This window comes from Henckelia pumila, chromosome 2, assembly GCF_033568475.1.
Source record: "Henckelia pumila isolate YLH828 chromosome 2, ASM3356847v2, whole genome shotgun sequence".
In the NCBI taxonomy this organism is placed as follows: Eukaryota; Viridiplantae; Streptophyta; class Magnoliopsida; order Lamiales; family Gesneriaceae; genus Henckelia; species Henckelia pumila.
Genome location: NC_133121.1, coordinates 131497879 through 131569967, shown reverse-complemented (window position 1 = coordinate 131569967; position 72089 = coordinate 131497879). Strand labels below are relative to the sequence as shown.

At 33.7% G+C, this 72089-nt stretch overlaps 5 protein-coding genes across 5 annotated transcripts; 2 read left to right on the top strand and 3 right to left on the bottom strand.

The window, feature by feature from the left end:
* The first annotated feature begins 19532 nt into the window (after positions 1–19532).
* Positions 19533–21352, top strand: LOC140884981 (protein MHF1 homolog). The gene is made up of 4 exons (XM_073291890.1): positions 19533–19763; positions 19906–19977; positions 20721–20804; positions 21062–21352. Exons 1-4 carry the CDS (start codon positions 19658–19660, stop codon positions 21235–21237), a joined length of 438 nt encoding a protein of 145 aa, XP_073147991.1. The 5' UTR covers positions 19533–19657; the 3' UTR covers positions 21238–21352.
* A 1934-nt stretch (positions 21353–23286) lies between these two features.
* LOC140882211 (large ribosomal subunit protein eL8y-like) lies at positions 23287–25605 on the bottom strand. Its single transcript, XM_073288056.1, has 5 exons — positions 25370–25605; positions 24136–24305; positions 23913–24041; positions 23732–23824; positions 23287–23590 (listed from the first exon to the last, which is right to left on the bottom strand). The coding sequence occupies exons 1-5, from the start codon at positions 25440–25442 to the stop codon at positions 23459–23461; spliced, it is 597 nt and encodes a 198-aa protein (XP_073144157.1). The 5' UTR covers positions 25443–25605; the 3' UTR covers positions 23287–23458.
* An 865-nt stretch (positions 25606–26470) lies between these two features.
* On the top strand, positions 26471–32349 carry LOC140884060 (uncharacterized). Its single transcript, XM_073290725.1, has 7 exons — positions 26471–26824; positions 28168–28687; positions 29380–29533; positions 30664–30708; positions 30937–31102; positions 31263–31633; positions 31939–32349. The coding sequence occupies exons 1-7, from the start codon at positions 26630–26632 to the stop codon at positions 32258–32260; spliced, it is 1773 nt and encodes a 590-aa protein (XP_073146826.1). The 5' UTR covers positions 26471–26629; the 3' UTR covers positions 32261–32349.
* A 1651-nt stretch (positions 32350–34000) lies between these two features.
* LOC140884480 (homeobox-leucine zipper protein HAT4-like) lies at positions 34001–35804 on the bottom strand. The gene is made up of 4 exons (XM_073291254.1): positions 35436–35804; positions 34944–35254; positions 34744–34823; positions 34001–34626 (listed from the first exon to the last, which is right to left on the bottom strand). Exons 1-4 carry the CDS (start codon positions 35776–35778, stop codon positions 34314–34316), a joined length of 1047 nt encoding a protein of 348 aa, XP_073147355.1. The 5' UTR covers positions 35779–35804; the 3' UTR covers positions 34001–34313.
* A 9158-nt stretch (positions 35805–44962) lies between these two features.
* LOC140885047 (uncharacterized) lies at positions 44963–46070 on the bottom strand. Its single transcript, XM_073291963.1, has 2 exons — positions 45977–46070; positions 44963–45822 (listed from the first exon to the last, which is right to left on the bottom strand). The coding sequence occupies exon 2, from the start codon at positions 45787–45789 to the stop codon at positions 45136–45138; it is 654 nt and encodes a 217-aa protein (XP_073148064.1). The 5' UTR covers positions 45790–45822; positions 45977–46070; the 3' UTR covers positions 44963–45135.
* Positions 46071–72089: the final 26019 nt, after the last annotated feature.

Sequence of the window (72089 nt, the reverse complement as noted above, 5' to 3'; positions counted from 1 at the left end):
TGCGGCGGTGGGGTTTTCACCTCTGTGCTGCCACTTCACCAGCCCTCTCAGCTGGATCCATAAGCTCATCATACTTATACATCATTAGGAAGGTCACCGGGCCCAGGTATCCCGGCCTCCAACCACATCACTTTCCACCTTCACTTCAACTTCCATACAAATATATTTTTCTTAACATACATTTAAACTTATCATAAAAATTTTTACATGATGCATGAACTTAAAAAAATATCATTTATTTCTTTATTTCATGAAAATTTGTCCGTAAATATATATTTAATTTATTTTCTTAAAAATCATACTTATATATCTAATAAAAATGCATGCATGAATTAAATATATATTTACGGGCGTTTATTTTTCCAAGGACTTGTTCGAGCTGCTGACCACTAGACTTAAACTCAAAAATTCCGAGACTGGCTCAAAAACCCAAAAGCCCAACCTGACCTGACCCATTAAGCTTCATGGGCCCCCAGGCCCATGAAAAACTAATGGGCTCACTAAAAACATAATTTAGACCCATCAACTTATTAACTAAAAGTTAAATTAATAAAATTATTAACTAACCATTAACTTATTAATTTGACTGATAAAATTATTAAACCCGACACAACTTGGCCCAATAATTTTCATGAATCACACGGCCCATGAAAAAATTAGTGGGCTCACTTCATTAATTATTTAAGCCCAAAGTTAATATTAAATTAGTGTAATTAATTAATTAAGTCAAGCCCAAACCCATTAATTATTAACTAAATTTCTTATTTAATTTAAAATTAAAAATACCCGAGTTCAACTAATATACCCCAAACCCGGACCAAACTAACTCGACCCATTATATTTTAGACCCGACCCGGACTCGAAAAGCGGAGCCCGGCCTGCCAAAACACAAGACACAACCCTAGCTTACCTCTCCCTAAGCCCAACTCGAGGCAGCCCTGAGCGGCTTCAGAAAATCTGATCGTGCCGCCTGCTCAGGCCACCTTTGGCCGTGAAACCACCTCTCATACTTAGCCAACACCCAGACGGTTCTAACCCAACAAATTTTACCTCAAACCGTGGTCTGTGGAAGAAGAACATACCAAAACACTCTAGACCTAGTTTCTGCTCGCGCGCAGAACGCGAGCAGCCACTTCCGGCCGTTCGGCCGCCAATCTCCGGCAATAACCGGCCGGAGAACCACCTGAAAAATCTTTCCCAAGGTCTTGGGGTTCTAACCTAACTGGAATCACCCTAAAATACGCTCTGTGGACCGTGAACGAGCAAATCTCCCAACCTCGCTCAACCTGCGCGACCTGCTGCGCACCAGAAGATATGGCCGGTTCCAGCCCTTTCCAGCCACGAACCAGCCCTCCAAACCGACCCTAAGGACCCTAGATCAGACCCCTAACAAAGGTGCAGCAGTACCGATCAAGCCGTGGTCAGAAAACTCGTCAACATGAGCCTTATGCATAAAAAACGTGATTACATGCATGAATCATGAATAATATCCTTAACTTCTGAAAACACATGCATTAACAAATCATTCATAGTAAAAATCAGTGTATATGATTTAAATGGTGGCCAAGAATGGATTCGAGACGTGCCTTGATGAATATTTGCAAGAAATAACGTTTATGTCGCGTCGTACGGCTCTCCAGGACGAACAGATCTCCAACCAATATAAAATCTTAAAAGCTCGGCTACGGGGCTGTGAAAATCTTGCTGGAACGATGAAGATGATGGAGAAAGGTTGAGGGAGGCGGCTAGGGAGTTGAGGCGTGAGATAGGGTAGAAAATCTTAGGATAATATTTGGGTAGTCTAGGTTAAATATTTAAATAAATACTTTGGGTAGATAATTACTAAAATTTAAACTAAAAAATACATGATAATTTGCGAAAAACTTAAAAATCCCGAAATAATAAAATAGGTGATTTTTAAAACTTAATAAAAGTCATTAAAATGATTTATTTTGGGTAAAAACGGACATCTAAATATACATATATATAAATACCATAATTTTCTTCAAATTATACCTTAAAATAATATTTTAAGGCTCTTAAAAATCTCCGAAAATATTTTGGGTGAAAACAAACATCTCGTCCGTCCACGGTCCCGCCTACGCGATCATAAAATAAATTTTCTCAAATAAATTCATAAACCACAGAAAACAAATTTAAATGCCGAAAAAAATATTTAAAACATGAAAATAAATCACATAATTTAAATAATCACTCATAAAAATAATTTAACACATTTTTACATTATTTTAAACTTATTAAATCTCTTAGTTATGAATGCGGATTTACGTAGCAAATTTCCGGACGTTACATGTCATCATTGATGATTACTCACGATTTACCTGGGTCATTTTCTTAAAATCAAAAGACCAAACTGCTTCTCAACTCATAAAATTTTTTAAAAGATTATTTAATGAAAAATCAAGTAAGATTGACAGAATCAGGAGTGACAGAGGAATTGAATTTGTCAATCATACTTTATCCTCCTTTTTAGAGCATTATGGAATCAAACATGAATTCTCAGCAGCTAAAACATCACAACAAAATGGTGTAGCAGAAAGGAAAAATCGTACTCTAAAAGAAGCTGCAAGAACCATGTTAGTTGACTCCAAAATTCTCAAAAATTTTGGGCAGAAGCTGTAAACACTGCTTGCTACAATCAGAACAGATCAATGATATGTAAGAACTTTTTTAAAACTCCATATGAGATCTGGAATGACAGAAAACCTAATGTTTCATACTTTAAAATCTTCGGGAGTAAATGTTTCATTCACAACAATGGTAAAAATCATATGACTGCATTTGACGCAAAGTCGGATGAAGGAATTTTTCTGGGATATTCATCAATCAGTAAAGCTTATATATTCTTCAACAAAAGAACTCTAAATGTTGAAGAATCAATCCATGTTGTCTTTGATGAAGATCTCAATACTAATGTTACAACTAATACTCATCGACTCTCAGATCTATTTCAGAAAATACAGTTAGACAATGATGATCAAGATGAAAGTGAAACGAGGTATCACCACCCATAAGAACACCTCAATCTCCTGAACCGGAATTTATGGACCCTATAAATGAAGATCACAACATTGATCAACCAGTTGACATACATCAAACTCACTCAATTGAGAATGTTGAAGAATGGCCTAATGAGACACACGATGATCACACTCGCATTCAAGCTACAGAGCTTGACCAAAACAACACATCTAGTCAAAATCCAGAAGAACAAGTGATTAGTGAAAATCAGTTTAATACTCGACTGAAATGGTCCAAAAAGCATCCACTCAGTTCCGTTGTTAGTAATCCTCTAGTACCTCTAAGGACTCGAGGACAAATGATTAAAGAACTTCTTCCCGCAGCCTTCATATCCCAAGAAGAGCCAAAGAAAATTGAGGAAGCATTGGCTGACAGTTGTTGGATAGAGGCAATGCAAGAAAAACTAAATCAGTTTACTAGAAATGCAGTCTGGGATCTTGTTCCAAGACCGATACATCAATCAGTCATTGGCACTCGATGGGTTTTTAGAAATAAGCTTAATGAAGAAGGAACTGTGGTTAGAAATAAAGCAAGATTAGTAGCTCAAGGATACAGAAAAGAAGAAGAAATTGACTATGACGAAACTTATGCACCAGTAGCTAGACTGGAAGCAATAAGAATATTCCTTACGTATGCTTCATTCAAAAACTTCAAGATGAAGTATTTGTTGAACAACCACCAAGATTTACAAATCATCATTTCCCAGATTATGTGTATCATTTAAATAAAGCTCTTCATGGATTGAAACAGGCTCCTAGAGCTTGGTATGACACTCTAACCAAATTTCTTCTTGAACACGAATTTACTATAGGCACAGTTGATAAAACGTTGTTCAAATAAATACGAAAGGGGATCACACTGTATTAGTTCAAATATACGTTGATGATATTATCTTTGGGTCAACTAACCCCAAATTATGCACTAGATTTTCAAAGCTAATGCAGAAAAAATTCGAGATGAGCATGATGGGTGAACTGAACTTCTTTCTTGGATTACAAGTTCGACAAATGGAAAGTGGAACATTCATAAGACAAACTAAGTACACCAAAGAATTGATCAAAAAGTTTGGTATGGAAAACTGCACAGTTGCAACAACTCCCATGGGTGCATCAATCAAACTTGACAAGGACGACGGGGGAATATCAGTTGATGCTACAATGTATCGAGGTCTAATAGGGTCATTGCTCTATTTAACAGCCAGTAGACCTGACATTGTTTTTGCAGTTTGCTTATGTGAAAGATTCCAATCATCTCCTAAACAATCCCACTTCATAGCTGGAAAGCGGATACTGAGATATCTAAAGGGAACTCAAAATGTTGGTCTATGGTACGCCAAGCACAACTCCTTCAATCTAGTTGGATACTCAGATGCTGATTATGCTGGATGTAAACTGGATCGAAAAAGTACTAGTGGATCATGTCAATTCCTTGGAGATAGACTGATTTCATGGTTTAGCAAGAAACAGACATCCATTACCATATCCACAACAGAAGCTGAATATTTAGTCGCAGGAAGTTGTTGTGCTCAACTGCTATGGATTCAACAACAGTTGCGAGATTATGGAATTGAAGAACAGGAATCACCAATATTCTGTGATAATACCAGCATAATTGCAATTACTTACAATCTCATTCTTCATTCTAGAACGAAGCATATCGAAGTTAGACATCACTTTATCCGAGATCATGCACTCAAGAAGAAGATCCGAATTGAGCACATTTCAACAGAGCAACATACAACAGACATTTTCACAAAACCACTTCTTGAGTCTAAGTTTTCTTACTTTCGAAATATTTTAGGACTTATTGAATTAAGTTAGAATTAAATTTTGTCTCTTCTTTGCAGCTTGTCTAAACAGTTTAGCTTGACCTAAACTGAATTATTTTTTTTGTCGATACTTTAAATGGTTAAAATATTTATTTTGAGTCAAAACATATATTAAGGGGGAATTTTAATATGTTTCTTGGCAAAACTTAATCGCATCAAACGATATAAAAAGACATATAAACTTCATACTCAAACAAAATAACTTATTTTATTTATAAACTCCTTTTACAACATCAATTTCTATTTCCACAGCCATTTTTAAAAGGCGTAGATGCTCCTTCAACGGACCATCTTCCATCTCCTCCAGGCCATGGAAAAGGGTTACCACCCTTAACTTTTTCTTCAAAAGCAGGAGTCGTATGCCTTCACGACCAAGGACATATGCAGAGTTATTTATTCCTAGTACCTGCTTGTCCTTCTCCAAACGACGTACCTCATCAGGGTTAAAAGCTTTTGGAATCCTAAACTGCATTCGGATCAGCTTTGCTCGCAAACGAGCAATCTTTTCCTTGATGAAATCTTCATGAGAAATACTCTCGATGGCTTCTTCATTTGCAGTTTACATTCTCAATGCTCTTGCCATTGATTTTGAATCCCTATATGGAATGGACAAACTAGAAATATCCAAGGTCTGCACTGCTTTAGAAAAATCTGGGCTTCACAAATTTTTGGATATCAAAAATTTGAATATCTATCAAAACGATCTTCTTTCTCTATATCATCAATGTAAGCTCGGCGATGATGGAATTTTGTTGATTTCTCTTGGAGGACATACAATTCAGATCAATGAAGCTTTCTTTGCCAGCACTTTCAGTTTACCTACTTCAGGTAACACTGATTTCAACATTATCTCAACCACTGATATTACTGAGATGCAAAGTCTGTTTTCAAGCTCCAGTCAACCAATTTCTCTATCTGGACTCAAAAGAAACATTAAACCTGAATATCAAATGCTAGCTGACATTGTTGTCAAAAGTATTCTGGATAAAAGAGGATCTTTCGCTAGGTTAACTGTTGGGAAGTTTAAAGTGATGACGACTATCATGAAAGGTGTCAAGATCAATTGGAGTAACATTCTATTCAATGTTTTCGTTCAAATGATGACACCTACCATGCAATATTATGGATATATTCTTCAGCCAACTTCTTGAAACTCTCGGAGTTACCGTTCAAGCTTCTTCTCAACTGCACAAATTTAAAATTTTGAATCTTGATTATCTCTCAAGTTTTCAATCTAAAGACTCCGCAGATTCAATAATCGCAAAAGAACAGAAGACCCCAACGAAGAAGTTAATCAAAAAGAAAAGAAATCTTGTCATTCATGATAGTGATGAGACTGACAGTGAAGAAGTAGTTAAATTGCTTCAAACCAAGCGAACAAGAACTTTGCAAGCAAAGACTGTGACTTCCCCATCCAAACTGATTATTTCCGTGGTTCCTAAGTCAACTGGTTTGACCTCAACTGAAGTTACTCACCGTGTTGATAAAACAGCTGAGGTAGTTGAAACCAAAACTAATCCAAAAGGAAAATAACCTATGATAATTGAACCACTTCAGAGTCTTCAACCATCTTTGGAAATTCCTGCACCTGAAGACTTGGGAACAATTGTTAAGACTCAGAAAGCTACTCTACAGTTTATCTCTCCTATAGTAGTCATGAGTCCTGCACTTCCAATCGGTGGTTTATCATCAAAACAAATTGTGAAATACACTCACTCAGGCTTGGACTTGATAGCAGAGAGTTCACAAATAGCATCATCCTCATATCCTGATAGACCATCAAATGATATTCAACTACAAATTGACTTAACCATGGATGAAGTACTTGAATATGCTGTGAAGCGCACTGCTGAAATATTTGACACTTGGCATCAATACAGGACCTCTTCATTGGCTAGGATCTTCACCAAGAAAGCTGAGCTATCTAAATTTGTCAAAACCGAAGAGATTGTGCTAAGAGTAGTCAAAGACTGCCAATATTCAAGACGCTTTGATGAGAAGAAATTACTTCTATGATCTCTTACGGATAAAGAAGCTGAGAGAAATTGTTGATGAATTTCAAAGTAATTATGATCCACATGTTAGAACTTCTTATGAAGACAGAGTCATATTCACTCAACTGCAGATTTATCTCATCAATATACAATCAGAAGTAAAATTCTGAGAGACTGATCAAACATTGGAAATTCTAGCACCCTTTGATTGGAAGAAACTCAAATCACATTCTTCATCAAAATTCAAAGGGAAACTTCAGTTGCTCCAAATACAACCATTGAACAGCAACTACATCCTTCCAATTCTGACAAAGCTCTTCGTGAGCTTCAACTCATGAATGTTGATGATGTTATCTCTCACATTGAAGCAAAGGATCACTCAACTCCTGTGTTCTCAGCACCATCTACAGAAGAAGTTGTGTCTTCCATGATTCTTCAAAAAGAACTTGAAGAACCTCAGCAAATCATCATGGACATACCAATTTCTCCAATTCATAATCAAACAGACGAGTTTTTCACCTTATCTCAGACAGATATCTCGGAACCTCGCTTGCTTCAGGTCAATGAGTCATCTTTTTTAACACCCATCGAACCTCTTTTGACTGAGACAAAGGACGTCACACAGACTGAGGATACTCCATCTCCTCCTACCAAGTCTGTTATTGAAGAAGCACCTTCAAAAACTTTATTTGATGACTCCTTAGTCCCTCCAAATCCTCTTGAAGAAAAAGAGCTGCAAGAACCAATGCATGAATCTTCCCCAATTGAACATATCTTCAAAGATGCATCACCTCCTATCAAAGCTATTGAGACTGAGACTTTACCTCACACTCTAGCAATGATTGTTCACACAGCTCCTGAATCTTCATCTCTTCAGGACAAGGGTAAATAAAAGGTTGAATCGCTCACAACTACTCCTTCATCTACTCCTAAAGGACAAAAACAAGATTTTACCAAAGAAAATCTCTCATTCACTGACAAAGGACTTCCATCTCCCACTACCACAGCCGAAGATGATTGGTATCAAACGCTCTTTTAGATTGAGAACTAAGTTTATGATATGTCCAAAACTGTCACCAGTCTTAAAGAAAATCAACAAACTACAAACAACAACATCTCTTTCTTGAGACAATCGATGAATGCTGAGCTCGGAAAACTTCAAGACAAGCTTGCACTACTGGATAAACTCCTAGCAGATTCAAATCAATCAACTAGCTCATTGTCTCAGCTGCAAAACTCTCATCAGTATTTGGAGAAAAAAGTTGACAACTTGAATGGATTTGTTCAAACCTTTCATACTTCAGTTCAATCCAATTATCAAGGAATTTCTTGGCAACTGACCTCGCTGGCTAGCTTATCACAGAATATCTTGCGAGTTCAATATGAATCTCAATCTCAACAACGTCCTACCACAGCAGCTCATCAAACAACTCGTCCTTCGACGTTTCACAAATCATCTTCTGATCGACGATAGTTTACTTTTATCATATCAATACCTTTATGATATCTACTATTGTATATCTCCTTCAAGATTCGGTACTTCTCAGTTTATCAACAAGATGGAAAAGAGTTCTTTTACCGTGATTAATCTTGATATATATATATATATATATATATATATATTAGTTGTTCTTATGACAAACATATATATCAGTTTATGATGATGACAATGACGACATATATATGTTTATGATATCACAAACTAAAATGTTTTGATAAACATCAAAAAGGGGGAAATTGTTGGGAAATCTAGTTTTGATGTTTGCAAAACAAAGTCAAACCACTTAAGCATTTACGGAAGGCTAAACTGATATACAAAAGTTGATAACGTTATGATGACCTACAGAAATAGTTTACAGTGCTAAACTGAAACACAAGGCTGAATCATAAGCGGTCAAGACAAAAGGAACATAATTCAGTTTACCGTGCTAAACTGAATCCATCAGTCCCTCCTTACTCATAAACAAAGTAGTCTACCCTACCGAACTGAATTCATCAGTTTACCTGTGTCAAACTGATTGCGTCAAAATTACCATACCTTTTCTGGATAAGATCGACCGTACTCTGACATCTCTGCAGAAGTTAGTGACGCGATGCCAAGAGAATGTCGGCTCCAAAAATCATTGATGATAATGACAAATCCAACGGGAATAATTCAAATTCCATCAGAAGGACAATTCAAACTTATGACCGTTGGAGATCCAAATGGTATAAATAGAGATCACGATCAAATTCAAGAGCATAAGGAACATTCTGATATCTCTGCCTTTGCTTCAAGAACAAAAAAGCATCTTACGCTCAATATTTGATCAAGAGACTCGAAAAGCACAAACACTCAAAGCATTATCCTGGCCACTGAAGGGTCAATCTTTGTGTAAAAAATTTCGAGTTGTATTTATTCTACTGTAAGATCAGTCTAGGACTGAAATCAAGGTGTGATACTAGGAGTTCTTGTTTAGGCATGTTTAAGTCCTAAACCGGATTGGATTTGTGCAAATTACTTGTATAAATCAAAGTTTTCTAGTGATAACCTTCCGAGGTGGAAGAATGGGTGACGTAGGAGTATTTGAAATCTCCGAACATCCATAAACAATTTATGTTATTTCAGTTTACCTATCATTTTCACATCTACCCCTAAACTATTTTACCAAAACTGTTTTACCCTGAGTGTTTAAATCTGTAGCTTTACATTTTTTCGCACACTTTTTGTTTGTCAAAATACATTCGACACTAAGATAAGCCTTGAACTCATTCTTAAATCGATCGAGTTTTATTTTACATAACTAAACTCTTTTAAAGTATATTCACCCCCCCTCTAGACTTTCAACCGATCCTAACAATCTCTAACTTTTGTCATTTTTGATCAATTATTTTTTCTTATTTTTTATTATAAGTAATATGTAAAAATTTAATAATACAGATATGTAAATATAAATAAATATTTTTTTATAAATTTAAAAGATTTTTTAATGTAGATAAGACATGTTAGCTTTAGATAAGTTAAAAATTTACTAAAATAATTTTTTCCAATATTTTTAAACAAATAATAATTTTTTTTTAAAATTTGATATGGGTATTTTCGGTTTTTTAAATTTGATTACACCAAAGATCCTGAAAAGGGTTCGTATAAGGCCCCAATGCAAAATATAGAATAGATATATGTTCTCCTTTAAGGCCCGTTACTAATTTTTTAACCAAAAAAAAAAAAAAAATTCCTCATGTGCTACAAGAGACCTCAATTTAAACGTTGCACTATTTTAATATAAAAACAACAAAGTTAGAGGCTCTATAATGATGGTTTTGACGACCCTGTCCATACTGCCCAAAGGGCAATTGGACCGTCCGGATCTCCTCGTAAATCAATTAATTTGATTCGTAAAGATGATCCGGACCATGATCTTGGCTTTGGGATAGTCTGTCCTAAAGCCAGTATCGACACTTCCGATTTTTACATTATCATGGTTGTTGGCATGCGCAAGCTTTTCCTGCCATCGGAATTGGGGAGTGAAAAATGTGTTTTGTTTTGTTTTTTTTAATGCTAATTATATCTAGTCAATAGATATGATTCATAAATTTTTATCACAATGCATATGAGAAATCTATCTAACGATCACAATGGATAGGAGGAATCTATCTAACGATCACGGTACAATAAAATAGAAAACATTTAATATAATATATAACATACATAAAATACAAATAACATAACTTTTTGGCTCGGTTTATTATCACAAGATGGTGTGATTTCACGTCACTTTAATCCTTTTCAAACCATCTAGTAGCACCGCAGCGACATCGAAAGTTTTATTATAGGGACAATTTCCGAAATATTTATGACAAAAACCAGCTTTTAGTGTTTTCCAAATTGATGAGCAGAGCCAAGTCAAATACCTCTCAACTCTCAGTACAGGAAAACTCTAGAATTGAAGTCGATGATAAATGTTCGAATTTCCATAGGTGCGAGCTCCACCAACAATTCCGCGGGATGTACTAGACGTCCTCTTGGCCCGGACACTTGTTGTTTAGGCCATCTCCAACCCATATCCTCTAAATTTCATCATTTATTCTTTAAAATAAAGATCACGTGTTTAGGCCATCTCCAACCCATATCCTCTAAATTTCATCATTTATCCTCTAAGATAAATGATGAAATTTAGAGGATATGGGTTGGAGATGGCCCGTGATCTCTATTTTAGAGGATAAATGATGAAATTTAGAGGATATGGGTTGAAGATGGCCTAAACAACATTGATCTTTATTTTCAAAAAAACTTCTCCAACTCATATCATCTAAATATTACCAAATACTCCATTTTTTTTCTTTTACAACATATATATATATTAATAACTATGTATTATATTGTTAAACATATTAAAAAAATTAAAGTGTACTCGACTTTTTTTTTAAAAAAATTTACATTTATTTGGTAGTTAAATTGCAAACACATCAAAATAATTGCATTGCACCCAACAGAAAAAATAATAATTGACTAAACTAAAAAAGTGAAATACTGAAATTAATTTTAAAAATAAAATGGATCAAATTAAAAATGGAAGAACACTCAAATTAATAAAACTTGGACCAATTAACCCACTAATATTTAATATAAAACTAAAAATAATTTGAAACAAGGACCAAAAAATATTTTTTAATGTAAAATGTTTAAATAATAATTTTGGAGGATGACATTTTCGTAAATATGTCATCCTCCAAAACTCATACTCTATATGAACAGTGATCCTCCATATTTGGAGGATCACTATATGGAGGATGCAAATAGAGTACGGTTGGAGAACGTTTGATACACGATACCAGTCTATAATTTATTTCATCTAATTTTAAGTTCTTTTCGTCATATTATTTATCCATAAAATCATTAATAATTTATCTTACATCAATCAAATCATTTAATTTAAATTACTGTATTGCATCTTATAAATAATATTATTTATATTTTATTTATTGTTACAAAGACAAAATTGTCATTTAATATTTTTATATAAATTTTAATCAATTAAATCAAATAAACTATAATTTTTTATTAATAAAATATAATACTATATTAAATATCATTTATTATTTATTTTTTATCACATGATATTATTTATCTATGTATTATTTATCACAACATTCAAACCAAACGGCACCTCATGTCGACACAATCATCACAAAAGTTGTGCTTGTAGATAGTGATTAAAAGTGTGTTTCTTTTTTTAGGAATTAGTCATATATATCAGTCAAATTCAGTGCAATCTTAAGTGCTACGATGTATCAAAACCACAAGTACAAAATTACTAATCCACATATCGAATGTCAGTTCTTTTTTAAAGGCATCGAAAGGTCACAGAAAACAAACAGAGGTAATGCAATGGCCCAGTTGTCATAAAACGGCCATGTCATGAAGTTTGTTCCATGCAAGTCAAGCGCATTTAAAAATTTTGTTGGATTTGTCCCGTGAATCCCACCTCAATCATCAGAAAGAAAATAGAAGATAAAAAAACATCAATATTCATGTGCATGGCATGTTCAAGAAATTGTTGTGTGTTGAAAAATTTGAAGACAAATTAAATAATCAGAAGTCACAAAATCTATCGGATCAGGACATATAGAGATTTTCAATTTGTCATTAGATGAGGCAAAGAATTTGATTTTTCAAACCTTTATATTTGCACAAAGGTCTTCCATGTAGCTGGCTGAAATCTGTTAGCAGGAAATTATAATGATAAGGTCAAAATATGAAATAATCAAGAGGCAAAATATAGTAGATTCTGTAGATTGTTCACTTTAGCTAGACTCATGACTGGGATGCTGACGTCCCAATTTTTCTTTGAACTTTCTGTAAGTACCTGAAACATGTGATGATGCAATTACTCTAAGCCATGTAAACAAAACATTTAACAAACCGTAGGTAAGAATTGTAATTCAAATGCTGAATATGAGGCATGATCATGTCAAATAACAAAGAAAAAGTGTACCAACATGCATTATAATGTTACTTGGGCAAATGGGAATGCAATATGCATTTATATGGTCAATATAGAGTTAACCAAGAAACCTGATTACTTATATAATTAATTTTTCATATTACGCGCGCGCGCTAAAGAATCCCCCAAGTACTGTAATTGCTGTAAGACCTTCAAAGTTATTAATCACTGTCCAAGTTGTGAAAGCCCAGCGCACTCTTAGATAGGTCTCATTCACCTATCACTGTTGAGCACATGCACCTTAGTCCTACCAGTAATATGATACGGGCTATTCTTGGTGCTGATCCCATGGTAGCACTTTTAACGGGTACTATTCCGCTAGATCGACCTCAACTAAATGATCGGCCATAAACCCCAGATACGATCGAATTCTTATAAAATTATACAATTGCTTGCAAAGATTAACAAAGAACGGTATGGACTCACGGCCTAAGATTGCATCTTTAAACAATCAACAAGTTTTGCTTAAAATAACTTCTATTGGAGAAACTTAATAATATCTCAAGGAAAATTGGGAGAATAAATGCAAAATTAAAGAATTCAAACCTCGTATTCGAATATATATTTGGGTATTTTTTAATTAATCATATATTAATAAGTATTTTTATAAAATCATTATTTTTTTATTATTGATATAGAATTTTGTTTCTCAAAAATTCAAAATTTTAATTTTAAATTTCGGATTTGATTTTCAACTAAAAAAAATAAAAAAGAACAAAAATAAAAATTTAACGGTTAAAAAAATTAAACCAATTAAATGAATTTATTTTTGATCATTTATATTTATAGAAATATTGGTTAACGCATATTTTTTATTATTTTTTATTTATATTATATTTTTAATTATAAAGTTGGTTAGTGCAGTTGTTGGTTTATTTTAATTTGTTTGGATTTGTGAAAGTCTTTCAGTTCTATTAACAAACTTAAAGAAGTTAATTCGAATATCTATTCAGGTATTTTTTTAAAATTAATTATATAATTGATAAATATTTTTATAAAATCAGTATTTATTTATTTATTATTAATATAGAATTTTGTTTCTAAAAAATCATAAATTTTAATTTTAAATTTCGGATTTGATGTCGAACTAAAAAAATTTTAAGGAAACGAAAATAAAAAATTTAATGGTTAAAAAAAACTAAACCGATTATATTCAAGTCGGGTTGACGCAAAGTACTATTAAAAAATTTTCTCAAATCGAACTCGATCCGAACATAAATCAAATTTTTACAAAATTTATATAAAATATAAAGGATTATCTAATAATAAATAAATAATGATTTTATAAAAATATTTATTAATTATATAATTAATTAAAAAACAAAAGAAAAGAAAAGAAAAAGAAAGTGACTTGGGGATGCATTTTTGCAGGTCCCCAAGTCTTCCATTACTGACCAGAAAGACACCAAATTCTCCTTTAGGAGCTTCCTGTCTTGCTGTGGAGGCAGGCGACCGGGAAGCTTTGCTTCTAGAATGCCGACTAGGATTGCAGTAGTTATGCAATCCTTCGTTATTTAAAGTTTTTTTGGAAATTTATTTATTTTTTAAAATTAATATTAAAAAAACCCATAAAATTCTGCATGATAATTTTTTTATAAAAATATATATATATATATATATATATACGGACCATGCATTTTTCATGGATTGGTTCAAGCTGCTGACTCCTTAGATTTAGGCCCGTAAACTTTTAAATTGGACCCAATAACTCAACTTAAATACATTAACTTAAATTCTAGCCCAAATAAATTATTTAAGTCCATCAGTGAACCCAGCCCATTCATAACCTAAACTGGCCCAATGAGCCCAATTTAACATAAATTGACCAGATAATTTCCATGGACCCTAAGTCCATAAAAATTAATTGACTTACTTAAATAATTACTTAAGCTCAATTTATAAATCCCAAGTGACCTATTTATTTAATTAATTCAAACCTAAGCAAACACCTAAACTAAAAATTAACTTAAAAATAAAATACCCGAACCCAACTAACACAACATGGACCCAAACCCAACTAACTTGATCCGTAACATTTTAGACCAGACCCAAACTCGAAAAACCCAAGCCCGGCCGTCCTAAACCCTAAACCCGATCACCCCCTCTAACTTGCCTCTCGGCCGCGAGCAGCAGGCCATTATGGCATGCGGCCGGCCAGCTTCGACCGGAGCTCCACTTTCCAGACCAAACCCAACCAGCCTTAGGTCCTAACTCACCCCACAACCACAGACCGAGTCCCTCTTCCACATAACCCTAAACCTACGTCTGCTGCCACCCTTCATTAAAAAGAAGGAACGGAACTAGAAATTTGAGTCGAGAGAGGCTAAGTTTTATATTAAAAAAATGTATCGATAAAAAATTAAGGGACTATCCTATATATATTGTATTATAAGGCTTTTAATTTTTTTTTCTAATTTCTTGAATGCCACTAACACTATTAATAACCAAAAAAAACTAAATTTGATTATTTATGCTTAAAAAATAGTATTATATTGTATTTTAATATTTAGATTTCTTTAACAAACATTTATTTAAAGGTTTGGTGTAATTTTTAAAATTTATTCTAATATCACAAGATTAGTCTCTTCTAAATCAACCATTAATTCATAACTAGTTTTTGTGGGCTAGCAAATATTATTTCATAATCCATATTGATATATAATAGATATAAATTATAACTTATATATATAACCACCCAATAAGCAAGTGGGCTAGCCTGGGCTAGCCCACTGCTATGGTCCGTCTCTGTGAACAAGCTTCGGCCCCAGCCTCAGACACCCTCGAGCGACCTATTAGACAGCCCAAGGAGACCCTAAGACACCCCATAACCGTGAGCCAACAGCCTTGGCCAACCCCATGAGAGCAAAACGTAAGATTCATGCAAGAAAAGGAGGAAAAACGTGAGTGACATATACATACAAGCAAGAACTTGATGTAAATCGATTCTAACATGCAAAATCAGAATTTTCATGCTCATGACAGGTTATATGGCTTAAATGGTGGCCAAAAAGAGAGTTCAAACGCGTCTTTTTAATTTTTTAAGCCAAAAACGTGATTTCGATGTGTTGGTCGATCTCCGAAATGAACGACTCGTAAACCTTTGTTGAATCTTCAAAGTGTTTGTGTGTGATGTGTGTTTTCTGATGAAGGAACGGGAGGATGAAAGCGATGTCGATTAGGGATGAAGAAAACGTGAAAGTGATGAAAATGGGTCGATTAGATTATTATTTATTTCTAAAATTTCTAGAATAGATTTTTAGAAAATAATATGTCAATTTTATCATAAAATTTATTATTTTTCAGATGAAATTTCGTAATATAAATTTAGGGATATTTTAAAAGCTACTAAAAGCTTTTAAAATTGCATATATATATATATTAAAACTATATTTTCTGAAAATAATAACTTAAAATAATAATTTAAAACTCATAAAATTCCCATAAATATTTAGGGTGAAAATCCTGCATCTCGTTCATCCACGGTCACTCTACGTGATCGGAAACCAATATTTCTAAAAATTTCATAAATAATATAATTATAGGTTAAATGCTAAAAATAACATTTAAAATATGCAAATTATTTCACATAATTCAAATAAAGCCATTTAACTCATTCTCTAAATTTTCAATTTAATCATTTTTTTAATTATGCATGCGAAATCATATAAGAAAATTTTCGGGCCCTGTAGAAACAACCTGAAAAATACAATTGTTCGTAAAACAAACTTTTTATATGAAGAATACTTAATTGAGAAAAACTGAAACATTGATTTGAAGCTTTGTAGATGACATTGGATGATGATAATTTCTTTAAATTCGAAAAGAATCTGGAAGTACATGTTTGGAAGTAAAATAACACGATTAAATTGATGATAAATTGATTTCTAACAATAATTGGCATACTAACGTATCAATTTGAATAATCTTACAAATTAACAACTTTTCGGTTGGCTTTCGAGTTAGTTTTTGTTAATTTCAACATTTCAAATTTCCATGACAGTGAGAGAAGATACTGCTGAAAAAATATAGAAAATTTTCACTAAAAAGGAAATTAAAGAATCCTAGACCGATAGAGGAAGGAAAAGACCAATGATACTTGATAGTTGTTTTTAAATAAATGCAATCTATTTAAAATTATATAATTATTAAAATGTTTAAAATAGTGAATTGTGTTTGTTCATAGCCAACTTTGATAAAGTTTGAAGTTTGAACTCACTACTTAGTACCATAAGAACATTTAAGTATAACAAATTTACATAACTATTCAATCGTAACTCTTGTGAGTAGTCAAGCCCCTTCAAAATCACAGGAATTTGGAGTCATAATTTTGTTAGTCAAACCACCACAATGACGAACGGCTGAGTTAATACTTCTCATCTTCCTCATCATCCTCATCATCGTCCTCATCATCTTCGTCGTCAGAGGAAACGTCACAAACATTGGTGGCATTTCGAATGCTTGTACATTTGACCACAAAACAAAAAAAAAAACCAATGAGAGAAGACAACACGTGCATGAAGACACACCAAAAAAATGTAAACATCTTTCGATTTAAAAAAAGATGCTAAACTAAAATAAAAGAGGATTTATGAGAAACATCCAAACATTCATCCAACATCTGAGCTCACGCACTACAAAGACACTTCACCTCAGTAATGATCAGAGTGTATGACTTCCCAACTAAGACAAACTTAAAGCAAGAACGTATAAATTCCCAACAAATGACAAAAGAATAAAAGTTCAAGGTACCATTCCCGAATGGAGTCAAAATTCCCAATTTTAAATCTACCAGGTACAGGTACAGATACAGGTACAGGTACAGGTACAACACCATCTACGTGGCCATCTGGAATCGTAATTTCACAATCGGCATCCTAAAAACGTAAAACAAGATCAACGACTTCATATGCCAACAAAAAGATACATAAAGATAAAAAGTTAGGCATTGAGGATGCATTTATATCTCTTTCGCCTATTCTAGACTACTCCAAAATTACGGTGAAAGAAATTAGCTTCAAACTTGGTCGAAGGCTCCACTTATGCTTCGGGTGAAGCCTAGCTCTAGCATCAGACAACATCAATCCATAGCGAAGAGAATCTTAATTCGCATATTTAATCAAAAGCACCCTGCCGCAAGAACACCACTCCATTTGATTACAACATTTCACATTCCTGCTTTGTCATCCACGATAACTCTCTCCATTTTCATCTCTTATAGTTAATTACATGCAATTAACATGAGTAATGAACCCCAGCTTTAGCACAAGACATACCATTGAACATTCAAATAAACCAGGAACAAGGATAAAATGGTGAGGATCCAGGAACAAGGATAAATGGAGAGGATGGTACCTTGATCTCGCATAGCAATACATCACCCAAACAATAAACACCCTGAAAATGATGACGCTCATCATTTTCAGCCCTCTTAGTCCATTTTATAAAGTTTTTTTTTTCTTTTCTAGCCATTAAAAGGTCACTTTGTGCTCTTTGATATTATTTTATTTACAAATATGACATTTATTTTATAAAATATTTGTTTAGAAAAACGTTATATATATTTTTTAATTTTTACAATTTATTATTTATTGTCTTTTTTAAAAAAATGAAATGTACGCACGCAACGCGTGCAACGGAATACTACTATTAATTAAATTAGATTGTTAATTAAATTAGATATTCGTGATATGTATATTCTATTCAATAAAAAAGTTATACAAGACTTTCGTCTAAAAATTAGTTTAGGATCTCCAATTTTTAGGAGATGCTATTGGACACGATCTCAAAGAGTTATTTTTTAAAAAAATAAAATCTAACAGTATCATACAATTGTTTTTTTTATTTGGTTATTTTTGTCATTATATTATTTTATACTTTTTATATAATTAGTACAAATTTTTTTTAATAATATGTCATCCAATGTTCGAAATAATAAATATTTGCAAATTCAATTTTTTTTCAAAATTATTATGAACTTCCATATTTTATCATAAGGGTTCGTAAATTTACTGATTATCTCCAACTTTAATTAATTTAAATATCTATTTTTTAACCATGTATATAAAAAATAACTATGAAAAAAAATACTTTTGAATAAATGGTTAAGGTCTTAAGGATATGCATTTAAGTTCAGTTTGATTTGAGTGATTAGATATGTATACTATATTATAATACTTAAAATTTTTATAAAAACTATTTTTGGTATGATGTGAGGACACCAAAATTTTCTTCCAATTTTGCCCCTTCATTGCAGCCAAACCTTCAGAGCAGTTTCTGCCATTTTGTCTTCAATTGGAAATCTAGCTGCTCACTCACATGCATTTTTGGAGCACAAAATTTTAATATCATACATTATATTACACACGCAACGCGTGTGCTCCGTAACTAGTATAAATAATATATAGATAAGTAATGTAATGTAAATAAAAATAAATAAAAAATGATAGTTAATTTATTATTTGATTTGATTGATTGATTATAGTTTATTTTATTTGATTGATTAAATTTTATATAAATATGATAAATTATCATTTTGTTTTTTTATTAATAAATAAAATATGAATAATATTATTAATAAAAGTTAATATAATAATTTTAATTTAATAATTTAATTAATGTAAAATAAATAAATAATACAAGGCAGGCGAACGCAATATTAAATTATACCAAGCAATACAATTCCAATCCACGTGAGTGTCTTTATCCGTTTCCCGCGCACAATTTATGGTCCCTCATCTTCCCCCAATTCAAGCAACAGAACCCTACAATTTGATTTCAGTTCTTAAATCGAAACAAAGTAACGCGGCATAATGGCTACAAACGATGTTGAAAGAGAAGAGGAAGAAGATGAATCTGTTGATCAGCTCCTGCGAGATCGATTCCGACTCTGTACCATCACAATTGCCGAAGCCGAAGGTTGCTACTTTTCGATCACTGTAATCACTTCCATTGTCCATGCACAGATTCACTCTGTAACGACTTATACAATAATTATCAATGTTAGCTTCAATGACATCGTTCTTTTTGCCGATTTTTTCTTCGTTTAATATTTTTGCAGCAAAGAAAAATGGCATGGAAGTTTCTCCACCGATTATGGCCTGCGTATCCGATTTAGCCTTCAAATATGCGCGTAACTCTTACGCTATACCTCTATGCTTTTTTTTTAATTTTCGAATTTGCATTGCCTGATATTGATATGGACTGTGCATTCCCAAATTAACTAAAGGCAGATATAATTTCATTTTGAAAATTTTATGTACTTCAGTGTATATCTGTTTCTTTTAAGTGTCTTGTAAGTAGGCTTTATTCAATGCAGGGAAAAACTGGAATAATTCTTGACATCTGGATTTATGTTCTGTTTTATGGGTTTTGAAGAATTCCCTGGATTGACAGGACCGAATCAGGATCCGTATTACTGATTTTCACTTTTCCCCGACTGTAATTGATCTCCAAAACACTGGGGACTAAATATTTGTTGAAAATTATTTATGATGGTTCGATGATTATGCTGAAGGATATTCATCACAGTTTGCCAATTGTTCAATCTCTTGTCAAAAGTAGCTTAAACCAATGGAGGATTCACAAGGAGAGTTCTGTATTTATATGTAATCAAAACACTCGGTTTATTTTCCTGTTAATGTCAAGAGTTTAAATTTTTTCCCAGAAAATGAGTGGAAATTTTGGTTCAGAAGCTTAAGCTTTTCCCAACTTAGTTAGCAAAGGATTAGAAGAATGATGAGTATTGATACATATGAATTCCATTTTACATATGAGAATCCCTCAGTTGACACGTCTATGTTAACTTCGTAAGTTGATCAAATAGGACCACCGGCTTTTCAGTAACGGGTTAACACCATTCTTCTTGAAAAGCAGAACAGTTGGCAAAAGACCTTGAATTGTTTGCTCAGCATGGCGGTACTCGCAAGTCAGCAAGCACAAAAGATGTCATTCTTTCTGGTAAGATTTTGATAAGTTATATGAAGTGTTGTGCAATAAAATTCAAAATCAACTTTGCAATTAACCAATATTTTGTATGTGTCATATTTTTTGGCTGTGATTGTCGATTAATTTAAACATATAACTACATTGTCTGAGACCATATATACTTCCATAGCTAGACACTAACCAAACTGAGTTCGATTATATATTACTGTCCCACGCTCAGTTATGATATTTGAAGTTAGTATTCCTGAGATTGCTTACTTTTGTTTCAGTGCATCGTAATGATCATCTTGCTGCCTCCCTAAGGTCCTTTTGCTATGATTTGAAACAAAAGACGCCGCAATCTGAGAAGAAGAGAAGGAAGATCCTGAAAAAGGAGGACAAATCAGCTGCAGAAGTTCTCCATATTGTCGATCCCTTGCTCAAAAACACAGGATCATTGTCCTAGGTCCCAACATTTTTCGAGTATTAAACAGCTTAGACATATATATTCTAGTTGAATATTGTTATTGCAATTTGTGAAATGGCTTCTGATTTCAAATATGCAGTGTACTATATTGGTGAACCGGTTGTATATTTTAATGTTTTTTAGTTTTTAAATGTATGATATAATAAACTCAGAAACTATGCTAAAATGAAAATCTTATCAAATATAACTGAACAAAATTTTAATTTTAATAGCTAAAATATACCAATATGAAAAAATAAATAAATAAGTTAAAAAAAAAGACGATTAAAAAACTATCCCAGGCAAGCAACTCGAATTACATAGTTTAACTAAATCAAACTGGTTTCTAGGATTGCATTCAAATTTCTTTGTTTCAATTTGCACCCGTGCTTCAAAGAATCTCTTTCAAAGAGAGAAAATGAGAGGTAGCCGTTTCCGAAGAAGCCCAAAATGATATACATTCACTTACAAAATAATAAATGCTAGGGTGAGATCGAGGTAGGCAGCATGGTTTCTGCACTCACATGGTCAGTACCATTTTCATCAATGGTAAACAATGGATTTATGACTTCATGCTTGGTTGCAGCTTGATGAAGCATTAAACAAGGTTGATGGATCACAAACTGAATTGTCTCGTCATCGTGGCCAGGAAACTCCAATGGCTTCAGAAACTTTAAGAAACTGTATAAGAAAGGTAAATTTTGAAAGTTCAGCGAGTCCTGCCAACGCGAGTGGTGATTCTACTCAAAACCAGTTTCAGTACATACCAGTTACCACTGCTGTTTGGTGTGGATTTGAGTAAGCCATCCGGAGATGATCGTGGCATTGAAGGAAGATATGCTAGTGTTCTATATATGTAAACATATATAGAGATTCTTCTCGAGGAAAATATCACTTTAACCCACAGCTTGTGATTCCTTCTGTGAATCCATCAATGACCATGAAAGCATCTGGAAAAAAGGTAGTTGCAATTCTGGTACATTTCTTCCTCTATCAGTAGCCCCTTAAATCATTAGCAATGGATGGCAAAATGGAGGCAAAGATCGTAAAACATCTTCGGAGCTAGAAAACATGGAACCTCAACCTAAAGGAACGAAAAAGATGCTTGGTAATTGCTATGCAACTTTACATATTAGCAAAAACACCTATTTTACTATAACATATGCGAGGCATTTGCAGAAGACTGCCCATGAAAATTGTGTGAAAAAAAATGCATATGCATGTAGCATACTCTCATGCCACAAAACATGCTCTCATTTGTCAAATCTTTCAGTGCTGCTAAGAATTGGTTCACAATGTCCCTAACTGATTGCTTGTATTATTTTTTGATGTATTCACCAAAATTGTTATGCTTCCTCCAATATAATTTTGCTCAAAAGTTCATAAAATGATACCACGTAACTTACAACCTCTATTGTTAAGGGTAACAATGTGAAATTATCATAATCTTCATTATTTGAACTCGTGTTTAAGTTTTGTGCCCATTCTGATGAATCATTTGAGCTGCATTTGTGGGTTTTCTCTAAACTATTTGAGCTGGAATTGTGGGTTTTCTTTAAACTATTGGACTTGCATCCTTTTTCGGTGAAACTCGTATTTGAGGATCTGGCAGCCGTTTAAAGTTTCATATTTTTGCATGATATTGTAATTAGTAAATAATCGTTAAAACTTACAAGCGGTAAACAAATTAGTTTAGATTAATACGATCATCTTTTATAACAAAAAAATCATACTACGAATATCCATCTTGCGTATGCAACCAACTTCATTTAAATTGCATTTTGATTAATGGATTTTAAATTTATAAAATAATACCAAATAATTAATTTATTTAAGTAGACACAATAGAGTAATATTTCTCCCTCAAATTCAAATCTTGAATTAACCTTATAGACAGCAAAATCTAAGGGAAATTTTTTTGTTACTAAGCCAATAAATTAATAAATAGTCAACATTAAAATCTTAATATATTAATGCAAAATCCATACCAAATACTGTTAATTATTCTAGAAGATGTTCAAACTCGGAAATAAAATTGAAGCGACGAGGGAAAATTAACATGAACCGGTGAAATATCGTGATCAAAGCTTCAAGTTTCAGAACATTCAGAGAATAAGAAATGACTCCATTCCATCAAAAGCAGGCAATAATCCAGTAACAAATCAAAACCAAAAGCATTGTCTAATCAAAATCTGGGAAACATGTATATGACAAAAAACCCTCAAGTCATCCTTTGTGCAGCCTCCTTGGCAAGGAGTCTTTCTTTGGCTTTTGTTTTGGCTTGAGATTTTGAGCCCATAACGCCTCCTCCCCATTTCTTCCTAGTCTCATCATACTTGTCATTAAAGTTGGCCTGTAAGAAAAGTAGATAAAGTAAATCATATCAACATGGTGGGGTGGGGTGTCCTAGAAATTTAATAATAACTATAAAATTTATCACATACAGCTTCTCAAAGCTGCAGAAAAATTATAGCTTTTTTGGTAACTCTATTACCTTGATAGCTTCCAAAATTCTGCTGAACTCCATCTTGTCTTCATTCTTCACAGAGGTCAGACACAAGACAGCCGCAGTCTTCTTGTGAACAATCTGCAAAATACCACACACAAATAAAATTAAGTAGGCATCACATATATTGCCAGGGATTGACCAAATCCATGAGATAAGAATCACTTACAGTTCCCAACCTAGCCTTCCCCTTCACAATGCAGTATGGAATTTCCATTTTCCTGCACAACGCAGGGAGCCACACGACCAATTCGATTGGATCCACATCATGGGCAATAACAACCAACTGGGCCTTGTTCTGCAATAGAAGTTTTATTGCACCATCAGTTTCCAAGTGCTAGTATATTTAGTAGATGAAGTATGTACATCGAGAAGAAGACTAACAAATCCACCTGCTCAATCAAATATGTCACATGGTTTAGCCCATATTTCACAACAATAGGCTTCTTAACTTCCGGAGTTTTTCCTTCAGCTTCAGCCTGAGCTCTTTTCAGAAGGCGTTCTTTCTTCTGAGCTTTATCCTCGGGCCTGTATTTGAGCATCATCTTGAACAGATTTCCCGCTGCAAATTCAAAACAAACATATTTGAATATTTGATTGAGGTTATCTTGCATTCCCTCAGCACCATCAACAAATATAATACAAGCACAATATAACACAGCCTCAGGACAACTTTTCACTTGCGTGAATACACAATGGAATATCTGCAGGAACAGGTGATTTTATGCGGAGAAAAACTCTCGGTGTATTTTTGTTTGATATGTTCGGACGAACATCTCATTTGGGAACAGTCCGAACAATCTCTGTTTTTAGACATCGAGTTTAGGGATTTATAAGATGATCTAGAAACACTATATATAATAATCGAACACCACTGAAATTGGCTCTGGTCAGCTCGAGTGGGACTGTGAAGCAAAGCTAGAGACCAGACCACGCTCCACGGATTAAAGATCTCCACTCCAATTTAGTAAAGATGAATACTAGTGACCAGAATTGGATTCATCAAGTGAAAATCTAGTTTACTGGAAAATACTAAGCTTATAAAAATCAAAATTTTCTGGAAAGTTGAAACATATTTGTTCCATCACATAGGTACTTTGTGATTCCTCCGTCAGTATCTGTTTACTTGTAACACATTATTAAAAAAGATAAATGCATCGTATGTTTTTTATAAATAATTATACTTCATGGTATGTTTGAGAGCTGAAAAAATTTTATCTTTGCCAAAAGTCAAGACAGGCAGTGGGTTAGCAGATTAAAAATTTACAAAGAATCGCTCAACACAACACTCATAACACAAAGCATTCCACTTGACTCCTTCGCAAACTTGAGTGACAGTGCACTATACTTGGAAGAAACCATTGAAATGGCCTAGAACTAAATGTATAGTCATGTAAGCATCTGAATCGTAAAACACGGAAGAAAAAAATGTTCAACCAGAACAGAGTCACCACTACGCATCACACCAATTGGCATAAAAAACAGACAACCAATCAATTGAACGAAACAATATAGTACAAGCATCGCACAGACTAAGATTAACACAAAATGTTTATCTAATAAATAATTGCTTGAAGAAACGAAATCCAACAAAAAAAGTAAGACATTTAGAAAAGGGAAACATACCCAAGTTCTTGTCTAGGGTCTTGGAGAACTGATGAATGGGCGGCGGAACCTTCAATCGCTGCTTCAAAATCATCTTCTTCCGTTGAATCCGCACCACTTGAGGCCATTTCACGTATCTATGGAGATCCTTCTTCGGCGGCAAAGCTCCTCCTATTCCGAATTGCTTAGGACGTTTCTCGTAGAGTGGATTGACCACTTTTTCCGCCTTCTTCTTCGCAGCAGCCGGCAGCTTCGCGCCTTTCTTAGGAGCCTGAAAGAAGAACTCAAATTATTATGGCACGAACAATCTATGCACTAGGAAGAGGAAAGAGAAGCTCACCATTTCTCGATTTGCAGCGGCTTGATGAACGACAATTGAACCCTAAACCTGATATTTATGGGAGCCATACTGGACCTGCTGAAAGGGCCCAACTAAAGTGGAAATTTAGCCATAATGGGCTTCATTATCGGACCCAAGTGTAAAGCCCATCAGGCGGCATAAAATACTTTCTCCGACGGTGAAAATGAAATTTTCTGAGGAAAATTTTCTGCCAACACTAATCCCAATCAATTTACTCATGATTTGGCAATCTAGATTATTATTAATTCTTTCATTGTCTTATATCTTTCTACATCTCGTAATCTTTAAATTAATAAATTACATAATCTACGCCTAATTATTAATTGAGAAATGCTTACAAAAGATATTGGCAGATAAAATGTATAATATGAAGGAACGTAAATTAAAATGAACTTACCCAACTCAAATATCAATGTCAAATAAATAAAGAGGACTGTTATTCACAAACTGTTTTTTTTTTTTTTGTTACACACTCCATTTTAAGTTTTATATCAACATTTACAATGATACCTTTTAATTGATTGGTTTATTTCTTTTAGTAAATTCCTTAGTAATTTCAATTTTAAAAATAAGCTATCTAATCTAAAAAATTTTAGTGATTCCTTTCAAAAAAAAAAAATTAGTGATTAAAGATTTTAACATTTGGATAAATAAAAAAAATGTTTTTACTTTTATAACCACAAGCTGTAATTTTAAAGAAAAGTTATATATATATATTTTTTTTTGAAAAAATACGCTTTAAAACCCTTGTTGGGGTTCAAAAGTAGCGGGCTCGGGCCAGGCCGGGTCGGGTCTACATGGCCAGCGAGGGTTCGAAAACGGGCTCTCTGAAGAAACTTATGATGGTTCCCGCCTCCTTTTCCAGTATCAGTACGCTAAATTCACCGCAGAACGCGAAGAGTCTGTTTTGAAGGAAGAAAATGAGAGGTCTACCGTTTACGAAGAAGCCCAAAATCGAAATTGTGAAATTAGAAGAAGAAGAAGAAGAATGTGGAGACGGAACATCGGAGGAACGGAGTTGGAAAGACCAGGAAGCAGCACTAGAAGCCCTTGTTGAACACCGTACCAAAGAAGTCGAGCAGCTTCGTGATCGCGTTGCTTATTACAAGTCCCAGGTTTTCTTTTTCTTTCCCAATGTGAACTCTTTCGAGAACAACTTTTATACTCTTTTGTTGGATACAAGGTTTTTTTGGGGATCCTAAAGATTTGAACGTGTGCCTGTTTTGGGTGTTTCTTGTTGTTTTTATTAATGTACGCTGTAAAGTGAGAAGTTGGGGGGGTTGGGGTTTTGGAAGTCTGTCTTCTTTTTGCTGTGTTTATGTTTAGAGACACTTATTTATGGGATGTCGCCACTCATTGAACTTGCTTTACATGGTGATTTTATCGTTCAGATTACATGCAACTCCAATGTACTAATGCCCTCTTGTATGATGCTTGATAAAGTTATAGGTAAGTGCAATGCAGGTGCAGCAATTTCAATATTGGAGATTCTATTGTTCCTTTACTAGCGATCGTTAGTTGTTACAACATAGTGACAGTCAAGTATTCAACATTTTAAGGGTAATGATTGGTGGCCCAAATATTGTAGGAAAGTGTGGGCTGTGATCTTGTTATTTTGGATTCAATTATTGGATTATGCGTACATCTTGTTGGTACTTGGTACTAATGTTAGGCTCAAGCTCTAGTTATTCAGAGATGGCAAGAGATATTCTTTGTATATAACAGTGTCGGCGTAGCACGGACCAAAGAGACTAGAAAAGTGAAATTAGTCTATCCTGTGATGCACCATAAGCCTCATATTTTGCAAACATCTGATGGCAAAGACCAGATGCAGGGACCTCCTTTTTGTCTCTTTTTAAACGTTCAACGGTTTTTAATTTTGTACTTCTTTAAAAATAGTCACATGCATCTGCACTAATTTCTCCTACATAATTCACCTATGGAGCCTAAGGTTTCCATCATGCCATATGAGTAAGCAAGGTACTCAACCATTCCCAATCATTACCCTCTTTTTTGGAAAAGAATTTGCATTCATGCAAATAAGTGTGACTCGAACAGTAAACCTATGAAAAATCAAGAACTCTATTGCGGGGCTATTTGGTGACCGCCCCTAATTATTTGCCCTGATCGATGTTGTGCTTTAACACCTTGATTTTTGTAGTGTAAATTGACTTGGAGCATGTGCATGAGGTTGGTTACGATCATTATAGTATGTAGCGTGGTGCATGATCATTTTTGTTTTGATTGTTGAGTTCCAAGTTATTCCTCCGCCCTCTTAATACTCTTCCTAAAAGTAAACTTTTCTCAAAATAATAATACATTCACTTAACAAAATAAAAATTGCTAGGGTGAGAGATGAGGTAGGAGGTAGGCAGCATGGTTCTGCACTCACATGGTCAGTTCCATGTTCATCAATGAGAAACCATGGATTTATGACTTTATTTATGTTTGGTTGCAGCTTGATGAAGCATTAACAAGGTTGATGGATACACAAACTGAATTGTCTCGTCATCGTGGCCAGGAAACTTCAATGGCTTCAGTAACTTTAAGAAACTGTATAAGAAAGGTAAAATTTGAAAGTTCAGCGAGCCCTGCCAACGCAAGGGGTAATTCAACTCAAAACCAGTTTCAGTACAAACCACATCTGTTTGGTGTGGATTTGACTAAGCCATCCGGAGATGATCATGGAATTGAAGGAAGATCAGCTAGCATTTTATGTAAACAGGGAGATTCTTCTCGAGGAAAATATCACTCTAAACCACAGCTTGTGATTCCTTCTGTGAATCCAAGCACATCACATTCAGTGACCACGAAAGAATCTGGAAATAAAGTTGGTGGCAATGCTGGTGTATTTCTTCCTGCAACGATAGCCACTCAAATCAATGGCAATGGATGGCAAAATGGAGGCAAAACTCGTAAAACATCTTCGGAGCAGGAAAACATGGGATCTCAACCTAAAGGAACGAAAGAGAAGCATGGTAATTGCTACCTTACTTTACATATTAGGTATCATTCGGGTTATACTCTATTTGATTTCATGCATTACCAAAAGCACTTATTTTACCATAACATATGCGAGGCATATGCAGAAGGCTGCTCTTGTGAGGAAAGCCAAGCAGAGAGTAAAGAATAAATCAAGACATGTCATACACATAATTTATGTGAACCTTGCATAGTTCTAAGGAAATATAGCAGCTACAGAAAACCAATCTGTGAAAACTTATGCATGTAGCATACTCTCGTGCCACAAAATATGCTCTTATTTGTTAAATCTTTCAGTGCTGCTAAGAATTTATTCACTCCTTCCATAACTGATTGCTTGTATTATTTTTTGCTGTATTAACGAAAATTGTTATTTTCGTCCAAAATATATATGTTCTCAAATGGTTATAAAACGATAGCACTAACTTACAACCTCTATTGTTGAGGGTAATTATATGAAATTATGATAATCTTCATTATTTGAACTCATATTTAAGTTTTATGCCCATTCAGATGAAACGTTTGAGTTGGATATGTGGGTTTTATTTAAACTATTGAACTTGCATCCTTGTTCGGTGAAAATTGTATTTGAGGAGTGTGATCTGGTAGTCTTTTAAAGTTTCACCTTTATGCATGATATTATGGCTCGTAAATAATATTATACACGATCATATCTTTGTGAATACAGAGAAGAAAGAAGATAAAGACTTGGTTCCGTTGATCGGGAGCATGACTTCATCACCAAGATTCCATTGCCAGGCTGTTCTTATATCTAGTCAACACAAAAGAAGGCTGAGAAGCCTTGAGCTTTGTCCGACGAATGATAATTTATTTGTGACCAGGTGATTTGATCTTTCCTGATTTCTCACAGGAATAACAAAAATTATAATTGATGTAGATCGTTGCCCTCTTGACTTCATGATACAAACTAGGATGTTGTGATGTTGGTTGCTCTGTGTGAGAGAAAATTAAAGCAAAAATTTAATTTTTTTATTTTGCTATTATGCATAATATCAGTAGCTTTGCATGCCACTGGTTCAATAATCTACACATTGCCTGGAATGCATATTAATTAATAGCTGTCTCAGCACATATGAAAGATTTGAGCCATGAGAAATTTGCCCATCAATCACGTGCTTTTAATGCTTCTTTTATGTCAAATATTAACAAAATGATTGCACTGTAGCACAAAAATAACCATAAACAGTTGATGATCTCTGCATCATGTTTAAAGTGCCCTCTTCATTTTTTTCTGGAGGATTTTTTGTGGCTTTCTGGTTCAACTGCCAGATTTGTGTTTTCACAATACTATCAAATGATTAAAATCCAAAATTCTTGCTCTTTGGCAGACCTAATATTAATGTAAAATATTATGTGTAATTTTGTACTCCACTTTTGGCAACTGGATAAGTTGGATTGGTGGACGTGGTGGTGACATGCATGATATCTCAACAAAGCCATGCACTTTATGGCATGTTTAGTTTTTGTCATCATTTTCTTTGAGAATGTATATTTCAAACATGTCCATGCTTTACATGGCAATCAGAGATTGTATGCTCAATTTTCCTTGTCAGTATTGCCATGCTTTGTTGATTTTATTATTTTCCTTCGTCTATACTATAGTTTTGACTGTTACATTTAATTAAGAAATCTGGCAATATGTTTCAGTCACAAATTATCAGAAAGAGAACGCAATTGCACCCATTGCATTCGGCCATGTCTTGATTTGAACATCAGATTATAATTTTTCTTTCACTTTTTTTACTTATCCTCATAAAGATAATTTATTTACAGACCACCATGCACTGGCCAACACTATTAGATTCCGTTTTGTCATTTGCATTTTTTAAAAATCTTATCTGTTGTTAGCATTGCAGATTTTCAATTACGTATGACTAAAACCTTTTGGTCTTAAACTGCCTCATAACTCTCTTGTTGGTATTTCCACTTGATAAGTTTGAATGATTTGCAGTGCATTGGATGGAGTGGTTAATCTTTGGCAAATCCAGGGGAAAGGGTAAGTATTATTGAAGCAAATTTAGTCGCATTAGATCTCTTTGATCTCATACTTTTGTTCCTTTATGATGCTTCAGTATGCACATTTCAATCATGACTTGGATACTAAGTACTAAAACACGTTTCATTGTTTCAGTCTTGGATTGTCTGGCACGTGTCTTTCAGTTATTACTTGGCAAGTGACGTAGATTTATAACTTGAACTGAACTCTTAATATAAAAAAGTGCAGCGCTGGTGTCGATCTTCTAAGTATTTCTGAATGTCAATCAGACAAGCAAAGGAGATGGCCAGAAGATATAGCTTGGCATCCACAGGCAAATAGACTTTTTTCGGTTTATACTGCTGATGGTGGGGATTCTCAGATTTCAATCCTGGAACTGAAAGAAGGAAACAATGTAAGGATCTCAAGTCATGGCTCTTATCCTGTAATGCTGTTATTGTAAAGTGTATATGTGCGTGCTGCAATTTAGTGGCAATTGAGTCAGTTTTTTATGCACTTTATTTTTAGTTACCATCTCTGTGAAGTCGACCTCAGTTTCAGTTTTGGTTTCATAGAAAACACGAGTAAGCTTTCTTGAAGACAAGCCTCACGTTAAAGGCATAATCAACAGCATAAACTTCATGCCGTGGGTCAAAACATGCTTCGTTACTGGTGGCAGCGATCATGATGTAGTCCTTTGGATCGAACATAATGAGGAAGGCTCATGGAAACCTAATTCATTACATAGAAGTTTCCATACCAGTGCTGTAATGGGTGTTGCTGGATTGAGGGATAAGAATGTTGTAATGTCTGCTGGTGCAGACAAAAGGATAATTGGATTTGATACATCATCTGGGACAGTTGTTTACAAGTATCAGACTGAAAACAAATGCATGAGTGTTCTACCTAATCCATGCGACTTCAACCTCTTTATGGTTCAGACAGGGTAAGTTGTCTTAAAGCTCTTGTTAACAGGCCATTTATTATCTTCTTTTTTTTCCCTGCCAAGCACATATGACTGTACTCCAGGCCGCCTGCCGACGCATTCAAAACATTTTGAGATTTGTTTTGACAACCATGGCTGAGTCAAGATTAGGCAGTAAATCCAGCCAAGTTCAACTAGTTTTTATTCAATTTGAGTAACTTGTCAAGCTAGGCCAACTTTTTTCTCTCTTTTTTTTTTAAAATTATTATTATTACCATCTGAAGTACTAAACCAAATTCAACACAATGTGATGTTTGTGTTTGCAGGACCCCAGGGCGGCAGCTTAAACTATTTGATTTCAGAACGAAGCCCCAGGAGATCCATGGTCTCGGGTGGAACCAAGAGAACAGCGAATCACAGTCGGCACTCATCAGTCAGGCGTGGTCTCCGGATGGTGTCTACATAACTTCTGGCTCAGGGGATCCCCTAATTCACATCTTTGACATCAGGCATAATGGTCAGAAACCATTGGAGTCACTAAGAGCCCATCATAAACGAGTCCTTAAAGCTGTATGGCACAACACTCTCCCTCTCCTCATTTCCATTTCTTCAGATTTGAACATTGGACTGCACTCATTGATCAAATAATCTTGAACCTGCCTGCCCATTGATGCTGCTGGCATATGCTAGCTTTGTGGGCATGAAATTGTTTCGAGTTTTATATTGCACATCACTATTCACTATTGATACACAATACAAATCACATGCAATCATTTGTTACCCTATTTTTAAATTTCAAAAAATAAAAAAAAAAGTAAATTTTTTTTAAAAGATTTTTAACTAATTGTGTTATCATGGAATCAATTGATTGAACCTAAGATTCAAAGGGATATGATTAGCAAACTGAAAAAGTCAAAAGATTTAGTTTTATATAAATGTTAGGTGTTTCTCGAAATAGTAAGAACATAAAATATTAGAGAACTGACACGTTTGTTGTCCAGTATATAAATATATGGATTGCCAATAAGCCCCTCAACTAATTAATTATTCACGGCCCCCACCATTACATATGATTTGTCACATCTAGATTTACGGTTTATTTTTTTTTTTTTGGGTTCGGATTTTACTGTTTTTCCGGGACAAACATCTTCTTCAGCTAGGAGAAAGCTTAAATTTGTGTACACCTGTATGAAAGATCTATGCTACATGCCTACATCACTAAATGAAGAACTTAACAAGAAAATACCCTTTTTACATCAAAACAACATAACGAAATATAAAAATTGCCTTTTAATTATATGAAAAAATAAAATAAAATGGAAGTTCACATTTTATTGGATGGGTTAATGAGATTTTACACTATGGATATTATTCAAATCATACATTCGATGATCAATATTTTTACACATGAGCATAAATAATGAATTATTATTAATGTAACAAATCATGCAACATTATATTTATAGTTTGAATAAAAGGGATTTGGGTTAATGGACACGAATAAACATGAATAATGAGGGATGTGTTTAATTGGTTAAATTAAATGACAATAATAATTGATAGTGACGATAAAGGGGAACCTAACTTTAACAGACACAATCATAAATATACCACTTTTGTCCACGAAACAAATTACAAAAATAGAGCGCATTCTCTCCCACGCCTGCCTCACGAAACTCATTAATACACCCTTTCCATAAAGCATGCCTTGAAGCGCGGGACATCCCAACAAACTTCCACCTATCATGCTTCTCTATCCAACAATTTTTTTTCCACTATTTCCCCCAAAATCTTACATCCTATCCTCTTCTCATTATTGGTTGGTTTGAAAAATATACTCTCCTCTTTTGTCCTTCTTCTGTCTATTATTTAATATATATTGATCGAGTCATTCATTATATTATATATACGTACGATTGTCTCTCAATATATCTATTTTTCAAATTTATGGCAATGTATCAACTATATACTTTTTAAATTCACATGAAACTTGAGTGAGGAAACAAATATTGGTGTAGCATGAACATTCTCAATTTCTTGCCAATTACCCTATTGATCTTGTCAACAAACCTAATAATTAACAGAAGACTTTATTAATTATTCTTGACTAAGCCTTTTCCTAAACATACAATTTGAGGTAAACATCTTGACTTCAATAAAAGTATATTTTCGAGATCTTCTTAAGATATCTAATCACAACTATATCATACTACGATTTCAAAATAATGTAAACATTTTTCTCAGTGTCCATCAAATTAAACGTCAAATACACTACAAATTAAGCGTAAATTGCATATACGGAGGGAAAATGAAATTCACATAATGAAATAGCAAGTGTGAATGAGAAAGAAGTTAACAAATTAGAATGGATTGACTACGTACAAAATATTGGCCATGTATGTTCCAAGAAAAAAAAAAAAGGGAAAACAAAGGATCCATACAAATCGAAGAGCTTCATTTTCTTTTTGGTCTTTTTCTTCTCTTTTTTCCAATCTATTTTCTCTACTAGCTAGCTATTTACAATCTCCCCCAAAGTTGACAAAAGATGGGCTAAAAAAGTTGCCCAAGCTCAAGAATCCCACAAATCAACATCACGCAATCCCTCATTCCAATACCAACGCATAAACTTGATAAAAAAAAACAAAAAAAAAAAAACCCTCCCATGCATAAATCAAATGTCGCTGAAAATCCAATCTATTCTTTAAGTACTTCTCCAAGGGTAAAATCTAGGTGTAGTAGACAAAGGAAATGGAGTAGGGTTCGGGGTGGGTGTGGAATCTATGTTAGGGAGGTTGGCGCCATTATTAATTATCTCCGGTGCGGAGGCGAGTCGTTGGCGTTCGCAAGAGGGGCACATGGTGAGGGTGGTGGCCATGTAGAATGGGTTGGAGTTGGGAGTCTTGAGAGCTCTCAAATCTTGCAACTCTTTGTGGAGTCTTGCGTTTTCTTCGCTAAGAGTCTCGCAACATCTCTTCAAGTACTCGCAATCCACCTCGTTTTGCTTCAACTTGGTCCTGCATGCATATTCATGTGCCACATATATACATGTTAAATATTAGACGTGACATATTGAAATATGTTTAATGAAGGAATATATATATGTATGTATGTATAAGAGGATAATAATTAACCTCGCTCTTCTGTTCTGAAACCAGACTTCTACTTGTCGAGGCCTCAGATTAAGCTGATTTGCTAGAGCTAGCTTTTGCTTCTGCAACACAAAAGTTGAAAAAATGGAAGCACTTATATATTTTTACAAAAGAGCTAGCCAGAAAACCCATTAGAGATAAGAGTTGTTTTGTCAAAGAAAAATCCAATCTTTTTGACTCACGGGATTTAGAGTGGGGTGTTCTTTAAAGCTTTGTTCAAGAAAAACAGACTGTTGTTTGGAAAGTCTCAGTTTTTTTCTTGTGTTGCTGCCATCATCGTCGTCACTTGCTCTGAACGATTCTCTCTCGTTTCCCGTGGCTTCGAATTCTGATCTCTTGTTGCCAAAATCCATCTGGAACAGTGACCCTTCTTCGCTGTTCGCCGTCGAGACTTCCTCCGCCGCCGCCGCCGCCGCCGCCGGTAGTCTGTTCACGTCCAGCCGCCTCGTCGCCGTCACCCCTTTGTTCCTCGAAGAATCATTTTCGGAGCTCCCTGCAAAAACCCACAAAAGATTAATTAAACAAAATAAATTAAAGATTGGCTCATCCCAAAAAAAAAACTACTATATATAGTACTGTTCTTAGTCAAAAGAATCACCGAAACTTCTGGAGATTGACGCATAAAATATACAGCAATCACATAAAAAAACCATTAATGGAATTGTTAAAAGTACCATTATCGGAAGACCAAGGTAAAGATTCAATCTGGCGAGGAACAGGAGAAAAAGGGAGAAGATTAAGCTGAAGCGATGCCTCCCCTTGATGATCACCATCACTGCCAAGTACTCCTTGATCTGATGAATGATCATGATCTTCTTTTTTACCATTTTCTTCATCGAATCCTCGACTACTTTTCTCCATTTCTTGATTGAGTCTCAAATCCATGCCCAAGTTTAATCCACCAGTACTCGACCTCTTGATTTTGGTAAATGATCTCCTCGCCTGATCTTGAGCGCTGTTTTCTTGCAAGAACTTCATGGGTTCCGATGCATCTCCTAATCGTAAGCCTAATTCCATAGCTCATAACACAAATCAGTACTGGAGAAATTATCAATTAGCTAGAGAAAGCTGAGATGAAGAAAATGAGTGGAAAGAGTCTTTATAGAGAATTTTATCCATTATATGAATTTATTTAATGGCAAAGAAAGAGAAGGACAAAGGAGTAGGAGTAGACCAAACATGCACAGGGTCCCTTTACTTGTTCCCTTTCCAAATTAATTGTTTATATATGTCTATAATTTCCACTATTTTATTCTATTTATATTGACTATTTTTCTAGTTAGGTGCATGACACATATTCAAAATCCAGATTGAAATACACATATTTATTGTTGAAAAAACTAGAATCAATAGAAATTGGGAATTAAGGGAAAATTAAATAGTATAGAAAGAGATCTTTCAGATAAAGATTAAAAACAGGGGTGGTTTTTTGGTATACCGTAACAAAAATATCGATACGAAAAATTTATACCGGTACCGATACTGAAATTTCGAATTTTGGTATGGAAAAAATTCATATTGATACCGTATAGATGTCGAAAAAAATTCAATATACCGAAAAAATATTTGTATATCGAAAAAATTTCGATACGATATCGGTATAATTCGATATTTTTGTATGGTATGTCAACCCGAATTAAAAGCACTTCAAACTAGTATGATGTAAGATATTTATGCATAACTTTTAATGTAGAAAAGATGTGTGACAAGTCGAATCACATATTCTATAAAATATTTATGTGAATATTTTATGATGTATATGAAATATTCAACAACAATCGTTCATAATATCATATCTCATCGTATCTTATATATAATAAATGAGACAGGCTAAGTTAAAAATATAAATAAAAAAAAGGTAGAAGAAGAAGAATATACCAATTTTGCTTTTTATTATATTATATATATATATATATATAATTAGTTGATAGTATATTAATGAGTGTTTGTGAGTAATGGTGAAATGTCATTCACTTTTGCTCCTTTTTAAGGTTTTGGTGTGTGAATAATGGAGCATTAAGAATAATAATTGTGATGATTAGTATAATGAGGTCGTTTGACCGACATACTTATGTAGACAAAGCGCACACGTGAAAGTCTCCAATTTTTATGTGGCCCATGCCATGTTCCTATTACAAGATTTTGGGGGACCCTTATCAATTTCCCCATTCAAATCTAATTATTATTTTTCTATATTAAATTAAATAACTCGAAAAATAAAAAATAAAAAATTTTGACAACTTTGCTGCTATAGCCAAAACAGATATATATTTTGATTGTGGTATATATTCTATTCTAAAGAGAACAAAATATTAAAGTAGTATTTTCATATTTTGTATGTATTCGCCTCCCACTGCATTTATTATAAATTATAATTATTTAATTAATATATAAATATGGTTAAAAACTATTTAAATTATACAAAAATTCAAAAGCAAACCAAGGAGTGAAATAAGAAGAGCTCAAGCTTACCCCAAATCACTCACTACTCTTGCCCACCGTGATTCATGCTTTGTCGCATACCATTCACTCTCTATTTTATGTTGTTATTCTAAAAATGAAAAAATAATGACTTTTCATTGCAATTAATATCAATAATAACTCCAAAAGCATGACATTTGCTGAGTTGAACATGGTTAATTTCATGACTTAATAATTTAAAGATATGCTTTGATCCACATATATAATATAATGCATCACTTGACCTAGAACTATCCTGAAAAAAAGGATAGAAAAAGAAGAAACTAGATAGGGATGTTTTTTACATCTTCAATCAATTGACTCACAAACTTAAAACATAATTTTTAGAAACAAAAAATTTTCGAGATTTGCGAACCGTCGCAAATTTGTATTTGCAACGCTTTTGAAACGGTTTATCCTATCGTCGCAACCCATTTCCCATTATTTTCGTTTTTTTTTAAATATTTCATTCATGTTTTTTTAAAATATTTCATTCATTTAAATTGGAAATTCAGAACGTCAGGCTTAGTTGTAACAATAAATAGTCGAAAAAATCATAATTTAAACATCTAGTAAATCCTTGTTTAGCCAAAAAAAAATGCGGCACTTTGTTTAAAATAACTTATAAAATCTCCTTAAAAAAGCGTTATACATTATCATCTTAATTATGGAAATTGGTATAATTGGAAGTGCTGTCCTCTTGTATATGCAATAATTGCAGCAGTGATCTTTTGCTTTAATTTATTTCGATGAGTCCTTGTCACACTCACACACGAGCCACGGCCCGTGGACACCAGATCAAAATATTGCAGAGATTCTCAGAATTAATCGATCCATTCGAAAACTTTGAGGTTTCTTTTTTGTTTTTTGTTTTTTAGTATTTTGCTATAATTATAATTTGGGCTGACATTATTTGGTTTTTATAGTTGACAACACTAAATGTTATGTTGGGTTGAGTCCAGGTAAAAGATCTGTTTCATATGACCCAAACCGCCAAACGTACCAGGAGGCAGGAGTGCACCAAAACCAATATATATTAATTACTGATTCCATAAAAAAAAAACAATATATACTGTATTTATATATATTTAATTCATCTTAATTTATTTCAGGAAAACCCAAATTACATCGGACCAGGAGTGCACCAAATTATATGAATTCTTCATATGAAGTATGGAAAATTTAAAAACACATTATTTTTCGTAAAGTACGCGACACAATAAGATTTGACATCAAATGATATGAAATCTTCGTCCTCAATATGTACTCAATAAATAAATATCTTTGAAAAAAATTTCATCATATATTCATGTCTAGGTTTGAATATGTTGCTGTATGCATGTCAAGAAAAAAAAGATTAGATATATATGAAATTGAGCAGGGGACAAATTAATAATTTCACAGCTACGCCGCCTATGCCCTTATTTTAAACGATTTACAATTAATCCAATACTAAGGTTTGTGCCAATTCCCTAAGATAGAATGGACTGTGGAGTGTGGAGGCCAGAGGAAGCAAGATTTTGCAGGATCAACTTTGTTATTTAGAATTTATCACTGTCCTCTAAAATAAGAGGAGTCGTTACGGTAAAATTTTATGAAAGATAAATGCACAAAAGAGTTGTCTTGAGTAAGAGTTGACTCAATTTTCCTATATATATAGACTAAAAGAGGATAATATTATCTCCATGCACTGTTAATTCATATATGATGTAGATCTCAATTTTCACATTATTCATGCATGATTTCACTCAATGTATGCCACGGAATTGACCCTAATCTCTTGAAGGATGATCTAAATACTAACCAACCAACCTTCGTATCACAAAAATATCCGAGTTCAACCTATCTTAAGTGTAGCAATGTAACATTAATTATACCCGTATATTAATTGTTGGGCTTTGGCCCAACTAACTCTAATTTTCCAGCCCATTTATAAGGCCTTTTGTATAAAGCCTTTTCCCCATCCCTATTCCTTATCGGCAGATTGAGATTGGAGAGAGAGTGAGATCGATTGAGAGAGAGCTTGAGCGTAGCCGCAGAAAGAACTAGTGTGTTCTTGGCTCTCTTCGTGAGCGTTCCATCTTCCTCTCAGGTGACCTTGTGTCCTTCGTTTTCTCCTTGAGCCTTGTGTTGCTCTGTGTGAGTCTCTCTCTCGTTCCTCCTTGGTGTCGTTGGATGTTCTCCTCTGTGTAGGCTGTTCAAGCGTGAACAGGGGCGTGGGAAATCCTTGTGTGCCTTGCCTTGGCTTGCTGGTTTATTGGAGAGACGGTTCTAGTTATCTGAGCCCGAGGCTCGCTGCTTCCCATTTATTTTTATGTTTGTTCCTTGTTTACTTTCTGTTCTTTTCTTTTCCCTGTTTGCTGCTGTTGTTTCCTTTTTTTTTTTTTATTGCAGGTTAGGGGAACAAAAGAAGTAAAGAAGACAATGGACGAAAAGAGGTTAACAGTGGATACCTAACAGTGGTATCAGAGACACTGTGGTCGAGTCGCTGATTTTTGCTCGTCGGGACTGCAGCCTCGCCGGTGCCGGGACAGCAGCCATCGTCGTCGCTGGACAGCCCTTGTTCCGTCTTGCCGTGAGCTTGCTGGTCAGCCGCGACTTTGAGTCGTCTCGTTAGTTTTACTGGTTCGTGGGATTGAAACTCTTACTTAGAATTTTGCTCTGATAAATTGTCTTGAACCTCTTTTATCGCATTTGTAGTAGCCGCTGGCCGCGGTTTAGGTTCTGGGATTACGTGCTGGTAGAAACCTAGGAATTTCTTGCTTACTTGTTGCTTCCGCTGTGTTTGCTGTAATCTGAAATTTGTGTTGTTTACTGCCTTTTCTGTGAGATGTCGTTCACTGGTTTTAATCTTGAACCTTTTAATGGGAATACTGATTTCTCAATTTGGCAGCAGAAAATGAAAGGAATTTTAATACAACAAAAAGTTTTCAAAGCAATAGATTTGTCGTATCCTGCTGCCGAAACGGCTGAGAAAAAAGCTGAAATGGATGAATTTGCTTACTCCTCTATTATCTTGAATTTATCTGATTCTGTGCTAAGAAAAGTGGGTAAACTGAAATCGGCCAAAGAACTTTGGGAAAAATTAGAAGAGCTCTATACGGATACTTCCCTGCCGAGTAAATTGTTTTTACTTGAAAAATTTTTCCGTTTCAAACTCGATTTGAACAAGGACATTGATGAAAATATTGATATGTTTACCAAACTAATTCAAGATATTAAGCAAACAGGAGATAAACACATTGATGATTACACACCTATTGTTCTCTTGAATGCTATTCCTGATTCTTACAGTGATGTTAAATCTGCTATTAAGTATGGTAGAGACAATATAACATTAGAAACTGTTGTGAATGGTCTGAAAAGCAAAGAGATTGATTTGAAAACCAATAGGGGTGGTAATAATTCTGGTGAGGCTATGTTTGTTAGAGGAAGGTCTAAAACTCGTTTTCAAAGACATTCAAACAACCAAAATCAATCATATGCCAAAAACAGAGGTAAGAGTAAGCAAAGATCTCAGTCGAGGCCTAAAAACAGAAAATATTTTAATTGTGGTGAAACAGGTCATTACATTAAAGATTGTTCAAGGCCTAAACAAAAACAAAACCAGAATTACAAAAATCAGCATGATGATATTGCTAATATGGCTTCTTCTAGTGAAAAATGGGTGATGTTTTTATGGTGACTGAAGTATGTGATGTGCTTACTGTGAATTCTGTGCATTCAAGTGCTTTGTGTGAAAATGAATGGCTTGTAGATTCTGCGTGCACTTTTCACATGTCTCCATTCAAAAATCAGTTTTCTAATTATAAATAAGTGAAGCATGGGTCTGTTTCTATGGCTAATGAAAAGATGTGCCAAGTTGTTGGTCTTGGTGATGTATGCTTGAAATTTGATTCAGGTTATGTGCTGACTTTGAAAAATGTTAGGCATGTTCCTGATTTATGTCATAATTTGATTTCCTTTGCATCTTTGGAAGATGACGGTCTACAGGGTAGATGGGGTAATGGGGTTATGAAAATTTTGAAAGGCTCTTTGGTGATTTTCAAAGCTGAAAAATTGAGAAACTTGTATGTTTGCCATGCTGAACCTGAATCTTGTATGCAAAACATTGTGAATGCTGTCTTGAGTGATAAAACTAATTTGTGGCACAAAAGACTGGGTCACATGATTTCTAAAGGTTTAGAAATATTGCATAAAGATGGTTACTTTGGTACTGAAAATTTGTCTTGTGTGTCATTTTGTGATGCATGTGTTCTTGGGAAACAATCAAGAGTCAAGTTTCCACATTTTCCAAGTCCTAAACAATATGTCACTTTTGAAATTCTTGAGTATTTGCATGCTGATGTTTGGGGTCCTGCTAGTGTAACCACGCATGGTGGAAATCAATATTTCTTATCTGTGATTGATGATTTTTCAAGGAAAGTTTGGGTGTTTTTATTGAAAAACAAATCTGATGTGTTTGAGAAGTTTAAAAACTGAAAAAACTTGATTGAAAATCAAACTGGTAAGAAAATTAAAATTCTAAGAACCGATAATGGTCTTGAATTTTGTAACAAATTGTTTGACAACCTGTGTGCTGAATCTGGTATTCAAAGACACAAGACTGTCCCTTATACGCCTCAGCAAAATGGTGTTGCTGAACGTATGAATAGAACTTTACTTGAAAGGGTGAGGTGTATGCTTGCATGTTCTGGACTTTCAAAAAAGTTCTGGGGTGAAGCTGTTTGTACAGCAGCTTATTTGATAAATAGATCCCCTTATGTGCCTTTGAATGGTAAGTGTCCAGAATTTGTATGGTCTGGTACGCAAACAGATTTGTCAAACTTGAAAGTTTTTGGTTGTTCTGCTTTTGTGCATCAGAAACAAGATAAACTTGAACCTAGATCAGTAAAATATGTTTTTCTTGGCTATCCTGATGGGGTTAAGGGTTATAGATTGTGGGTAAGGGATCAAGCTGGTTTTAAAGTGTTAATCAGTAGGGATGTTGTTTTTAATGAATCTGATTTTCCATGTTTATCTACTCCCTTACCCATTCCCCAAGCTGCCACTGCTCCAAACAAGGTGGAGCATTTGCCTGGTCCAAGTCTTGTTTCTGAAAATGTGCAGAATGTGCCTGTTGTGGATGAAGTGTCTGATAATCTGTCTGATAATGCTAATGATGATTCTGATATGCATGAGGAAACTAGTGAAAATGTGCATGAAAATGACTTGAATGATTATCAATTAGCTAGAAATAGATCTAGAAGGAATATTAGGCCTCCACAACACTTTGATAACTTTCACATGACTTCTTATGCATTCAGTGTATTTGAATCTATTGATAATGTTGAACCTAAGTCGTATGACGAAGCTTTAAAATCTGAAAATTCTGGGAAATGGTTAAATGCGATAAAAGAAGAAATTAACTCTTTGCATGTTAACAATACTTGGATTCTTGTGCCTAAACCTGAAAATTGTTCTGTTGTGGACTGTAAGTGGTTGTTTTAGGTCAAGAATGAGGGTGAATCTGTTAGATTTAAAGCTAGGTTAGTAGCTAAGGGTTTTACTCAAAAAGAAGGGATATACTATACCGAAATATTTGCTCCTGTTGTGAAATTTACTACTGTTAGAATTATGCTTGCTCTTGTTGCTCAGTTTGATTGGGAGTTGAAACAGTTAGATGTTAAAACTGCTTTTTTACATGGTGAACTAAATGAGAAAATTTTTATGAGGCAACCTGAAGGCTTTGTGAACTCTAAGTATCCTGATCATGTTTGTTTGCTCAAAAAATCTTTGTATGGCCTGAAACAATCTCCTAGGCAATGAAATAAAAAGTTTGATGAATTCATGCTCTCTTTGGGTTTTACTAGAAGTAATTATGACCATTGCTTGTATTTCAAACAAAATGCTAAAGTTTCAGTTTTCTTGCTTATCTATGTGGATGATATGCTAGTGATTAGTTCTTGTGTGAAAACTGTTGAGCATGTCAAAAATTGCTTAAGTGCTAAATTTAATATGAAATTCCTAGGAGATGCTAAACGGATTCTTGGCATGAATATTTATACGGATAGAAAGCGGTCTATCATTTTATTGAATCAGGATACTTATGTTAAGAAAGTTTTGAGTACATTTTCCATGTCAAATGCCAAACCTGTCAATGTGCCCCTTGCTGGTCATTTCGTTCTAAGTAAAGAGCAAGCTCCTAAAACTGAATATGATGTTAAATGCATGAAGAATGTGCCTTATTCTAATGCTATTGGTTCTGTCATGTATTTAATGGTTAGCACAAGGCCTGATATTGCATATTCTGTAAGTTGCTTGAGTCGTTATATGTCTAATCCCGGAGTTTACCATTGGGAAGCTCTCAAATTTCTGTTGATATATTTGAATGGCTCTGTGAATCATGGTTTAAAATTTTTCAGATCTGAAACTGGTGTTAAATTGGTTGGATATGTGGATTCTAACTATGCCAATGATAGGGACAATAGAAAATCTACAACTTCTTATGTGTTTACATTGTGTGGTGCTTGTATTAGCTGGAAATCTCAATTACAACACATTGTTGCCCTTTCAACCACCGAATATGAGTATGTAGCTGTAACTGAAGTGTTAAAAGAAGCTATTTGGTTGAAAGGACTCATTTCTGAAATTGGTTTTCTTGAAGGTGATGTTGTTGTATTTTCTGATAGTCAATCTGGCATCCAACTGTGTAAGAATCCTGTTTTTCATGATAGAACTAAACATATTGATGTTAGATTCCACTACATTCGTGATGTGGTTGCTAAAGGTATTGTCTATCTTGAAAAGATTCCTTCTGAATTTAATCCAGCTGATATGGGAACTAAGTGTTTATCTGTTGAAAAGTTTAGATCGTGTTTGAAAATTTTAAACTTTGATACTTTCGACTGATACTGACTTTGTGCTTTTGTTGTGGGGCAATGATGATAACTGTAGGTGACTCTCCAAAACCAGTGAACCGGCGTTGGGCCAAAAGGTGGAGATTTGTTGGGCTTTGGCCCAACTAACTCTAATTTCCCAGCCTATTTATAAGGCCTTTTGTATAAAGCCTTTTCCCCATCCCTATTCCTTATCGGCAGATTGAGATTGGAGAGAGAGTGAGATCGATTGAGGGAGAGCTTGAGCGTAGCCGCGGAAAGAACTAGTGTGTTCTTGGCTCTCTTCGTGAGCGTTCCATCTTCCTCTCAGTTGACCTTGTGTCCTTCGTTTTCTCCTTGAGCCTTGTGTTGCTCTGTGTGAGTCTCTCTTTCGTTCCTCTTTGGTGTCGTTGGATGTTCTCCTCTGTGTAGGCTGTTCAAGCGTGAACAGGGGCGTGGGAAATCCTTGTGTGCCTTGCCTTGGCTTGCTGGTTTATTGGAGAGACGGTTCTAGTTATCTGAGCCCGAGGCTCGCTGCTTCCCATTTATTTTTATGTTCGTTCCTTGTTTACTTTCTGTTCTTTTCTTTCCCCTGTTTGCTGCTGTTGTTTCCTTTTTTTTATTGCAGGTTAGGGGAACAAAAGAAGTAAAGAAGACAATGGATGAAAAGAGGTTAACAGTGGATACCTAACATTAATAATTAGAGACATGATTTAAGCACCACCTTAAAGATATGTTCTCACTGACCACCAGATTCAGCATCTTTAGTTATGAAACCTTGTTGAATCGAATTCTATGAATAATAACGCGTCTTCTGCAGTTGGACAAAAGAAGATAAGAAAGGCAATCCGACAAATAAACTAGATATACTTATGAGACGATTCTTGATAATAATTATCAACCATTAGTTAGACTACAAATGAGAGTATCAAGGAGGTGTGGTTAGCATAAACAAGAGCATGATCCTCCACTTAATCTGTTTCGACCATTTTCTAATCCTAAAACAACATTCATTACATGAAAATGGAAGAAAGGAAGACATAGAGAGAGCCCAAACTCACTCCACCATCGAACCAATACCAATCCTGATCCGCCGCAACGCCTCCGCGACAGGAACGTCATCCAAACCACCACGCCGCCGCTGCCGAACACTCTCAACTCTCTTGGCTTTGGGCCTCGGCGGTGTCCTCACACCGGATTCAATCACGCACGCAAAATCCTCATCCCCGTTCCCATACACGGGGATCACCGCCCTGTCCGACACCTCTCCCTCGCAGACGGGGCACTCCTTAGACGTCGAATCCACGTAATTCATATGGTAAAAGCAAGCCCAGCAAAACAGGTGCCCGCAGCAAGTCACCACGGGACTCCTCGCCGTTTCCGAGCATATGTTGCAAGCATAGAAACACCCTTCCTCCTCGGACCCGACAACGTTGTTCGCCCAGCCGTCATCCATCTCCAACGCCTTGGCCACCAAATGGGAACTATCGCTTTTCCAACATTTAACCCTCTCAGCCATTTCTTGATCGCTTTGTTGCTGCTCATGCCGGCGCCGTTGAATGGCCGCGCCGGTAACGGCCTCCAGAAAACGAATTCTATCGCCTATCTCGCTATTACAAGATTCCGGTTGATTTAACGACGACCCGGAGCGCAATGGTGATTCCGGCGACCGTTGGTTCAGATCAAGATCCATGAAATCTTCGCGTATCATCGATTTGTTATCGATAGTAAATCCTTGAGTTTCCTACCAAGAATCCTGCTTTAATTGGCAAAAAAAAATCAAAAACAACCAATAATCGAAATTGAACGGTAATTAAATCAACAAGATCAGGGTTTATAAGCCCAGAAATCAAACAAAGGAAATCAAAACGACGATGAAAAAGAACAGAACCACTTACGATTTCCTGGCCGTTTGGTGACTGATGAAATTGTAGAGTTTCGATAAAATTTCTTTTCAAGAGAAATTGTGAGGGAGGCGGTAACCGATACTGTTTTTTTAATGGAAATCGTATTTATACTATTTAGTTTCTTGCGTAGATGCTACGTGTACATTTAAGATTACAAATTTGGTTATAAAATATACTTGAAATTATAAAATAATTTATTTAAAATTACAAATTATATTTTATTTAGAATTTTTTTTTCAAAATTACATTTAAGAAATTGTTATAATCTCAAATATATTTTGTAAACTAACATGTAATCCTCTAAAAAAAATTAGTATTGTAATATTATATATAATATAATAAAAAGAAATCACCTTATCCGTTCGATTTGGAAATTGGATTGGAGGAATTGATTTGGATCCCACAACATAAAAGCTACACATATATTGCAACTTTGCAAGTGTATCTTCTTATATAGTATAATAAAATTTTTACTAAACCTTGTTTAGATGGAATGATTTAAACTTATAGATTTCAAACTTATGGATATTAAATATAGATTGTTTGGATGAACGTGTGTTTCATGGATTTCAAATTCATCCATTCTCACTTCATGTAAATATAAATATAATTATGATGGATTTGAAATATCCCTAAAATAGATGTCATTTCAAATTTATGCTTCAAATCTTTTCTCAAATCAAATTCATTTATCCAAACACAACCTAATATTATGTTTGGACTCGATAAATCTTTCAAGAAGCTCATAACTTTAACACAAAATCTCATATGAGACGATCTCACAAGTCAATTTTGTGAGACATGTCTCTTATTCGACATGAATCTTGAAAAAATATTACTTGTTATGTCTATAGTACTACTTTTCATTGCAGATATGTTATATGATTTGTATCAACCCATCTCATAGAAATTGATCTGTGAGACCATCTTACAAGAGATATACTTTAACTCTAAAACTTCGAAGTTAAGTGTGCTACAATTTTGGGATGAGTTGACTTAAGACAATTTTGAGATGAGTGACACTTTGAGAAGTTTCATAAGGTAAATATGAGTGAGAACATAATAAGCACGTTGTAAAATACTCGTAGTAGTTCCATGCAAACAACAGTCGAATCAGGATGTTATATATACAATAGATTTAAAATCAAATCAACTAAAATCCTTTAATCCAAATGCATCATAAGGTTTCAAATGGAATCTTATGTTCCATTTTATGTTGCATTTGGATTAATAGATTTGAAGTTAAGGATTTTAAATCTATAATAACAAATCTGTTGGTTTGTTTGTGTAAATTTACTCGACAATGGGTGTTTTAAATCCTTGACTTGTTTTTTTTTAAAGTCACTGTGGTGAATTTTAAAGTAATATCAACATAAATTCATTTCATATCTTTCGTTCAAATGTCTCTCAAATCTAAATCTTCGTATTCAAACGCAACCTAATGGTTTTTTCGCACCTATCCCGTGTATTTAATAATTTAACGCTTACTTTTCTTGCTTATTATAATATTTACACTTCATAAATGAAGTAATTGTAAGTATAATAAGGAGAGATGAATGAAAAAATATAAAATATTATATAATAACATTATTTGTTAAAATAACGTTTCTCCACATGTCACGTGTGTATGTAGGAGTGAAAAAAATTTCCGAAATCCCGATCCTTCCCGAATCGAATCTCATTTCCGTCTCAAAAAAATTCCTTCCCGAAATTTTTTCGATCCGAATTTTCGGGATTTTTCCCTTCCCGATTAATATCGGAAGAAGGATCGGAAAAGTAACCTTATCCCGACGGGATTTTCGACGGGATTCCCGACACGTCCCAAAATAATATAATAATATATTTTATTAATAATTTTATTAATATATGAAGTTAAATATTATTATGTTTCAACCCATATAACAATTAATTGTGGATTTAATTGAAATAATTTTTATTGTTGAAACGATCGAATCGTGAAATCACAAAATAATATTTTATTATTGTGTATTTTTTTTAAAAAAAATAATTTAATAATTTAATTAATTCATTATAATTATCTAATTAGAACAAATATGTATAAAAAGAGATCAATTTGACTATATATTTAACTAAATTTATTTACTAATTGTATTCGAATATTTTATTAATAATTATCCGATGCATTTCATTTTTTTACCAAAACCTCGAAGCATTATCCAGAATATATCCGAAATATTTTAATATTATATGTTTTAAGTTGAATATTTATTTTTTATTTAAAATATAAGTTTCTAAATAGAATTTTTTAATAAAATAATCACATTTTTTTGTTTTTATAACGAAATCTTAAATTTGAAAAAAAAATTCGGGATTTTTTCTCCCTATCCGACGGGATCCCGAATGTTCGATATCTCAAATATTCGGGTCCCGACATGCATGAGTCGGGTACGGGATCGGGAGACGAAAAAAATTCCCGGGACGGAAGTTGGATAGGAGGGTTACGGAACGGATCCTGACCCTATTCCACCCCGATGTGTATGTATCACTTGAAAATTGTGAGAGATTATTAGTTCTATGACAAATATAATATGGAAGCAATCGTTGGAAATCTAATGGAAGGCGGAAACGAAATTACCACTACTTATTTCATCTAACGTTTTTATTATTTATTATTGAGGGCTAATTTTGAAATTTCTATTGAATACATGTACAAAACGTATAATTTCAATTGCAAATGTACAAATAGTATAATTTCAATTTGATGTAGCCAAAAGATATAATTGAATTAAACTGATTCGTAAGTGAAATCTTGTAAGCGTAGATCAATAAGTTGGAATCTTGTAAGCGTAAATCAGTAAGTTGGAACTTCGTAAGAGTAGGAAAGTAATTAAGTTGCAACCTCGTAAGCATATGGCAGTAACTACAACCTCATTGATGGATGTCAGTAGCCTGTAAAACGGTAAAAAAAAAAACCTTTTGGAATGTCACCTACGTCACAAACAAATGTTAGAGGCGTCGAGGTTGTCTAGCGTAAATACTCCAACACTCAAGTCAGCAAATAATGTAATGATAATCTCTGAAAAGAAGAGTGTGTACCTTGAATAATGAAGGTAGCGGTAGCCTTCTAATTATAGATATTTAAGAGTGTCTAGTGGATCGAACTTTTTAGGCAAAGTGGGCTAAATATTGAAATTGGACTTATTATTCATCACAATTAAAACCCTCTATCAGAATATTTACCCCCAAAAGTTTTCAACTTTATGCGGCTTCCAAATTAAAAAAATTGTTGAGAAAATTTTAAAAAACCCAATAACATTTTTCAAAAAAAAAAAACTCAATAACAAATCTAATAATTGTTTGCAGCAATGCGTCGTGACAGATGAAATGTTTAAAAAATTAGACGCTAGTAATAATAATATATTTTAAGAATTTGAATTGCTACAAATAAACACTGAGATCGCGACTGTGGTATGTGGAATTTGATACATGCAATTCTTTGTGGATCTCAAAAAGTCTTGCACACCTTCGAGTAAGTTTTGCTTAGTCATCTGCCGAGAAATTCATAGAGACTTTGTCCAAGAAAAACGACAAAAATTTTCAATATTAAACTCCACTTTAGATCATTAAAAAAACATGTTGATTTAGTTTATTAATCAATTCCACATTGCAAGTCTCTGTCAATTCGACCAAGGAGGCAATATGTTAAATTATGGGTTAATTGCCAATAACTCCCTAAACTAATTTATAACTTATTTATAAATTTCTACATAAATAAAACTTACTTTCAACTCTCTGGAGAGATAAACTTTTGTTTATAAATACCAATTATACTCTTATCTCTTAAAATTCTTAAAAAAAAATGAGAGAATGGATAATAAAAACAAAACTAATCCAAATAGTATATATATAAAAATTCAAATTAAAATCAAAGAACATAAACCATATCATATACATGTTTATGTTGATACATGAGCAAGTATGTGTTTAGGAAGCAAACATATACTTCCAAATCATTATTGGAAGAAATATGATAAAGGATTAAAGGTTCGAATATGAGATGGATCAATAATCATGCTTGATACAGTAGCAAAAAAATTAAAAATAGAAATTGAGAAAACAAAATTTGTAATACCCAATATATACCAAATAGAATCAGGAATGGACATTATAATAGGAAATAACTTTTTAAGAAAATATCTTCCTTTTACACAATTTGAAAATCACATAACTTTAAACAAAGGATCATCAATGATTTATATTCTTAAAATACGAACAGCATTTCGTGTAGGAAATGAAGGATTTACAAAGAATTTTCATAAATGAAATACAAATCCAATAGAACTAAAAATAGAAAATATTTTAACAATTAATCATGAAAAAGAAATCATGAAGAAATTTCATGATATTTGTTCTGAAAATCCTCAGAAAAAAATTAAGAAAAAAAAACAATTCATTACTTCAATAAAACTTAAAGACCCTAATATTACAATCCGTGAAGCACCAAGAAGATGCAACATGGATGATGTAAAAATATTCGAAAAAGAGGTTCAAGAATTACTAAAACTTAAGATAATCATACCAAGCAAGAGTCCACACTCTTCACCAGCCTTTTATGTCAGTAAGAAAGACACTGATAAGAAAAGAATGGTAATTGATTATCGAAAAATGAATAATGCAACAATTATGGATGGATATTACATCCCAAACAAGAATGATTTACTATCTTATATAGGAGGAATGAAATATTTCTCCAGTTTAGATTGTAAATCAGGATTTTGGCAAATTCAGCTAGAACCACAAACACAACTATTTACAGCATTCAGCTGTCCAAAAAGACAATATCAATAGACTGTATTACCTTTCGGACTTAAACAAGCTCCAGGTATCTTTCAAAGATACATGGATGAATCTTTTAAACCTTATATAGATTTTTGTTGTGTTTACATAGATGACATATTAATTTACTCAAAAACATTAGATCAACATTATAGAGACCTTATGACAGTATTAGATATTTTTCATAAAGATGGAATTATACTTTCTGAAAAGAAAGCACAATTGTTTAAAACAAAAATAAATTATCTAGGATTACAAATAGAAGACGGAAAACATTGTTTGCAACAACATATACTTAAGAAAATTCATGATTTTCCTAGTGAAATAAAAAATAAAGATCAATTAAGAAGATTGCTAGGATTATTAACTTATTCTGGAAATTACATTAAGAAACTTGCAGAAATCAGAAAAGCTCTTCAGGTAAAACTTAAACAGGACTATAAATGGAAATGATCAAAAGAAGATACTAATTATATAGACACTATTAAAAAAAAATAATTAGTAATCTTCCAGAATTATATTTTCCTTCAAATAAAGACATAATAATAATTGAAACAGACGCCTCAGATGAATACTGGGGAGCATGTTTAAAAGCTTATACAGGAAAAAGAAATTTAGAAAAACTTACTAAAACAACTACTAGGAATAATGAAGAATTATGTAATTATACATCAGGAACTTTTCAAGGTGCACAACTAAATTATCATTCAAATGAAAAAGAATTATTAGCTTTAATATATACAATTAGAAATTATGAGATTTATCTTATTTCTAAACCGTTTTTAATAAGAACGGATAATATAAATTTAACATATTTCAAGACAAGAAAAATATCAAGAAATGCAGGGAGAAATACATCAAGGTTAATTAGATGGCAATTGGAATTGAACCATTATCAGTTCGAGATCCAGCATGTCAAAGGAACGGACAATTCATTACCCGACGCATTAACTAGAGAACTTCATCCAAATTATACTATCCGTAATACCAGAATAACAAAAGAGATCCTAAGTGATCCAAAAAATGACTGCGAGTCATCCGAACATGCCTTAGAAAGCATGGAGAATATAAATTGATGAAATGAGATTTATATTCAAAAACATGAATTATTTTATGACTTCAAGTCATCCGAACATGCTTTAGAAAGCATGGGGAATATAAATTGATGAAATGAGATTTATATTCAGAAACATGAATTACTCTATGAGTAAAATAATCAATCTCATGAAGATTGGTTCAATTCTTGCAAAAAAATTCATAAATGCAATGATACGCATAAAAAAAAATATCCGAATTACTCACGATAAAGAGTTAAATTTCTAACCATTATATATATATATATATATATATATATATATATATGTTTCTTGTGCAGGATGGAGCAATTAGATCAATTAAAAGAATAATTGATTAACATAGATGAAGAAATTCAGATTCTTCAACAAAGGAAAAAGAATATAAATGAAAAAATTCAGAGGATAAAAGAAAAGATGACAACCTCGTCATCATCATCCTCACCAAGAACACCAATCAAGTTAGCAACTCCATTTGACAAAATAATGGAGATGAATGAAAAACAGTCAGTGGTCACATCCAACATTGATAACAAAGAAAAAGAAAAAGGAAAAGAAAAAGAAAAGAAGAAAGAACCGGTGGTCACAGCCAACACCGAGAAAAATGAAAAAGAAGAAAGGACGTTTAAAAGCGCCCTTGAAACAAGAGAAAGAAAGATGGTCAATCTGCGACCACAAAAACCAATTTTTGAAAAAACAAATTTTCCAAAAAAACTCAAAACTGAATTCTTTGAAATACTAAACTATTTGAGAATAGCCAACCATCTGCAGGATCTTGGCTACAAACTTGTGACACACAGAGCATATCAAGAGCAAGAACACTACAAGGTGCTCCAGCGCATGAAGTCGCAAGATTCTTTTCAAATGTATTATTAAGCGGATTAGAAGTCAGTCCCAACAATCAAGAGATAGAACTATTTCCATATCAACTGAGAAATAGTATTATCCAGTTCAAGAAAGCAGTATCCAAGGACGAACCAATGTTAACATTAAGTATTCATTCAACCCTTTCAGATTGGAAAAATGACAAATTCTATCAACTAATGATATACATTCAATGTCGAAAAAATAAAGACAAGTTCTTATTTGAAGGATCAAATGAAGATAAACCAGTAATGAATATCTCAACACTTCCTGAGATAAGAATAAAAACATTGATTGACATGATCTCAAAGACAGAAAAGATTGATGGAAACTCAAAGGTTAAAATAAATTTTGCAACCAATAAAATTTTATTAACCAATGGACACAAGGAGTCAATTCAAAAGAAAGAACAAGCCATGTTAGCTCAATTCGAAGCTTCAATATATGAAGCAAGAGTTGATATGACCCAAGAAACCCAAAAAATGCTATGTCAAAGACTAAGAACAATGATTTTCACTCACAAATATGGACATTGCCAACCCATTCAGACAGAAAAAGCATCTGTCAAAGAGGACAAACCAGCTGTCAAAGAAGACAAACCAATAAAGAAATGGTCCGAATGTACCAGTGATTCAGAAAGTGACACAATGTAAAAACAAATGAAATCGTGGACCACACCACATGTGAAAGACATCCACTCAGATGTAAAATGAGATGTTTTCCATTATGTAGTGTCGGATGGTCCCCCTCTTCCTTTATTTTTACTACTGTATGCGTTTCTCCACGACTATAAAAGGAGATGTTTGTGTTGTAAATGAATAAGTGAAGTTTGAGTATCTCTCTCTTCTTAAGTTTCTTACAATCTGGTTCATACAGGACGTATGAAAACTATCAGAAACTAAGAAACATAAAATCAGAAACAAAATTAAGCCTTATGGCTAATAACTAAACAAGCAGGGCATAAGGAGGATAAGGTTGGAAGTCAACCATTGAAGATTCATGGTTAGAGTAAACCTGAAAATCCATAAAGCAAGTACCAGTTGATCAAGTGATCGTTAAGGGAAAGCAAGGATTTGGTCTATGCTCAAAACCAAGACTCATTCAATCAAGGTAACCTTCCCAAATCTTCTGCAGCCCTTAATTTAAAGAAATAGTCAAAATACATTAATCATGTCATCATCCTTTATAAGAAATGGAAGATTAATAATAAAAAAACTGGTTCGAAATATAAGATGATCATGAATATGATACATTTCATGAATATTGTTTGAATACTTCTGATTTAACCATATTTGAATCAATTTATCAACTAAAATTTGTAATAATAACCTATGAATGTAACCAAATTAATCAAAAAACATTTATCTGTTATAAATGAATCAGATCTGTAAAACATGAATGAAAAATTCATAAATCTGTAAAACATCATAGATCTGTAAAACATGAATGAGAAATTCATAAGAATTCCGCAACCTGGTATCAGAGCAGTTAAATAAAGCAGATTATTAATGTCTGGATTAACTTTAGATATTGAGATTAAAAATTTATTTGATAAAATAATTTTACTAAAATATTTACGTCAAATAGATCAATTATGGAATAAAATAAAAGATCTCCAAACCTTTTATTTCAAAAATCATAAAAAAGAACATTTTTCAAGCAACTGGAAAATGATAATTCAAATTTCTGAAAACGATGAAATTGAAGACATAACAATATGTTATGAATAAGAACAAACTTTGTTATCAAAATCCGATCAACAAAAACAAAATAATAAAAGTAACAATTTTTACTAAATGGAAAATGTATGAAAATACAAAAATGAATATCTTTAATTTATATTTTCAAAATATAAATTTTGATATAGAAAATTGTGAAAACAATTTGAAACATCTTAAAAATTGTCAATCTTCAATTGATAGTTTCGAAGATTTTCAAAATTTATTAGAACAGATAGATTCAACAAAAAGACTTTTAATAGCCTTAAGAAAATTAAGAAGTTCTATCATCTGTTAAAATGACAGAAGTAACAATTCCAAATCAAAATAGTCAGATTGATGAATCTGAAGAGAACCAAGAGTATAATTTGAATATTATATTTAATCAGAATAAGTTTTTTGAGATACAGAAAACATAGTTTTCTAATTCAAAAACAAATCTAATAGACCAACCAGGAATATTAAGCAAGATTTCAAATTTTATTAATCCCAGAAAAAATTTAATTTATTATTCAATTCGTACAAAAGAACGATCTTGTAAAATAAATAACGAATCAAGGTCTAATACTCTGAAGTTATTAACAACTCAAGATATTGATACCATCATGGCAAAAGCTAGTGAAAAAGAACGATCTGAACTGAAATATGTTCACATTGGAGGAATCGAAATAATAGTATCAGCTCACTACCGAGAAGAAATAGATACACCAATTGAAATCACAGTTCGTGACAAAAGGATACGTAATTTTGAGGATTCTATCCTTGGAAAAATTGAAGGAAACTTATGTTACAAAAAGATGAAATTTTGTATTTATCCACAATACAATATATCTCTTTTTGATAAAAACATAAATGACGTTTTAACATTAGATTATTACTTTTATAGAAATAATCTTATGTTAACAGAAAACCATCCGATCAATATAAACTATGTTGTCGGTTTAGCAATAAGTAATAATTCTCAAACAGGAATAATTTCAACAAAACCAACTATTTCTGTTGAAAGAATGTTTGAAAATATTACAAGAATTGAACACCCTCGAAAAGCATTTATTGAAGAAATAAATTCCTATAAAAGATGGAGTTCAGATGACCTCCAAATCATAAAACAGTCTGTACCAAGAAGATTATTATCATTTGCTAGAAATGATGAAGATATTCTTGAAAAGATTGGAACCATGAATCAAAATATTCTTAAAATTAAACAAGCTATTGTTAATGAATCAACCTCATCGCAATGACGTCTTTAATAAAATTAGAAAAAAATCTAGGAGATTTAGAAAATAATATTAATAAGATCAATCTATCAATACAAGAATTAGAGAAGAATTTCAAAGAATATATTGATTTAGCAACGACTAGATTAATAATTGAACAGGAAAGACATAGTAATGAAATATTAAGGGTTAATTGTCAATCACTCCCTAAACCACTTTATAACTTATTTATAAATCCCTACATAAATAAAACTTACTTTCAACTCCCTGGAGAGAGAAATTTTTGTTTCTAAATACCAATTTTATCCTTATCTTTAAACAAAAAAAAAATGAGAGAATGGATAATAAAAACAAAACTAATCCAAATAGTATATATATAAAAATTCAAATTAAAATCAAAAAACATAAACCATATCATATACATGCTTATGTTGATACATGAGCAAGTATGTGTTTAGGAAGAAGGCATATACTTCCAAATCATTATTGGAAGAAATATGATAAATGATTAAAAGTTCGAATAGGAGATGGATCAATAATCATGCTTAATACAGTAGCAGAAAAATTAAAAATAGAAATAGAAAAAACAAAATTTGTAATACCCATTATATATCAAATAGAATCAGGAATGGACATTATAATAGAAAATAACTTTTTAAGAGAATATCTTCCCTTTACACAATTTGAAGATCACATAACTTTAAACAAAGGATCATCAATGATTTACATTCCCAAAATACGAACAGCATTTCGCGTAGGAGATGAAGGATTTACAAAGAATTTTCATAAACGAAATACAAATCCAATAGAACTAAAAATAAAAAATATTTTAACGATTAATCCTGAAAAATAAATCATGAGGAAATTTCATGATATATGTTCTGAAAATCCTCAGGACAAAATTAAGAAAAGAAAACAATTCATTGCTTCAATAAAACTCAAAGACCCTAATATCACAATCCGTGAAGCACCAAGAAGATGTAACATGGATGATGTAAAAATATTTGAAAAAGAAGTTCAAGAATTATTAAAACTTAAGATAATCATCCCTAGTAAAAGTCCACACTCTTCACAGCCTTTTATGTCAGTAAGAAAGATACTGATAAGAAAAGAATGGTAATTGATTATCGAAAGATGAATAATGCAACAATTATGGATGGATATTATATCCCAAATAAGAATGATTTACTATCTTATATAGGAGAAATGAAATATTTTTCCAGTTTAGATTGTAAATCAGGATTCTGGCAAATTCAACTAGAACCACAAACACAATTACTGTAACGCCCAAAATTATTTAATTTTGATCCGAGAATATTTAATTTGGGAATATTTAGAGTTTTGATTTAAATTCTAATATTTTTAAATTATTTATGATTGAAATTGAATAAATTGAGAATTTGAGGACTGAATTGCAATTATTGCATAGTTGAGGGGCTAAAGTGCAATTTTTATTTCACTTATCAGAATTTGATATTGAGGACTCAGCATGCACGTGTAATCCCTCAAAATATTCAGAAAATCCAAAGCAAGAAACCAGAGGAAAACCGAGAACAGAAATTTCAAAACTTTTCCTTCATCTTTCAATTGCGATATCTTTTGCTACGGTGATCCGTTTTCAATTCCGAAAGATGTTCTGGAATCCTCGCAAGACGACCTTCAATTTGATGTAAGTTTTTTCTTTGTTCATCAAGGTTTGAGAAGTCGAATTTGACAGAGATCAGATTTTGATATGAAAGTGTGGTTGTTAAGCTTCTATCTTATGTTTTCTCAAAGTTGGGTTGAGGATTGGTTGATATATCATATTCTTGTGATGTTCCAGCTTTGATTTGATTTTTATACCTGCTGATATGTTGGTTTTGAAGCTTCAACAGTTGATATATATGTGAGAATTGTTATTGATATGTTCGGAATCGCCGAAGTAATACCGATATGCCGTCGAACTCTTGATTTGAAGTGATTTGCTATTGTTTTTGGATTTCGAAGTTGCTGAACTATTGACTGATGATTCCTTGATTGTTATGCTATTGTTTCAGTGCATAAACAGAGTATATAAACTCAAGAAGTCGACTCCGAAACCGATAGAAGATAGAACAAGACTTTGACAAGTTTGAAGACATCCTAAACACCATATGTGAAAGGTAAAAGTGGACTATTATTTGATTGGGAATACAACTCGAGATGGTTTGTATCGAGTTCCCCTAAATCACATACTTGTTTGATTATTTGCTCTTATGCATTTTACTATGAGTTATTGAATAAGTGTTGATATAATGAATGCCTTGATGATGATATATATGTTGCATTCATCTTGAAGACTTATTCCTTGATTTTGAAATGAACGGAAACGTTCGAATAGACGATTTGAGGAATTGTATATGTATGGTCTGGGTGTTTGTTTTAGCCTAGCGTCTGATTTGCATATATGATTGCTTCGAAGTCTGGAGAAGAAAGATAAGTAACCCCACCTCGATCGGGAGAGTCGATGGATTAGTTATGATATCTACTTCTCGGGATCCCAACTGATGAATGATGAGACGAGCCTTGTTTTGAAAACATGCATTGTATTTACTTTTATATCATGATTTTGATATATGATTGTTATGCATGTTTAGTCGCTTTTACTGGGAAATCTATTTCTCACCGGAGTTATCCGGCTATTGTTTTGTTGTATGTGTCATTGCAATAGGAGGGAGTGGAACCGGGCAAAGGCGTGCTTAAAGAACAAGGGATGAGATGAATATAGCGTGATGATCCGAGTTAGACGAGTCGAGTGAGCTGTCATGTAGTAGATTGGAGCCTTAATCATGATCTTGTTCTAGCTACTTGATTCAAGACTTGTTGTTGATTTAGATACGGTCTTGTTAATATTATAGGATTTGAGATATGATGTCAGTCCTTGAAACAATATGATAATGTAGCTTGATCTTGAATGAATAAGATTGTTTCTTGTATGTTTATGAGCTATTATGATGATTGTGTTTTTAAGGCTTTGAGATGATTCCATTTTATCAACTTTGTCATGTTAGCATGTTTGTTGGTCTTGGATGATGTATGGAATTATTGAGAATTGTTACTAGGTGAAATGGTATGCAAGATTTCGTTTTGACAGCAGCAAATTTCTCTGATTTTTCCTCTGTTCCTGTGCTCGCTCGATCGGTAGAAAATGACCGATCGAGCGAGGCCTTCTTTTTGCTGGACAGAGGGTTGCACTCGGAGGGCTCGCTCGATCTGCAATATTTGGCAGATCGAGCGAGACCAATTGTTCAGGCACCGAGAGTTGAGCATGATGAGCTCGCTCGATCGATGGTTTTTCACCGATCGAGCGAGGTGCTTTGTTCTTTAAAAAAAAAAATTTATTCTTTTGTTTAGACATTGATTGTTGTCTATTATTGTTGATTAATGATTATTGAGAGATTAGAACTCGGGTCGTCACAATTACTTACAGCATTCAGTTGTCCAAAAGGACAGTATCAATGGACTGTATTACCTTTCGAACTTAAACAAGCACCAGGTATCTTTCAAAGATATATGGATGAATCTTTTAAATCATATATAGATTTTGTTGTGTTTATATAGATGACATATTAATTTATTCAAAAACAATAGATTAACATTATAAAGATCTCATGACAGTTTTAGATATTTGTCATAAAGATGGAATTATACTTTCTGAAAAGAAAGCACAATTATTCAAAACAATAATAAATTATTTAGGATTACAAATAAAAGATGGAAAACATTGTTTACAACCGCATATACTTAAGAAAATTCATGATTTTCCTAGTGAAATCAAGGATAAAGATCAATTAAGAAGATTTTTAGGATTATTAACTTATTCTGAAAATTACATTAAGAAACTTGCAGAAATCAGAAAACCTATTCAGGTAAAACTTAAACAGGACTATAAGTGGAAATGGTCGAAAGAAGATACTAATTACATAGACACTATTAAAAAAAAAATAATTAGTAATCTTCCTGAATTATATTTTTCTTCGAATAAAGATATAATAATAATTGAAACAGACGCTTCAGATGAATACTGGGGAGCATGTTTAAAAGCTTATACTGAAGAAAGAAATTTAGAAGAACTTACTAAAACAGCTACTAGAAATAATGAAGAATTATGCAACTATACATCAGGAACTTTTCAATGTGCACAATTAAATTATCATTCGAATGAAAAAGAATTATTAGCTTTAATATTCACAATTAAAACTTATGAAATTTATCTTATTTCTAAACCGTTTTTAGTAAGAACAGATAATATGAATTTAACATATTTCAAAACAAGGAAAATATCAAGAAATGCAGGGAAAAATGCAGCAAGGCTAATTAGATGGCAATTGGAATTGAACCATTATCAGTTCGAGATCCAACATGTCAAAGAAACGGATAATTCATTACCCGACACATTAACCAGAGAACTTCATCCAAACTATACTATTCGTAGTAACGGAATAACAAAGGAGATCCTAAGTGATCCAGAAAATGACTGTGAGTCATCCGAACATGCCTCAGAAAGCATGGGGAATATAAATTGATGAAATGAGATTTATATTCAGAAACATGAATTATTTTATGACTTTCAGTCATCCGAACATGCCTCAGAAAGCATGGGGAATATAAATTAATGAAATGAGATTTATATTCAGAAACATAAATTACTCTTTGAGTAAAATAATCAATTTAAGATTGATTCAATTCTTGCAAAAGAATTTATAAATGCAATGATACGCATAATAAAACTATCCGAATTACTCACGAAAAGAGTTATTTTACTAACCATTATATATATAAATATGTTTTCTTGTGCAGAGTATAATCAAGATGGAGCAACTAAGTCAATTAAAGGAACAATTGATTGAATTGCAGGAAGAAATTCAAATTCTTCAACTAAAAGAAAGGAATTTGAGTGGAAAAATTCAAAGGATAGAAGAAAAGATGATAACTTCATCATCATCATCCTCACCAAGAACACCAATCAAAATGGCAACTCCATTTGACAAAATAATGGAGATAAAAGAGAAACATTCAGTGGTCACAACCAACACTGACAAAGAAAAAGAAAAGAAAAAGGAACCGGTGGACACAGCCAGCACCGAGAAAAATAAAAAAGAAGAAAGGACGTTTAAAAGTGCCCTTGAAAAGAAAAAAAGAAAGATGGTCAATCTGTGACCACAAAAACCAATTTTTGAAAAAACAATTTTTTCAGAAAAACTCAAGACTGAATTCTTTGAAACACTAAACTATTTGAGAATAGCCAAACCATCTGCAGAATCTTGGCTACAAACTTGTGACACACAGAGCATATCAAGAGCAAGAACACTGCAAGGTGCTCCATCGCATAAAGTCGCAAGATTCTTTTCAAATGGATTATTAAGTGGATTGGAAGTCAGTCCCAACAATCAAGAAATAGAACTATTTCCATATCAGTTGAGAAATAGTATCATCCAGTTCAAGAAAGCAGTCTTTAAGGACGATCCAGTATTAACATTGAGTATTCACTCAACCCTTCCAGATTGGGATGATAACAAATTCTATCAACCAATGGTATATATTCAATGTCGAAAACAAAAAGACAAGTTCTTATTCGAAGGATCAAATGAAGAGAAACCAGTAATAGATATCTCAACATTTTCTGAGATAAAAATAAAGACATTGATTGATATGATCTCAAAGACAGGAAAGATTGATGGAAACTCAAAGGTTAAAATAAATTTTGCAACCAGTAAAATTTTATTAACCACTGGACACAAGAAGACAATCCAAAAGAAAGAATAAGCCATGTTAGCACAATTCAAAGCTCCAATCTATGAAGCAAGAGTTGACATGACCCGAGAAACCCAACAAATGTTATGTCAAAGACTAAGAACAATGATTTCCACTCACAAATGTGGACATTGCCAACCCATTCAGACAGAAGAAGCAGATGTCAAAGAGGACAAACCAGCTGTCAAAGAAGACAAACTAATAAAGAAATGGTCCGAATGCACCAGTGATTCAGAGAGTGACACAATGTAAAAACAAATGAAATCGTGGACCACACCACATGTTAAAGGCATCCACTCAGATGTAAAATGAGCTGTTTCCATTATGTAGTGTCGGGTGGTCCCCCTCTTTTATTTTATTTTTTAATTATGTATGCGTTTCCCCACGCCTATAAAAGGAGATGTTTTGTGCTGTAAAAAAGGAAGTGAAGTTTGAGTATCTCTCTCTTCTTAAAAGTTTCTTACAATCTGGTTCATACAAGACGTATGAAAACTATCAGAAACTAAGAAACATAAAATCAAAAACAAAATAAGCCTTATGGCTAATAACTAAAAAAGCAGGGCGTAAGGAGGATAAGGTTGGAAACCAATCATTGAATATTCATTGTTAAGAGTAAACCTGGAGATCCATAGAGCAAGTACCAGTTGATCAAGTGATCGTTAAGGGAAAGCAAGGATTTGGCCTTTGCTCAAAACCAAGATTCATTCAAACAATGTAACCTTCCTAAACCTTCTGCAGCCCTTAATTCAAAGAAATAGTCAAAATACATTAATCATGTCATCATCCTTTATAAAAAATGGAAGATTAATAATAAAAAACTGATTCGAAATAGAAGATGATCATGAATATGATACATTTCGTGAATATCGTTTAAATACTTCTGATTTAACCATATTTGAATCAATTTATCAACTAAAATTTGTATTAATAACCCATGAATGGAACCAAACTAATATGAAAACATTTATCTGTTATAAATGAATCAGATCTGTAAATCCATGAATAAGAAAATTCATAAGAATTTGAAGAATTCCGCAACCTGGTATCAGAGCCTAAATAAAGCAGATTATTAATGCCTGGATTAACTTTAGATATTGAGATTAAAAATTTATTTGATAAGATAATCTTACTAAAATATTTACGTTAAATAGATCAATTATGGAATAAAATAAAAGATCTCCAAACCTTTTATTTCAAAAATCATAAAAAAGAACATTTTTCAAGCAACTGGAAAATGATAATTCAAATTTCTGAAAGCGATGAAATTGAAGACATAACAATATGTTATGAATAAGAACAAACTTTGTTATCGAAATCCGATCAACAAAACAAAATAATAAAGGTAACAATTTTTACTAAATGGAAAATGTATGAAAATATAAAAATGAATATCTTTAATTTATATTCTCAAAATATAAATTTTGATATAGAAAATTGTGAAAACAATTTGAAACATCTTAAAAATTGTCAATCTTCAATTGATAGTTTCGAAGATTTTCAGAATTTATTAGAACAGATAGATTCAACAAAAAGGCTTTTAATAGCCTTAAGAAAATTAAGAAGTTCTATCATCTGTTAAAATGACAGAAGTAACAATTTCAAATCAAAACAACCTGGTCGGTGAATCTGAAGAAAACCAAGAGTATAATTTGAATATTATATTCAATCAAAGTAAGTTTCTGAAATACAGAAAACAGGATTTTCTAATTCAAAAACAAATCTAATAGACCAACCAGGAATACTAAGTAAGATTTCAAATTTTATTAATCCCAAAAAAAATTTAATTTATTATTCGATTCGTACAAAAGAACGATCTTGTAAAATAAATAACGAATCAAGGTCTAATACTCTGAATTTATTAACAACTCAAGATATTAATACCATCATGGAAAAATCCAGTGAAAAAGAATGATCTGAACTGAAATATGTTCATATCGGAGGAATTGAAATAATAATATCAGCTCACTACCGAGAAGGAATAGATACACCAATTGAAATAACAGTTCGTGACAAAAGAATACGTAATTTCGAGGATTCTATCCTTGGAAAAATTGAAGGAAATTTATGTTACAAAAAGATGAAATTTTGTATTTATCCACAATACAATATATCTCTTTTTGATAAAAACATAAATGACGTTTTAACATTAGATTATTACTTTTATAAAAATAATCTTATGTTAACAGAAAACCATCCGATCAATATAAACTATGTTGTCGGTTTAGCAATAAGTAATAATTCTCAAACAGGAATAATTTCAACAAAACCAACTATTTCTGTTGAAAGAATGTTTGAAAATATTACAAGAATTGAACACCCTCGAAAAGCATTTATTGAAGAAATAAATCCCTATAAAAGATAGAGTTCAGATGACCTCCAAATCACAAAATAGTCTATACCAAGAAGATCATTATCATTTGCTAGAAATGATGAAGATATTCTTGATAAGATTGGAACCATGAATCAAAATATTTTTAAAATTAAACAAGCTATTGTTAATGAGTCAACCTCATCGCAATGACGTCCTTAATAAAATTAGAAAGAGATCTAGAAGATTTAGAAAATAATATTAATAAGATCAATCTATCAATACAAGAATTAGAGAAGAATTTCAAAGAATATATTGATTTAGCAACGACAAAATTAATAATTGAACAAGAAAGACATAGTAATGAAATATTAAACTATCTTAAGGAAGTTCTTCCAATAGATAAAGGAAAAAGAAAAATGGAAGAAGAACCACCATTCAAAATTGAATCATGGTATAGAAATCCCCTTAGTTATGACAAACATAAGTATGGAGATGTTTAGTGAAACCGACTCATCTGATTTTGAGCAAATAGGAGTAAATACAGAAGAATTATATCATTCACATCAGGACTCAGAACAATACAGAGATATGGATATTTCAGAATCAGAATCTGAAGATGATTCTAGACCACGATTAAATCTACGAACGAATGTAGAAGGTAGTGGTGGAAGAGATGATGAAGAATTTAAATATAACAGAGACCAATACTCTGGATCTTATAAAGATGTTAGAGATATTCTTAGAGAATAAAAAACATCAGGATTTGTGAAACAAAATATCTTAGATTTAGGTTGTTCAACAGCCAAAGAAAGAAAATCAAAGATAGATCATTGGGAAAATTAGACAAAAGTAAGAATATTCAAGTTTTAACTCATGGGATGATAAAAATGACACTGGTAGGAGCAGTAAGAACTTGGGCTGAAAACCTAGTAATTACTAATCTACCACAAGGAATGACAGGACATCGATATTTCGAACTATTTGTTGATGCCTTGTACCAAGAATTTTTAGGAGTTTCTAATAATGACGCTAATTTAGTAGCCAAAAATATAGAACAAAATAGAGCAATTTTTATTCTGGATAATATAAAATTATGTAATCTATTTTATCTAGAAGAATTTATATGTGATTATGAAACAAACTAATATCAGTTAATAGATGCTGATAAAAAAGAGCATTATAATTAAGTATTTTTAATAAAATACCTAATATATCAATAAATAGTAAAGATGAATTCTTAACTAGTGCTTATGCCAAAACACTAGAAGGAGCTATTAAATTTATTAAAGACGTTATAACAAAGAAATGTCATGAAATAACATTAAATAAAAGAATATCCAAATCTTACAAACAAAACAATAAACTTTGTTGTGACAAAATGGAATTCACAGTAAAAGAATACGGTTGTAAAACAAACATGTCACACAAACATTTAAAACGACAGAAACATAATAAATTAAATAAACCTTATAAATCTTTTAATAGGAAATTTATTCCATATAAGAAAAAGAAATTTAAAAGGAATTTCTTCAGAAAACCTTATAAAAGAAAATTTTATAAAAAGCTTGATAATAAAAAACCACCTTGCCCAAAAGGTAAAGGAAAGAACTGCACATGTTCGTTGTGCAATGAAGAAGGTCATTATGCAAATGAATGTCCAAAATGAAACGAAAAGAAAAATAAAGTTAAACTTCTTGAAGGAATATATACTATTGGATTCTATCCAGTAGAAACAATTGAATTTTCATCCGACGATGAAAATATCTATTATCTTGATGAATCAAGTGAATCAGATTTTGAATCCGATTTCACATTTGATAATTCAAGAAATAATAATGATTAAAATAAAGACAAGGACATTTTCGGAAAGACAAATATAGGAGTGAATTGAAACTTATGTTTGATTTAAGGAGTTATCTACAAGTTGCCCTTAAATTATTACAATCATGAAAAATATATATTTTTTATTCGTCTTTTTACAAATTTGATCATTTATATTATCAAAATTTCAATCTTTGTTTAATTTGTATCTCCGATTAATATATATATATATATATATATATATATAATTTTCATATTTTTTTAATGAGGGTATTGATGTGGCATCATGCACGTCAACGCCGGTGCCACATCAACATCGCGTCCAAAAATGAATAAAATTATATTAAAAAAACAGATATGACTACAAATGCAATATTCGTGTTTGACTAAACTTAAAATGAATAAAATTATATTAAAAAAACAGATATGACTACAAATGCAATATTCGTGTTTGGCTAAACTTATAAGCTGTTTTAAGAGCTTGTAATTAATTGTCATGATTTATAAGTGTAAGAAGGGGAGAAGGAAAAAGAAAATCCTGCGAGAAGGAAGGATTTGGGGAAACCGATGAAAATATGGAGGCGCAAGCAATCGTGAACAAAGAAATTTTCAGCCGAAGAAATGCAAGCGGGAAAACGGAAGAAAAAGATCATGTTATCCATTTGAATCTAATACCGTAAATGAAAATTTTGGCAAATATATACTGAATGGAATGCAATTGTAAATTATTAATCAAACACATATCATCCTGCTCACAAAAGAAAACAGTTAGCTCGGACGGGTTTACCTAGTGCGCTAGTGTATATCATCCACAAATAAAAGAAAACAAAAATTTATGAAAATTAATATATAATTTTTCCACTATTTTAAGCGTAATATATAACGGATTTTTGTAAAAAATATTAGATTCTCTTAAATTTGTTGTTTAAGATATATTTTTCACTTCTCAGAATTGAGATTCTTACATTTGGTATAGAAGTTATGGAACTTGGATGAAGACCATAGGCAATAGTTCCATTGAGATAGCGCAGTAAGCGCTTGGCAGCACCCCAATGATGTTTAGAAGGAGAGTGCATGAATTGGGACAAGCGATTAACAGCAAATGCTACATCAGGACGTGTAAGGAGAATGTACTGTAAACTACCTACAACCTGGCGGTATCGAGATGCATCAGTAGATGGAGCACCATCATTGAGAGATAAGGGCGTGCCAGTTGCCAAAGACGTGTGAACCGGTTTGGCATTCTGCATGTGAAAGCGTGCGAGAAGATCAGCAATATACTTTCGTTGAGAGAGAATAAGACCGCCAGCATTGGGAGTGACCTCAACCCCCAAGAAATAAGATAATTCACACAGGTCTTTGAGAGAAAACTGAGCAGCCAGACTGGTAATAACATCAGTGATAAGTGATAAAGAGCTGCCTGTAACAATCAAATCATCAACATATACCAAGAGATAAATAGTGGCAGATGAGCGACGGAGAATAAACAGTGATGCATCAGAGAGGGAATTGGAGAAGCCGAAACCCAATAGGAATGTACGCAGCGCATGATACCAGGCACGGGGCGCCTGTTTAAGCCTGTATATAGCTTTCCTGAGCTTACAAACATGAGTGGGAAAATTACTATCAGAGAAGCCCGGAGGTTGAGCCATGAAGACCTCCTCATCTAAAGAGCCCTGCAGAAAAGCGTTATTAACATCAAGTTGGCGCAAGGACCAGCCGTGTTGCACCGCAAGACTCGAGATAAGACGAACAGTGGTAGGCTTGACGACAGGGCTAAAAGTGTCACTGTAGTCAAGTCCCGGGCGTTGGTGAAACCCCTTAGCAACAAGACGGGCTTTAAAGCGATCGATAGACCCATCAGGATGATGTTTTATGCGAAATACCCATTTGCATCCAACAAGATTCTGATTAGGATGAGATGGAACAAGATCCCAAGTACCATTTCGAAGTAGTGCATCAAATTCAAGAGACATGGCAGAGCGCCAACGAGGATCTTTGAGAGCTATAGTGGCACATGTGGGTTCAAGCTCAGGGAAGTTAGTGGTAGTGACAAGGGAGTATTTGGGATTTGGCTTGTGAATATGGTTCCGAGAGTGAGTGAGCATGGGGTGGGGAGCAGGGGGTGGAGGGGGGATGGTAGTGAATGGCTGCGGTGTGGGCGGCGGTGGAGGAACTCAGCAAGGGGGCGGGACTGTAGGTGGTACCACGGTGGACGCCGGAGGAGGGAACGTGGGGGATAGCGACAAAAGAGGGGATGGGGAATCGACAGAAGTAGGGGGATTCAAGGATTGGCAGAGTTGAAGAAAGGGAAACTCAGCTTCTTCGAAGTGGACATGACATGAGACAAGTGTTTTGTTAGACACGGGATCAAAGCACAAGTATGCACTTTGAGTGAGGGAGTAACCAAGAAAAATAGAAGGAAGCGATTTGGGTTCTAACTTGTGTTGAATGTACGGTCGTAACCATGGATAACACAAGCACCCAAAGACACGAAGTTTAGTGAGATTTGAACAGTGACCAAATAATTTCTCATAAGAGGAGGACAAACAGAGATTGGATTTGGGCATGCGGTTGATGGTGTAAGTAGCTACAGCAAAAGCGAAAGGCCAGAAGGTAGTGGGAAGAGACGCTTGGTGAAGCAGAGTGAGACCAATTTCAACAATATGACGATGCCGGCATTCAGCATATTAGTTATGTTTCGGGGTATGAGGAGGAGTGGTGAGATGAGATATGCCATGAGTGGAGAGAAAGGGGCGAAGAGCCAGAAACTCGCCACCATTGTCAGTGTAGAGGGTGACGATTTTAGTTTTAAATTTATTTTCAACCAGGGGAGTGAATTTAGTGAAAACAGACAGGACATCGGATTTGCGCTGCAGAGGGTACAGCCAAACATATTTCGTGTAATGGTCAACAAAGATGACATAGTATTTGTAACCATCCATAGAAATAACAGGGGAGGACCATACATCAGAAAAAAGTAATTCGAGGGGGCGGGAGGAAGTAAGACTTGACTCATAAAATGGTAACTTGTGACTTTTATTAATATTGCAAGAATTACAATGAAAATTCGGAAAATAATTAGGAGGAGCAGAAAAAACTTTGGAAGTGACTAAATGACGCATAATTGCAGACGAGGGATGACCTAAGCGAGAGTGCCACAAGGAAAGGGAATCAGAAGTGGCACGAAGAGCAACAGGAGCAGACAGGAAGAGGGTGTCCGGAGGCCACACATAGGTTCTACGCTTACATATTCCGGTGAGAAGAAGGGCCCCCGTGCGAAGATCCTTCACCTGAAAGGACGAGGACAAAAAAGTAACATAAACATTATTAGTGCGGCAAATTTGAGTGACCAAAATCAGATTTTTAGTCATGGTTGGGACACACAAAACATGAGTAAGTAAAATAGAAGTAGTAGATGTAGGTAGTGAAAGAGAGCCAGTGTGAGAAATATGCAAACCACTATCATTTCCAACTGTCACGGTGTCGGTCCCATCATAAGGTGTATGAAGCGATAGATTGGCAAGGTCCGTGGTGACATGATGAGAGGCACCGGAGTCAAGAAGCCACTCAGAATAGGAGGGCTGGGCCAAAGAGTGCGACTCGGTGTGGGCATGTGGAGGCATGTAGGCGGGAGGAGCAGGACTCGACGACGAGGATGGAGTCCATGGCAAATACTAAAAATTAGGACAACGTTTGGCAGAGTGTCCAGGAGTAGCACAGAGTTGGCAGCGGCCAAGATAAGGCCGGGGAGAGGAGCCAGAAGAGGCCGAGGACGGCCGTGGTGCCCATGGAGTGGGTACGCGAGGGTCTCGGGGGTGCGGCGAACCAAAATAACGGGGCTGCCCAGAGGTTGCACTGGCATGAGAAGACTTGGTGGAGCGAGATACAGGGAAGGCGGTAGCTGGACCAGACACGGCAGATTGGCGAAGTAGTAGCTGTGCTTCAAAGTTGAGCAATTTTTCGTGAAGCTCGTCAAAGGAGATTGGAGTGTCACGAGCTTGGATGGCATGAGAGAGTTCCTTGTAGGAATCATCCAGGCCATTAAGAACCTTAAGTGTAAGATCCTCAGAGTCATAGGAGACGTTCATAAGAGCGAAAGCATCCACAGAGACCTTGATGCCATGCATGAAGTCGATTACTATTTTGGATCCCTTGATCGGATTTGCAAGTTGATTTTTGAGTTGGAGGATGCGGCCACGACTCGGGGCAGCATAGGTCTTAGCCAGTGTGGACCACGCATCACGCGAGGTGGTATAGGAAGCAATAAAGGGGATGAGCGTGTGTAATGCCCCAAAATTAACTTAATGGACTTTATTTGAGATAATCAAAGATTTTAGAAGTCGAGGGTCGATTCGATTTGATCAGGGACTAAAATGCAATTTTTGGAATTTTTAGGGACTAAAATGCAAATATTGGATTTGTTAGATATTTAAGCATGTTTGACTTGATTTTCTTCACTCTTCATCACGTCCATCGCCTCTTCCTCCATTAGAGCCGACTCCAAGCTTTCTCAAGCTTCCAGATTTCTCCCCGAGCTCGATCCGTCCGTTGGAATTTATTTCTGAAGGCAGATTAGCGATCACGGCTGCGAGAGCTTTGTTCTATAGTAAGTTTTTCTTCGATCAGCTAGACTTCTATTTTTGGATGTTGTTAGAATCGATTGAGTTTGGAGTATGTTGATCTTGGCAGAGTTCTGATCGTTTATTCTCTGTCGGTTTTGAAATAGAGCGTCGTTCGGAATTGTTTTGATTTTTGGAATATTAATTCAAAATTGGAGATTTTAGATTTGAAGGATTTGAATTGTTTTGATGATATTGAGATGATTATGAGTTTATTGAATTGATATCTTGCTGTCTGCATTTCCGGTTTGATCAGTTTATAGCCGTTATGCCGTCAGTTTGAGTTTTGGATATCGTTCAATATTTTGATTGTATCGAGTTTGATTGAACTTTTGGATGTCGATATTGATCCTATTGACTTTTTATGATAGATTGAATTGAAGTCAGCAGAGTTGCGAGGTAGCAGCTTTGGTCAGTTGGAAGATTGAAGTCGGTACAATATCGATTTTCTTATTTATCGATTGAAGAAGTTGATTGAGTTTTTGAAAGAGTTTGATTGGATATTAACTATTATCCTTGTTATTGATTTCAGATTGAAGTACCTTCGAAGAGAATAAGGTAAAAGACGACTTAGAATTGAATGGAACGATTAACTCGAATTAGAATTTATTCGAGTGTTCCGAAAAAATCACATACTTGCATGATTGAATGCTTATTTGAAATCATATTTGAATGTTTATTTGAATGCATGAGAGTATATATGCATTTATATTGACGACATCATGTTTGAACGATTATTTGAATTGATGAATGAAAGCATGATTGAATGCTTATATGAACTGATGATTGAAATAATATTAGAATGCATGAGATGACATATGCATTCATATTGAGCCTTGATTCATTTCAATTTGATTAGATGATCTAGAGATTGTAGTTGAGTGACCTGGTTGGAGATTTTATACCTTGTCAAATAAACTCTCTATAATGCTCTAGAGTCTAGAGGATTAAAATATGCCTCGTCCACCTCGAGAAGGGAGTTCGGTGTGATTGTTGGATATTTTAACATCGGGATCCCAAACCGAAGAAAGAAAGAAAGAAGAATTCCATTTGATTATCTGAGTCTGATAATCCAAAAGTTTTAAAGATATGCATATCATTTTACTCCAGTACTTGGAAGAATTACTTGAATTGATCTTGAGGTGATAGATATTTGGAAATTCATACATGTCTTGATGTGATTTATATCTGAAGTTGATATATAAGATGGATTTGTTGCGTATCATGATTGATATGTTTGATTGATACTGCATGATTGTCTCTTTTACTGGAAATTGTATTCTCACCGGATTATCTGGCTGTTGTCTTTGTTTGTATGTGTACTTGGCAACAGGTGAGGCAGGACCGAGTCAGAGGCAGCATGACTAAGTGGTTGAGATGATAGAAGTGAGGCTTTGATGTTTAGGAGTCGTTTACGTTTTCGAACTCCTTTTTGTAGTTGTATAAGTTCAAACTAGATTGAAGCATGCTTGATATATTGAAGATTGTATGAACTTAGAATTGAATACTTGTATATCATGTTGAATGAAATTTATCTTGTCGTCGAATTGATTGAGTTGAGATTGGATTGAAAGAAAGAAAGAAAAACCAAAAGATTTTTCTGGGCAGGTGTCTCGCTCGATCGGCAGACTTTCACCGATCGAACGAGCACCCCTGTTTTGAGGCAGGAAGTTTGGATTTTGCTTCCGCTCGATCGGTAAGTTTTTACCGATCGAGCGGCGGGCTTTTGTAAGTCTCGACAGAGACTTGGTTAAGATGGCCCGCTCGATCGGTAAAGTTCTATCGATCGAGCGAGCACTGTTTAAAAAAAAATTATTACTTTTAATCTTGAATCTTGAATGCCCTATTGTTGTTTAATTCCGAGATTAGATGTTTAGAATCGAGGCCTCACATTAAATGGTATCAGAGC

What these genes read in the sequence shown, in the direction of transcription:
- LOC140884981 (XM_073291890.1), top strand. Translation starts at nt 19,658, where the DNA reads ATGGCTACAAACGATGTTGAAAGAGAAGAGGAAGAAGATGAATCTGTT. An exon ending in TTTAGCCTTCAAATATGCGC is followed by an intron (nt 19,978 to 20,720) that starts GTAACTCTTACG and finishes CTTGAAAAGCAG; the next exon opens with AACAGTTGGCAAAAGACCTT. An exon ending in AAAAGATGTCATTCTTTCTG is followed by an intron (nt 20,805 to 21,061) that starts GTAAGATTTTGA and finishes CTTTTGTTTCAG; the next exon opens with TGCATCGTAATGATCATCTT.
- LOC140884480 (XM_073291254.1), bottom strand. Translation starts at nt 35,778, where the DNA reads ATGGAATTAGGCTTACGATTAGGAGATGCATCGGAACCCATGAAGTTC. An exon ending in AACACCCCACTCTAAATCCC is followed by an intron (nt 34,824 to 34,943) that starts GTGAGTCAAAAA and finishes TTTGTGTTGCAG; the next exon opens with AAGCAAAAGCTAGCTCTAGC. An exon ending in TTTCAGAACAGAAGAGCGAG is followed by an intron (nt 34,627 to 34,743) that starts GTTAATTATTAT and finishes ATATGCATGCAG; the next exon opens with GACCAAGTTGAAGCAAAACG.
- LOC140884060 (XM_073290725.1), top strand. Translation starts at nt 26,630, where the DNA reads ATGAGAGGTCTACCGTTTACGAAGAAGCCCAAAATCGAAATTGTGAAA. An exon ending in AGGAACGAAAGAGAAGCATG is followed by an intron (nt 28,688 to 29,379) that starts GTAATTGCTACC and finishes TTGTGAATACAG; the next exon opens with AGAAGAAAGAAGATAAAGAC. An exon ending in CTCTTTATGGTTCAGACAGG is followed by an intron (nt 31,634 to 31,938) that starts GTAAGTTGTCTT and finishes TTGTGTTTGCAG; the next exon opens with GACCCCAGGGCGGCAGCTTA.
- LOC140882211 (XM_073288056.1), bottom strand. Translation starts at nt 25,442, where the DNA reads ATGATTTTGAAGCAGCGATTGAAGGTTCCGCCGCCCATTCATCAGTTC. An exon ending in GACCCTAGACAAGAACTTGG is followed by an intron (nt 24,306 to 25,369) that starts GTATGTTTCCCT and finishes TTGAATTTGCAG; the next exon opens with CGGGAAATCTGTTCAAGATG. An exon ending in TGACATATTTGATTGAGCAG is followed by an intron (nt 24,042 to 24,135) that starts GTGGATTTGTTA and finishes CTTCTATTGCAG; the next exon opens with AACAAGGCCCAGTTGGTTGT.
- LOC140885047 (XM_073291963.1), bottom strand. Translation starts at nt 45,789, where the DNA reads ATGATACGCGAAGATTTCATGGATCTTGATCTGAACCAACGGTCGCCG.